This window comes from Adiantum capillus-veneris, chromosome 11 (assembly GCF_014529385.1).
Source record: "Adiantum capillus-veneris isolate H3 chromosome 11, ASM1452938v2, whole genome shotgun sequence".
Lineage (NCBI taxonomy): Eukaryota > Viridiplantae > Streptophyta > Polypodiopsida > Polypodiales > Pteridaceae > Adiantum > Adiantum capillus-veneris.
Window position 1 is genome coordinate 34,207,797 of NC_140941.1, and position 72,089 is coordinate 34,279,885.

Below are 72,089 nucleotides of genomic sequence, written 5' to 3' on the forward strand. Positions count from 1 at the left end.
TTCTTCTCTCTCCATCAATAATGGTGTTGAAGGGTTTGTCAAGTAAGATGTGTTCTTCATTGATGTTTTCTTGACTTCTTGTTGTTTTTTTTTTCATCTCTAATCCAACATATATAGATATATCTAATCTCATCTCCTTAACCAAATCTCTCTCTCTCACTCTTAGTAATTCATCCTCTCTACAAATTTTAGGTTCTGCTTGCTACAGGTACATCTCTCTTTGCAGTATCCTTATTGCCTACGGGCAAGAATAGGTCTTGGAAAGGAAACTCTCTTCTCTTCTCTTCTCTTCCCTTCTCTTCTCTCATATCTACATTTTACACATACTAGAGTTATCCTAGATGAATAATCCACATGGTGATAATTTCTATCGCTTTCACTCTGTATGATCTATTAGAATTAACGTATGGATTAGCTGTAAAATACACTTTCAACAATGTATAGTATTTCTCTTTGGCCCAGAAAAGCTCAATGAAATACTTCTATCACCGGATCCCATTATAATATCTCTCATAGACTATAACTTTTCTTTTGATGTAAGCGTAGTTATCTTGCTATGAACCAAGAGGATTTGTATACACCCAATCACTAGACAAATATATATATTATGGTAAGCACAAAACTACAATTCCAAATAACAATTCGTAGCCTATTTGGTCAGCCAAGATTGAATGCCCATGATACGATATGACCATAGCCTTGATGTTTTCATCTTTGTGTTATTTTGACATTCTCTTTTGTGTTCTTTCTTTGTGTGTGTGAGTGCAAGCGAGAAAGAGTGGGTCTTCTTTGATTGCACTTCTTTCCAAACCCTAGTCTTCATGGCATCTATGGTTTAACTCTTTCATATAGTTTTTTTTTTAGTTCTCTCACAAACTCTCACAGCCATAAGCCCGGTGCTTTCCTGGCAAGACCGCAAATTTCTTGACAACGTACTTAGTGTATTCTTTGGCAATTCAAAACCTTAGTTTCCACTCCTCTTAGCCTTTGAGAATTGGCTTTTAAGTATCTACATCCACTGCTTGAGGTGGTTAATTATAGATAGTAGTGAAGTAGGTCCTTGGAGGATTCACTCTATATACAAAATGGGACGCCACCTGCGAGCGAACAAATTTGATAAAACCCCTATATACCACTCATATTAGGGAATATGACCCCCCTTTCTACCCTTATACGACAATCAATGCAAAAAACTATCATACTCCTATCTTACATATAAAATTTATGTCTTACATTATGTGATTGAGTAAAACTAGTTAAACATTGTGTAGCATAGTGACTGGCAATATACTAAGGAACCACTTCTATTCATAACTAGTAGATGTACCCTCAATGTGTCTTAGTTTCACTTTCAAATTATGTGCCCGGTCAACCTGCACTCTAGCTACTTGTGCGGTTTTGATCCATCTAAATTACTGCAAAAACATGGTTATAAAGCTGTTTTAGGTTCTCGATGTAAATTTGCATCTATAAAAACTCTTTATAGCTTTCATCCCTCAATAAATGAACCATAATCACAAAACAAGCAATTGATACAAAATAGTGTTAGTTCTTGCATGTATCTTTGTAGCTATTGACTCACAAGTTCGAGGGCAAACTCTTTTGGGAAGCCATAATTTTGAAACAAAAAAACTTCCTCTCATTTTTTTCTTTTCTCACTTCTCCCCCCCCCACCCCCCCCCAATAAGTATGATACCCCCTCCCTTATTTTTAAGCTTGGGAGATAAATTATTTGGGGCCTGTCCCTAGCTTATACGCTTATGTAACTTGTAAAAAAAAACCCTCCCCTGCACTTACGTGGTGTGGTAAATTTTCCATGTTGAACCCCCCAGAGTAGGTCTAGCATAGTAGAGTTGCCAAGAGCTATCTCCTTTCGGACTTCTTATGGCTCAATAATGGTAAAGCCCTAGGCAAGTCTAAAAAGACTCCATTATTAAGTCCAAAGCTTCCGAGGTGTGCACCATATCCCACATAGTGGGCTCAACAAAACCGATAATAGATCCCAGTTGCACTTACCCTATTATAACTAACAACATCAACCATTTATAGGCTACTTAAGGGACTCTCTTCTTAAGCAAGAATAGAGAAACCAAATGCTTTGATACCAATGTAATGAAATTGGCCTATTAACTTGAGAGTAGAAAAAATTATTGAGAGTACTTTCAGAAATTACTTTGTGAGCATAGTGGGTGAACATAATTGAAGATAACAACATATACATAGCAATTAGTTAACTTGGCATGAATAGTAATTTTGCAAGAGAGAGAATTTAGAGAAAATGACAATAGTTGAGGACCAGATTTATGTGGAGCCGGTCCCCCCTCCAATAGGCATTTGAATTATGATTTCTCCCATTAGGAGAGACTTGTTACAATACATTATTTGTGTTCTTTGTGACCTAATTGATGAAATGAAGATGGAAAGCTTCATGCATCACAAGCATAACATAAACTTTGTGGAAAGATTTAACTATCCCAAGCCTCAGCCCAAAGACCTCAAACACCTTCAAAGGTGGACAGAGCTAGCAGGGAATGAGGGTAGGTAAGAGAAAGAAGAAAAATTTCATAGGGGAAAGAATTAGTTCCTCACTTATCATCACTCTTCTTGCTAGCATACATAATAGCATAGTAATGAAGATGGAGAATATGGAAAGTTTAATCATTGAAGCATGGCTCTTGGTTGGATTTGCACTCCATAGAAAAGAGTATTGGTGTTGGCTCTCAACCTCTACTTGCTTGGAGAAGGAGAGGGAGCTCTTGCACTTTGCACAATCCACAATGAGAGTGTGTGTGAGTGTGTGTGGAAGAGTTTACCTCCTAATAAATCCATTAGATTTCTTTGGTCAACCCCCCTTCTAGCTCATGCTTGAAGCTCATTGGACCCCTCCACGCCTAGCCAATCACAAAGCATAAGGCATTACAAGAAACAAGGGTAGCCTTGAGACAAGTGTCCCCCTTTCCCCTTATAGAGAGAGGAGGTGATAAATGCAAGGAAACATAATTAAATCTCCTAAATTGTCATTGGACCCCTTGGGTGACCAACCAATAGGCTCTAGGCACACCATCACGGCAACATGAGGAGGAGCTTGAGAAGTGTCTCCTTTGATTTCTTTGTACTACGCATGCCTTGTGTGAGTGTGTGTGTGTGTGTGTTCTCTCTCATCCCCCTCATGTAGGGCTCAACCCCTTCTTTTAGGTATTGGATTTTGACTTTTTGACACCTCAGGCCCCTCAATATTAAGCCCAGTTCCCACTACAAGCTTGGTCTAAGCACTTCAATCTTGGGCTGGGTTCTCACCTCAAGTACAACCCTAGCATCTCAATCATGACAAGCACCTCAAGCACCTCTAGCATCTCAAGCATCTCAATCATCACATACCTCAAGCACCTTTAGCTTAGGCCAGGTTCCCACCTCAAGCATCTCAAGCTTGGGCCAGGTTCCCACCTCAAGCTTAGCCGTAGCTTACCTAAGGTCAAAGGACTTTTACATTAACTATTGGAGGTCTTCAATGAAGCTAACCCTAAGGTCTTATGCTCCATTGGTTAGCCTTGCTCTTTGATAGACCATCTCTCATTTGGGCCCCTTTACCATTGGCCCCATGTGGAGAAAGATCTATAAGCACATGTCTATATCTTAACCCTTGTTCCTGTTTATTCTCCCACATTAAATGATCAATGTATTATGAGAAAATCATTTGGGTTGGCTAGATATTAGATTTTATGACATAAAGCTCTGCATTGTTAATTTTTTAAATGTTGAAAGAACACATGAATGAGATTGCTACGTAACGTTTTCTTATGTGATAACACCTCTCTTTTCTTTCCTATGGGCAATTCCAAATCCTTGAACACATTCACTACGATCTTCTCTGAATCAAAATCAACATTAATAGAACAAGAAACCAATGTAACCGGTCCACACTTTTCACATTTTCTACTAATGGAAATTAGCTTGTCGAAATTGGAATTACCCTCTTTGGGATGCAATATTGCATATAGCAGTGCATTCACACTCTTGATAGGGTTTTCAGATGCCTTGCAAGCAATATTATCTTTAAAAGTTTTGCACGGACACTGATAAGAAATCTCATGCAAAACAAACTCTAAAATTCTCACGTGATTCATGCAATCTTTGAGGAAGGACCTTTGCACATGTGAAACCCAACAACATCTATATCAATATTTTGATTTTCACACACAATAAGGCTTCAAGTACTCAAAGGCACGTTGTCGATAGTGACATTGGGAGGTTCTTTTTTAACAATAGAAAGAGTTCCACCTATAAAAAATGAGACCTTTATTTAAAAGTGTATAACAGTATAGTAAAGATATCACACTAGTAGGGTTTGGTGGATGCATGAATAGGTGGACCTTGGATAGGGGTTATCAAGCAAGTATGAAGATCGGTTCTTGGAATAGAAGAAAACAATATCTAAAGGGATATTATTTCAAGTTTTTATTCATGGAATATTATGCTAGTACTAAAGGGGGCTAATACAGGGGGTGGGTCGCTACTCACTAGACTCAATAGTATAAAATTGTGTCCATTGCAAACTTTTATAATTTGAATCCTTTTGGTAATGCACCTCTGTGTGTGTGTGTGTGTGTGTGTGTGCTCCCAAAATGGAGAGCATCATCCGCCTTCTCTCTCTCTCTCTCTCTCTCTCTCTCTCTCTCTCTCTCTCTCTCTCTCTCTCTCTCTCTCTCTCTCTCTCTCTCTCTGTGTGTGTGTGTGCACGCGCGCGCGCTCCCAAAATGGAGAGCACCATCCACTTTCAGAATGAAGTCAAAAGACGCTCCAAGGAGAATGAAGACCAAAAACAAAGGCTCCTCACCATTGAGGCCCGGCTTATCGTAGTGGAGATTAACAAGAAGGACGGAATGGAAGAGATACAAACCAAGTTGAACAAAACAAAAGAAGGAGAGACCTCACTCACAAAGGTGGTTTAAAAAACGTGCAAGAGGCCATCCTTCACAAGGTCCACATGGCATCCATGCTACACAAACATCAATGACAAGAGGAGATCGTCGTTAATTTTTTCATTGGCGTGACTAGAAAAGGGAGGGATATCTCAAGTCCAACAAGTCCTTTTCCCACATCCAAACAATAACGGACATGATACAATGGGATCAAACAACAATCACCTACCTCACACACGAACATCGCACCAACCATGCGATCCTCACTTTTAAGACCAAGGAGGACCAAATTCAACTCTTTGAGCAATCAAGACTTCTCAAGGAGACTAAAATTTGGTTTTCAGAAGACCTCATACCTGCCCAACTCAAGCAGAAGAAGGTGTGAAGCGCACACGACACAAAAATGGGTAGTTTATGGATGAGGTAAAGCGATTATCCAATAGTTATGAGGTCATAATAACTAATATCTAATTATCCTAAATGATTTTCTCATGTTAAACTATTCAATTAATACTGGGAAGTGGCAGGGGAAAAAAGCTAGAATATTGGTTAAGCTAGCAGACCGGCCACAGTAGGGATCCAAAGGAGGGAAAATAGAAATCCAAAGGGGGGGGCATCTTCAAAAGAGCAATGTGCAACAATGGGCTTAAAAGACCCTAAGGTTCATCCCATTAAGACTTCCAAAATGTTAAGGTTCCAAAATTCAAAGATTGTGTCCAATGGTCAAAGCTTATAAAAATTGGATGCTTTGTGTGTGTAAAAAAGTCTTCACAAGTCCCTACATAGGAGTGGGCGAGCCCAAGAAGTAGGGGATGAGAGAGAAACACACACACACACACACACATAAGCTTCCTTTGTACACAAGGGGAAAGAGGGAAACATGTTAGCTCCCTACGCCAGAAGCCCACAAGGTGTACTCAAATCCTATTGAATGGCCTTGGAGGTGGAACCAATGAGAATTGGGCTGTAGTAAATTTAGTTTAGTTAATTTAAAAACACTTAATAAAAGAACCAATAAGAATTAAGCTCTCTAGAAGACTATTGGAGAGTCTCCCAAGGGGTCGAATGAACATTCAGCAGCCCAATGGCTTGCCTGATTCCTATTGACCAGGAGACAAAGGGGTCCAATGAGAGTTAAATTGCATTTATTAATTACCTAAAGCTGTCACAAAAGGGGAAAGGGGGGCACATGTCAAAAGGCTATCACTTATTCTCCTGAAATCCTATTGGCTAAGCCTGGGGAGGTCCAATGAGGTGCTGGGAAGAGAAAATAGCAAGAGGGGTCGACCAAGAGAGAGAGGGGGCTGATTTTTCAAAGGCAGTTATCCACACACACTCACACAATGTCATGTGTAGAGTAAGAATACTCTCTCTCTTCTCAAGCTTCAATGGAAAGCTTATCACCTACTCCAAGCTTGTGAGAAGGGAGGCCTACACCAACAACTCTTGGCTTTGTGATGCAAATCCAACCAAGAGCCAAGATTCAATGCATGCTCATCTCCTCTACCATGCTAATTACTAAGCTAATCTATGCTAATATGAGTGATTATGTGAGGAGATGTACATCTTTCTCGTAATATTATTCCTTCTTCCTCTCAATCTACTCTCATACCCCGCTAGCTCTGACCATCTTCAAAGGTGTGCGACATCTTGGGTCTGAGACCATGAGGGAATTGATGTTGCGTTTGATAAGTGTTTTTCTTAGTGCTTGAAGTTTCCATCTTCATTGCACTAGCATGTATTGAAGGAACACAAAGAATTGTATTGTAAAATGTCTCTCTGGATGGGAGAACCCATAATACAAAGCCTTTTGGAGGGGGGGCCGGCTCCATGCAAATCCATTCCTGAACTATTGTCAATTGCTCAATTTCTCTCTCTTTTGAAGTATTGTCCATGCTATCTAACTAGGTGTTATACTTTTTGTTGCTCTCTACACCCAAGCACTCTTCTTATTCTCATTAGGAATCTACTCTAATGAAATGCTCACTATGTTCATGCTATTTTCCACTACACACAAATTACTAGACCATTAAATGTTACATTCGAACTCCCAAAATGGCTCCAAGCCCTTGGCTTAGAAGGAACCTTTTGTAATGCATTGTTTTCCGATCCCAAAGGTGATATCTGGTCTTTATGGACAATAACTCAATCTCTCTCTCTCTCTCTCTCTCTCTCTCTCTCTCTCTCTCTCTCTCTCTCTCTCTCTCTCTCTCTCTCAGCTTAGACTCTATCCCCTCTCTCTCCCTCTCCCCCAACTCACATTAACTTCCTTTAGTCAATGTACTAGAAAGGATAAGTTATTGTAATCAACCTAGATGTGATAAGTGTGCCAAAATTTTGTTCATCCATTAAGGAATAACACAATTTACATGTTGTGTTGCCTTGAGCTGGGTCCGGGCTGCCAATAAGTTCTACTTGTGAATGGAAGTGATTCTGAAATTGCAAAAACATTGTCTTTATAGGTTAAAAGGTGGACTCGATATTCATGAGCATTGTCTTGAAGAAACATTCTTAAAAAAACTCTTGTCCACTCTTTGGCATTTTGATTGATGAACCTATGCAAAATGTTTGAGCGTGTTGCCTCATCAAGAGACTTTGTATGCTGATGGAAAAATTCACAAGGAAAACTCTTTGCCACTTTGCATCATCAACAATATTTTGGTTATTGTTTTCCATCAATGACGTTTGCTCACACTTCTTCCTTGCACACAATTATCTCTTTCGTGGTGTTTGACACAACCAATTGACCATGGGTTCATGTCAAGTGAGGTAAGGGACTTCATCTCCTCTCTTTGGGTGTCAAACACTCAGGTTTGACACCCAATAAAAAGGATGTTTTTGGAAAGTAGTATGTGAAGCATCTAGTGCACTTTCTAGAACAGTCTTAGGTAATATCTGTTACTCACTTTCATTGCTCATTTGTTTGCTTCATGTTCCACCAACTCCTTCATGCTCTATGAAAATTTATATCGTTGTTATGTAACCAGATGACACACCATTAATATTGGTATAATAGTCAAGAATCATGGCATGATACTCATTAGACATTCATATGACACCAATTTCATACCACAATGGAAAAGAAAGTTAATATCAGCATGATAATGATATCATACGAATGCTAAAATATTATCATTCTGGATATATCAATATGAAACCTCTATGATATCGATGTTACACCATCTTCATATGTATTTGATATCTTTACCATATCCGTATGATAAATTATTGAAAAACATTACATTTTAATGTGCGAACCTTTTGTGGAAGTGGGGGGGGGGGGGGGGGGGGGGGGGGGGGGGGGGGGGAGGGGTTCAAGATTGGAAAAAAGAGACTAAGATTGTATTGTGTTTACAAGGGCTTAGTTGCCAAGGCGTTTCGACCTCAATGAGTCTCTTCAGGGAAAAATACAATCTAGCCAGAAGTGGCTTTTATATGAAAAGGAGATTGGCTTTGGTGTCATACCAAACTGGGGTTGAGTTAGGTTTTTCATTCCAAGATGCTCAATTAAGAGGGTAAGAGGTATAAGGGTGACTTCTTGGAGAGGAGTGGTTGGAATCAAAGGTACTCTAGGAATTAAAAAACCATGTGAAACTATGACAAGCTATATTTTTCAAAATGAAAGTCCCAAGGACTCCTTGAAATGTTCATGTATCTTCATATTTTCCAAATTGAAAAGTATTAATAATTTTAAAAAAGCTAGGTTTATGAGAGGGTTAGAATATGGTACATTGTTTAAAATTTATGTTGAGGTGACACGGAAAGGATTGAATTTATAAAGGGTTTATTAGTTTTAATCTCAATGAACTAAGGGCATTGGCAACGATAGCAATGGAGTAGGAGGATCATCTGTGATACCAAAAAAAATGAGAGTTTAAAATTAATCTAAAATATTGAAGGGGTGAGGTTTGCCTTTATGTTTGGGATAAGATTGTTTGAATGAATCAAGAATATAAGGATTGATTTTGATGAGGGAAATAAGGTATCATTAGAAAATTTCGGAGGTCATTTGGAGGGCCTTGTAAGAAATTGTATTTCTCTCTCTAGAAACTTTTTTTAAAATGCACTTGCACCTTGTGAGTACGTCCAAAAGGACAACCAGACACTTTAAAAAGTAGATTTATATTCCCAATCGTCCTTGAAAACGGTCACTTTTTTATTTAATGTGAGCATCTTTTTCAGGAGGCACGTGCGGCGCATTCAAGGCAGCTTACGTCATCACTGAAAGTTGAAAAGTCACAAACTGTCAAATAGTGATAGATTTTGAGGCTTTTGACACCACCAATGCATCCGGAACGCCAAAATACCCTAAAAACGAATGTCTACTTGTCTCATTCCGACATCCGGAGAGGCAAAAAAAGTCAAAAAACCCCAAAAAATGGGCTTTTTACTTAAGGCGCGCGAGGAGGCATTCTAAAATGCTAGAATGCCCCTCTGCGCGCTGTTAGTACAAAGCTCCTTTTAGTGATTTTTGGACAATTATCTTTCAAAAAAGCCTACCCATGTTTCTCTATTGCACTTTTGCACCATGCTCTCTCTCTCTCTCTCTCTCTCTCTCTCTCTCTCTCTCTCTCTCTCTCCTTTCTATAGCTTAGCATATTTAAAGAGAGAGAGAGTGAGAGACTCCCATTACTAACGGTGCACGTGGAGCATGTTTTGAACTCAAAAAACACCTCCTCGCGCCGTTAGTATAAGGTAACAGAAAGACTCTCTCTCTCTCTCTTTCCCCGCCTTACTTCCTCTCTCTATAACACTCACACATACACACATAAACACATACACTGGTGGATGCAGAGTACTAAAGGCGCGCATAGAGACATGCACACCGGTTGTGCCTCTCTACGCGTGCCTATAGTATAGAGAGAGAGAGAGAGAGAGAGAGAGAGAGAGAGAGAAGGGAGAGAGAGAGAGAGAGAGAGAGAGAGAGAGGGGCTCTTTGTGTTTGTGTGTGTGTGTGTATGTTATATTTGTGTGTCTGTGTGTTTGTAAGTGTGTGTGTCTCTGTGTGTGTGTGTCTGTGTGTGTGGATGTTATATTTGTGTCTCTGTGTGTTTGTGTGTATGTTATATTTGTATGTCTGTGTGTGTGTGTGTGTGTGTGTGTGATCAAATGCACTTTGTAGAATTGTAACAATGGGTGTGTGTGCTCACTCTTATAGACCCAAAATTATGATCTCTAAGGCTAAGATGATGAGGAAAAAACCTATGTGATAGATGGAGGCCTTTTTAGAGATTTTTTGACATTTTCCTCTCAAAAAGCTCTCTAAAAGAGGAAAAAAGGGGCTTTTTACTAACGGTGCGCGATGAGGCATTCCAAAATTTTGGAATGCCCCCTCGCGCGCTGTTAGTAAAATGTTCTTTTAGGGGTTTTTGACATTCTTTGCCTCTTTGGATGTCGGAGCTAGGCAATTGGACATTCATTTCTAGGATATTTGGGCGTTCCGGACGCATTGACAGTATCAAAAGTTTCAAAATCTTCCACCACTTGATAGTTTTGTAACTTTTTGAATTCTAGTGATGACGTAAGCCGTATCAAATGCACCGCACCTACCTTCTGAAAAAGGTGCTCGCATTAAATGAAAGAGAGTGATCGTCTTCAAGGACCACTAGATTATTAAATGAGGAGAGGGACACCTTTTATATTTTTGTTAATATCAATCTATTTTTCTACGTAACGTAGGCTCTTCTCTCATTGGAGGAGCTTATTTTCCTCTCTCTTCCAAAAGGCCCTCCAAAACACCTCCGAAATCTCCTAATGAGGGGGATCGTACATTATGTCAAAAAATGTCAAGGGCTAGATTAAATCTATATTGGTTGGGTGGTGAGGTTTGCGTCTAGGTTTGGGCTACAATTGGTGAAGTAAAAATTATTATAAAGGAAAACTCAAAATATGGGGCAATCATTGGGCATGACAGGAGTGTTATGAGCATGAATAGAGCTAGAAGAGAGCAAGTGGAGGCTCTCACAATGTACAAGAACTTGGGACTTGATGATAAGCTTAATCTTGATTACAAGACTTAATACTTTATTAAGAGAGCTAGATACAAGACTTTGATTACACGACTTCAGTACAAGGAAAGGCTTGATTGCAAGGACAAGACTTGAACATAATAACTAGAAGAGGGATTTCCTCATAAGAGACTCACAACTGGTGTTGGCAAGACTGAGGGGCTTGTGGCCCAAGACCCTATTTATACTAGTGCTTGAGGAGGTTAGGACTTTCTAGGTTCTTCTTGAGGAGGTTAGAATCTTCTAGAACCTTCTTGATCCTTCTAGTTCTTCAAGAACCTTCTTGATCCTTCTAGTTCTTCAAGAACCTTTTGGATCCTTCTTCAACTTTCTAGAGCTTTCCAGAAACTTCTAGATTCTTTCGAAATCTTCTTCTAGAACCTTCTAGATCCTTCTTCAACTTTCTAGAGGTTTCCAAAAGCTTCTAGATTCTTCTGGAATCTTCTCCATGTTTCTAGAAACTTCTAGAATCTTATAGATCCTTCTATATTCTTCTAGAGCCTTATAGCAATGATGTTGGCAATGACATAGGTGATGATGCAGGCAGTAATTGACTCTCAAGCATCCATGACATGGTCTTCGGCAATTTGCGTCTTCACCTTAGAAAGAAAAGTAGAATCTTCAGGAGCTTGGTTCATGGTGGCATTTAGCTTAAGCTGCTCAGGTTTCAAAATCACTGACTCTTGTTGATCAAATGCTACGTCGCTTTCTCTAGGTGCAAGGTAGGATCTTCTTGATAAGGCATCTGGCTTAGCTTGTTGAAGGGCAGGTCTATAAGACATAAGAAAATCAAACCTTGATAGGATACCACTCCAATTGGCTTGGAGACGATTCAAGACACGGGATGTCATGAAGTATTCCAAATTCTTGTGATCTATGTAAAAAATGATCTTATGAGGAGCTCCTTCAAGTAGGTGACGCCAAGTGTTGAAGGAGTTGATGATTGCTAAGAGCTCTTTGTCATGGATTTCATAATTGATTTCTGCAGCTGAGAACTTGCGGGAATGAAAATCTACTGGATGTACTCGTCCATCCTCTCCTACTTGGGATAGAATACCGCCAAGAGAAAAATATGAAGCGTCTGTTTCTAGGATGAAAGGCTTTGTAGGATCTGCGTGAATTAGAATGGGTGAGGTCATGAAAGCTTGCTTGAGAGTCTGAAATGCTTTCGCGGCCTCTGAGGCCTGTCAACCTTGTGAGTGTTGTAACCACCTTGGAGTATCCCTGTATAAAGATACGATAAAAATTTGCAAATCCGAGGAAACATTGAACATCTCTTACCGAGGTGTGTGTCTCCCAATCAAGGATGGTTTAAACCTTCTTTGGATCCATGGCGATTCCCTTTTCAAAAATTACATAACCAAGAAATTCCACCTTAGATTGATGAAAAGAGCACTTCTCCAACTTTGCATATAACCCTGATGCACGAAGCTTTTCAAGCACTAATCGTACATGGTTATCATGCTCTTCTTGATCCTTGGAAATTATCAAGATATCATCAAAATATATTACCACAAAATAATCCAAATACTCCCAAAAGATATCGTTCATTAAATGTTGAAAAATAGTTGGGGCATTTGTGAGACCAAATGGCATGACAGTACCTTGTCCGAAAGGCTGTCTTCCATTCATCACCTTATTTCATTCTGACTAGGTTGTAAGCACCACGAACATCTATTTTTGTAAATATTCTTTTGTTTCCAAGGCGCTCAAGAAGCTCTGGGATCAAGGAAAGGGGATAGAGATTCTTGACTGTGATCTTGTTTAGACCCCTATAATCCACGCACATCCGGAGAGCTCCATCCTTCTTTTTCAAAGAGTATTGGAGCTCTTGGTGGGTACTTTGAATGCCGTATGAATCCCTTAGAAAGATTATCATCAATATTTTTCCATACTTCTACCAATTGATCTTTAGATAGCTTGTATATTGGGCCAAAAGGGGGTTGGGTTTGCTCATGAAGCTCTATAGCACAATCATAGGGTCGATACTCCGGTAAGAGGTCTGCATTCTTCTTCTCAAAAACATCATTGTAATCTTGATATTGATGTGGCAATGCCTCCATGATTTTTGTTGTCGACATGTCGGTTGGTGTTACAAATATCAAGAAAGTTGGATACTTTTTGGTTGCATGCATGAAGACCTTGGCTCCAAGATACATCGGCCTATTATGCCTTCCCTTCTTCTTTTGGACTTTTCGTGGTTCAATTCTCCGAGCCCTCCAATCGATGTCAGGATTATGTAATTCAAGCCACAATAGCCCAATAACAATTGGACTGCTTGGGCTTTGTATAATATTGAATGCTATTCTTGAAACATACTCCTGTAATGTTACTTCTATGGGGCGAGTTTCATACCTGACATCCCCTGAAGTGAGGGGACGACCATCAATGACTTCTATAGTTACTGGATTAGACTTCTCCACAAGTGGTATCGCTTGTTCTTTTGCAAATTCTTTGTCCATGAAGCATGCCGTTGCACCTGAATCTAGTAATGATTCACAATCCGTGTGCCTACCCGGCATATGGATCTTGACTGGTAGCCTAAAACTTGAAGTGGAATCAACGGGAAGAAAGAGACTTTTTTTTGCTTCTCGTTTGTCCAACCGGTCGGGCTCTATTGGGGTTGGACGTCCATGTTTTCAGAACACGTTAAGGCCATTGCACCATGAACCTTCATCCTTCTCTTCCTTGGACACTGTTGAACTATGTGCCCCTCCTCTCCACAATACATACATAAGCCATTAATGCGTCGCCTTTGCTTCTCCTGGGCTGAGAGAGGTTGAAATCAATTTGCATGGGCTCAATGCTTGATTCGTGGCCCTATTGAGGTGTGTAGCCATTATGTGTCACTTCTGTTTGGGGTCGCAATGGTGCCCCAAGATGCCTCTCTTGTCTCCTCTCAAATAGTTGATTATCACATTCTATTGCTTGAGAGATGAACTCTCTTAGTGTGTGAACCTTTGGCATAGTCAGTAAAAGATCGTTTACGTCATCCTTTAATCCCCACTGAGATTGGCTAATGAAGTATTCCTCATGCCAAGTCAGATCACAAGTGAGCTATTGAAATTTGGATGCATAGACAGATGCAGGTCTTGATCCTTGGCGGAGATTTCTAAGTTTTGTTTCAGCAACCCTTGCTCTATCAGTATCCCCAAAGGTTGCAGAGAAATCCTGAACAAAAGCTTCAAAGTCATGAAGAAGAGGAGATTATTTTTCAAGTAAGGGAGTAAACCAGGAGAGAGACGTACTCCAGAGGAGGGTCCCAATAAGGCCTACCTGAGAGGCATCATCTGGATAACACTCTTGTTGCATTCGAATGAAGAGACGCACTTGTTGAAGAAAACCTCTAAACTTTGATCTAGTCCCATCAAATTTTTCAGGCATGCTGACCTTCGGCTCCTTCTTATGTTGTTGAGAATAGCTAGATCTTGCAGCTTGTGCTTGATGTGTGCTTGTCTCGTGAAGCTCTTGAATTTGACGTTGAAGATTTTTGCAACGCCGGTCCCAAGATTAGGGGTTGTCGTGCTTGAAGTTGAGCGTTGCTCTCGCGAAGTTCTTGTAACTGAGCTTGGAGGCTTTGCAATGTGTTGATGACACCTTCCATCGTCGGCTCCATGATGGCTTGAGAAGATTAAGAGATGCCAGTCTTGCCAAATTGTAATGAGTGTGAATAGAGCTAGAAGAGAGCAAGTGGAGGTGCTCACAATGGACAAGAACTTGGGACTTGATGATAAGCTTAATCTTGATTACAAGACTTAATACTTTATTAAGAGAGATAGATACAAGAATGTATTAAGAGAGCTAGATACAAGACTTTGATTACATGACTTGAGTACAAGGCAAGGCTTGATTTCAAGGACAAGACTTGAACATAAGAACTAGAAGAGGTATTTCCTCATAAGATCCTCACAACTGGTGTTGGCAAGACTGAGGGGCTTGTGACCCAAGACCCCTATTTATACTAGTGCTTGAGGAGGTTAGGACTTTCTAGGTTATTCTTGAGGAGGTTAGAATCTTCTAGAACCTTGTTGATCCTTCTAGCTCTTCTAGAACCTTCTGGATCCTTCTTCAACTTTATAGAGCTTTCCAAAAACTTATAGATTCTTCCGGAATCTTCTTCAAGAACCTTCTAGATCCTTCTTCAACTTTCTAGAGGTTTCCAAAAACTTCTAGATTCTTTCGAAATCTTCTCCATGTTTCTAGAAACTTCTAGAATCTTCTAGAGCCTTCTAGCGATGATGTAGGTGATGACATAAGCGATGATGCAGGCAGCGAGACTGACTCTCAAGCATCCATGACAAGGAGGACGAGAGAGAGAGAGAGAGAGAGAGAGAGAGAGAGAAGGGGGGGGGGGGGGGGGGACTCAAAGTAGATTCTTTAAGAGAGCGGGAACCTTGAGAGAGAGTAGAATGAGAGGATTCATACAAGGGTTGTATGTCTCCAATTGGCTTGGTGGGAAACATGGGGGTTGAACGAGTTAAGGGTGTCACAAAATTTTGGTGGAATATTATCCAATGTCTTAAGTATCTTTGGTGGCTTATAAATATGAAAAAGTCTTACAAGTGGATGTCAAGGTAAGAGTTGGGGTTGGAGGGAAAGAAGAAGGGGGGGAGGGGGGGGGGGGGGGGGGGGGGGGTTACACAATATGAGAGCTCCGTAAGGGAGGCACCTTTAAACGTGAAGATTGGGTAGGGTAGACAAAAGAGGAATAGAGGTGCTACACATAGTTTTGGGGGAATTGGCTTCATACAACCGAGATACAACCATTAAGCTGAAGACGAGAGATGGCACATGGAAAGGATACAAGAGGATAGTGGGATGAAAGAAGGTTTGAAGTTGGCTACTAATTGGTAGTATGAAGTAGTGACGAGGCTTACTAGTTGGTCGTAAAGACACTGATCAGGGTTATAGAGTAGGCAAAAGTCAACACAACCCAAACTCATCAAAATATCTAGGTCAGTGGAAACAGGGTGTAGTAATAAAATAGGGATTTCACGTTAGAAACAGGGAGGATTTCTCAAGCTACAAAATCAGCCAACATGCACCTCAACGGAAAAATTATTTAGCTTGGTTGGAAAGTCAAAGTACTTGCCTATTGATGGGCATCACTACCTCAAATCAAGTAGTCTTGCAGGATGATAACTTGGAAGTATCCTTTACTAAAAGACAAAAAGAAATTCATGTGCATCCAAATAAGTAATCATGTTTAATGCCTAGCTATGGGATCCATGTTGAAAGGTGATGGTAGCCAACAAAGGCATTCTAGTGCCATAAATGACTCAATATTAGAGGGGCAATGGACTATATGTTTCTATATAAACAATAACATCATTACTTGGTAGCTTTAAAGGACTTAGGCTTAAATTTGGCTAAGGATCCTTTGAGCATAGCAAATCTAGGGGCCATGTAAGAGGGTAGAGTGACCGCTAGGAAAGTAGAGGATATCGAGATGTAGCAAAGTAGAAAAATCTTGCCGTTGTAATCCATCTCCACCATGCGGTCTTGGTAAGCTTGGAAGTTTGTAGTTGGTGTACAAGGTCATAAAGTATGTACATAGCAGAGGGGCAGGCAAAGTGGTTAATAAATGTCAAGATCTTTGATATAAGTGTGGGGAGGCTTGAAATTTGTTTCCATTCCTCTACTATGGGTTTGATGTTAAAGGTGGAAGGGAGGAGGGAAAAATGAGATCCTCTGCTTTGACCGTTTTCATGCAAGGGGCATGGCAAGCTAGATGTAAAAGGTGAGTAAGATTTTCTTTTTAGCTTGTTTGCTGAAGGTGAAAGGGAGGAGAGCATGCATAGTTCCTCTATTTCAACCTTGGGCAACCAAGAAGTATGGCATCATGGATTAAAGAATCAGAAGCATCCAAGAAGCAAAGGTGAAAAATAAGCCACTTAAGGCAAGGTTGTTGGCACTGTTAAAATCCTCTAGTAGTAGCACCAAAAGGGAGTGGGAGAGAGGGACAAAACGGGTGCCCAATATTGTATCCTCACTTAAAGGTAGGTTACCGAGTCATTGTGTTGATCAATATCTGTTGTTTTCACTACTAACCAAATTGGGTAATTTTCATCACCCAAGGTTGCACAAGTACAAAGTCTCCCTTTGCCACATCAAGCGTTGGGTTGAACTCCTCAGCAGGTTTGTTGTGCATTGGACCACAATAGTGGCCCTTGATTGCGTCAAGTACTTCATCTAGACCATGTTCCAATGGAACTTCAAGAGGATGATCTTGTTCACATATACTCCTTGGCCAAAATTCATCAAAGAAAGTGTTTTCACTTTCTCCAAGGTTTTGCATAGCTTGCATGAGATTCTCCGAGTACTGTGTTGATCCACCTAGCATACTCACTTTCGTCTCCTTTCTCTTGCAAGTTCTCTTTCCACGAACTAACATACTTCTTTAATCCTTTCATGAATTTCTCACTATCTTAACATACTCAAAAAATACTTTTGGAACACCTTCAAGAAGCTTGGCTCCTCCTTGGTCATTTCTCTTCCATAACTCTATACCATTTTTCGTTAACTAATCCACACTCTTAGAGTTTACTTTGTACTGTATCAAAGGTATTCCATCAATCATATACAAACTAAATTGCAATGTCTTTGAATGACCCACTAAGCTATCTGCTCCATCATGTAAGAACCCCTTTACAAATCCTTTAAAGTCTGCCACCTTTTGTAGGAGAAAAGGTGGTGGATGCATGCTAACACACTCATTGAAGATCTTCATCAAATGTGGAAATGTAAACATGGCTTGTTTTCTAAGATTCTCAGAAAAGCGACTAAACAATGCATCAATGTCTTCATGAGTGTGACCAACCATAAGAAAGCCAAGTTGCATTCTGTCAAATACTCCTCGTGCAGCCAACAGTGAGATAGGTATGCAAACACATATCGATTATTATTTTCTAAACCACAATTGTCAAGTTGCAACAACAATGTTCTTGGCAACCTCTTGAACCCAAATACATTTCCATCCTCCTATACATGTGCATTAGAAAATATTGATTGCATCCTTGGACAATCATTTCCCTATCTAGAAGCAAAATTCTCAGTGTCCACATTCACATTTTTTATTAGATCAGTCTCTGCCTCTTCATTCTGAGCACTTTGTTCCTTATAGTTCTTGTTTTTCTCCTTAAGCACTTTCATATGTGATACAGAGAAGTGGTAGACAAAAAACAATCAAAAAGATTTGTTTGTGGTTCTTCACTTGATCTTTCTAAGCTCAAGTCACCAAACATGTGTTTATCTTTTCTTTCTAAGTTTCTTAGACATTTTGAGAGAGATGCAATTGTGAAGTTGGGATCACTCATCCATAATCCCAATGCAAAGTGATCATAAGTTGTTGGTCCATGTCCATGAGTGAGAATTCCTATCAAGGATACTAGAAGCCTCTCAACTCCATTGAGAGACTGTTGAGTATTGAGTGTGACATTGCCACTTGACGTAGATTCTTTGATTTTGATATTTAGCTCGTTTTTGGTGCCCTTGTTGAGAAACTAGGACAATGAACTGATGTAGCTTAAACTTGACCTTGTAATGCTATCAAACCATTAACATATTCCACTCTAGTGTGGCCTCATGAGCTTATTGTGGATATTTTAGCATGACAGTGCTGCCTCATGCAAGGGCTTGAGACTTTACCAGGGCTAGAAAATAATAGCTCTACAATCGAACTTAAGTTGGAGCCTCATCTACATGTGCCACTGTAGCACGAGGTTTCAAAGGTAGCCTCATCAGATCCTTGGCTACCAATGGCAAGAGGCTCAAACTTAAGTTTGAGTTGTTCTTAAGTTTGAGATAGCGCTATTGTGCAATGCTACCCACATGACATTGTTGAGGCTACTACTAAGGGCATGGAATAACACATTTAGGCTTGAACTTAAGTTTGAGCCTTAATTTTCTATGCTAGTATAGCAAAGCACGACTATACAAGCCTATCCTCCCGACATCCTTGTAGATACCAATGGCAAGAGCCTTTCTTGTAGTGTAGCCCTACTATGCAAGGGCGCAGCCTCATGACATCCTTGTGGCTATTAAGGACATGGAGAAATATCTTTAGGCTCAAACTAAAGTTTGAGTATTAAATACTATAGCACTAGGGTGAAAGGTTAGCCTTGTGAAATCCTTGTAGCTACCAAGGGCATAGAATAACATCCTTGTGGAAAAAAATGGGAAGAGGATTGCACTTAAGTATAGACCTTGCCTACATAGGTCAATATTGCACTACGATGCAAGTCTAGCTTCATGAAATCCTTGTGGAAACCAAAGGAAAATAAAAACACGTTGAGTCTCGGACTTAAGTTCGAGCCTCAACTGTATAAGCTATTGTAGCACTAGGGAGTAAGTCTAGCCTCATCCTTTAGAGATACTAATTCCAAGAGGCTAAAACTTAAGTCTAATCCTCACTTGCATAGGCTAGTGTAGCATTGGAATTAAAGGCTAGCATGATGACATCCTTGTGGCTACCATGGGTATAGAATAGCACCTTAGGCTTGAGCCTAAGTTCAACCTTCATTTTCATATGCTAGTGTAGCAGTAGGATGCAAGGCTTTCCTCATGACATCCTTGTGTCTACTAAGGGCAAGAGGCTCAAACTTAAGTTTGAGCCTTGCCTACATATGCTAGTATAGCACTAGCTTGAAATTCCCACTTCATGACATCCTTGTGGATACCAACTCAAGGGAATAGAAAAACACCTATAGGTTCAAACTTAAGTTTGAGCAATCAATTGCATATGATATTGTAGCACTAGTGTGTAAGGCTATCCAAGGGACATCCTTGTGGCTACTTAGGGAAATAGGCTCGAACTTAAGTTTGAACCTCGTCTACATATGCTAGTATAGCAAGTATAGCTTAATGACATCCGTGTGGCTACTTGGGGAAATAATCTCAAATGCAAGTTCAAACCTCGCCTAGATATGCTATAGTAGAAAGTCTAGCTTAATGACATCCTTGTGGCTACTTAGGGAAAGAGGCTCGAGCTTATGTTCGAACCTCGCCTACATATATGCTAATATAGAAAGTCTTGCTTGAACTTAAGTTTGAGCCTCAACTGTATATGTTATTTTAGCACTAGGGTGTAAGGCTAGCCTCATGACATCTATGTGGCTACCAATGCCAAGAGGCTCAAACTTAAGTTCGATCCTCACTTGCATATACTAGAGTAGCACCTGCATGCAAGGCTTGTTACTACCAACGGCATAGAAGAACACCTTTAGGCTCGATCTTAAGTTCAAGCCATAACTGCATATTCTTTAGCACTAGGATGCAAGGCTTGCCTCATGACATCCTTGTGGCATGGCTAGCCTGATTTGCATATGCTATTATAGAACTAGGGTGTAAGGCTAGACTCATGACATCCTTGTGGCTACTATAGGCAAGAGGCTCGAGCTTAAGTTCAAGCCTCACCTAGATATGTTAGTATAGCATTATCATGCAAATATAGATTCATGATGTCCTTTTAGGATTCATGCAAGAATAGAAAAACACTTAGGATTGAACTTAAGCCTAGCCTCATGACATCCTTATCAATGAGAAGAGGCTCACTTAAGCTCGATCCCCACTTGTATATTCGAGTGTAGCACTAGCATGCAAGGCTAGCTTCATGACATATTTGTGGCTACCAAGGGCATAGAATATCACCTTTATGCTCAAGCTTAAGTTCGAGCCTCAAGTGCATAAGGCAATAAGAAATCACTTTTAGGCTCAAACTTAAGTTTGAGCTTCCTCTCCATATGCTAATGTAGCACTAGGTTGCATGCCTAGCTTCATGATATCCTTCTGGCCAGAAAAATCATAGAGCTTCACTTTTAGGTTCAAATTTAATGTAGCACTAACTTGAAAGACTACTCTCATGAAATCCTTCTTGTTAGCAAGGGCACAAAACAACATCTTTTGGCTCAAACTTAAGTTCAGCCTCGCCTACACATGCTAGTGAATTTTTTTAAATGTAATATTTAACTTAATTATGTGCTCCTTATTTAGGTTCTAAAATTGTTTCTTTTTTGTTGTTTCATGAATGTAGGCTTCCAATGTACCAAGTATACTAGAGCAGGGTGCACAAGTCTTCACACTCAATGCTCTTGGAATGTCCACTCACGCAAGAACTACTGCTCCAAGAATAAAGGTTGACAAGACCTCTGAACTAACAAAAGAAGGAGTGAAGTGGTTTGTGGATACCTACGATACAGATGCAAACTACAAAGATGACATCCATCTATATTTGTCACAAGGTGATATGAAATATGGAGATATGGGGATTGTTATGGGTGTGAAAGATGATGTGGATGCAATAGCAATGCCATGATTTGCATGTAATGTGATACCTATTGGAGAGACCACAAAGGCACTTTTCATGTAGCAGACATGAATGGTAGCAAACTAGGAAAATATAATTCTATTGTGAAATTAGCATTGAAGATCTCTAGCTTCACTAATCAAGAAGACTCAGGTGTGGATTGTGTGGAAGACCTAGTGAAGGCAGTGAAAGATGCAAAGCGAGTCTTGAGCTTACCAAAGAGGATTGTACCTACAAAGAAACCAATAGGGGTACTCTCTAAGAAAGTTGTGGAGACGACAGGGAAAGCCATAGTTAGGAGTGCACTTGTAGCATCAAGAGGTTCCCGTGCAAGCGCTTCAACACATGTAGATAAGATCACTGCCACCATTAATTTAGAGGAGCAAGAAGGTTCACAAGAGCAAGATGCACAAGGACTCAAAAGAAAAAGAAAGGCAAAGGATGATTCTAATCTTGAGGAAGATCGACAAAAACTAGCAAAGAGGAAGATGAAAAAGAGTGCAGAAGAAAAAGAGGTTTTTGAAGAGGAGTTGTTGGAAATGGAAACTCCATTCGAAGATAACAAGGCACTGACCTCCTTAGAAATCAAGAAGGGATTCTATCCTTTTGGGATTAATGAAGTCTTTAGCATTGATGTGACAAGGTATTTTCCTACTCCATCAAACTATGTGTATAGAAGATTGAATCTAGATTGGGCCAGGATTTTGACTTTAGAATTCATTCAAAAACCAAAGCAAGAGGAGATATTGGCAATTTTGATGCCTTGTGATCCTTCCAAGAAACATCCTCTTAACAAACTTGCCAAAGAGGATGTTCACAATGTTGATTATTGGATCAGCTCTGGACAACACTCCATTAGAGCTACAAAACGTTTGTACGGTGAAAAAGTTGCAAAGGTTACCCCTCAATTGTGTCAACAATTCAAATATAGACGATCAAAGATTATTCTCAATTGCCCACCGAAGATCTCTCGCAAAATCTCCAAAGATGTGAATCTATCTATTGCAATGTCAATGCAAAAGGATCCATTTCTTGACCAACTTATGCAAGCACGAGCACAATGGCATGCAAAAGGATAGAAAGTGCGATGCTAGTCATCTATATATAAACTTATTGAAAAAAATTAAATTTCAATGTGCAAAACTTTCGTGGGGGCGGGGGGTCATGATTGTAAAAAACAGACTAAGATTGTATTGTGTTTACAAGGGCTTAGTTGCCAATGCGTTTCGACCTCAATGGGTCTCTTCAGGGAAAAACACAACCTAGCCAAGAAGTGGCTTTTATAGGAAAAGGAGATTGGTTTTGGTGTCATACCAAACTGGGGTTGAGTTAGGTCTTTGATACCAAGACGCTCAATTAAGAGGGTGAGAGGTACAGGGGTAACTACTTGGAGAGGGATGGTTGGAGGCAAAGCCGGTACTACAGGAATTAAGAACCATGTGACAATAGGAAAAGCTATATTTTTCAAAATGAAAGTCCGAAGGACTCCTTGAAATGTTCATGTATCTTCATATTTTCCAAATTGAAAAGTATCAGTAATTTAGAAAAATTATAGGTTTATGAGAGGGTGGAATATGGTACATCTTGTAAGGTCTAAGTTGAGGTGCTAGGGAAAGGCTTTAATGTATAAAGGGTTTATAAGTTTTAATCTCAATGAACTAAGGGCATTGGCAAGGATAGCAATGGAGTAGGACCATCATCTGTAGTACTAGAAAAATTTGAGAGTTTAAAATTAAGCTAAAATATTGAAGGGGTGAGGGTTGCCTTTATGTTTGGATAAGATTATAGTTTAAATGAACCAAGAATACAAGGATTGATTTTGACGAGGGAAATAAGGTATGGGGGGATCGTTCGTTATGTCAAAAAATGATAAGGGTTAGATTAAAGCTAGATTGGTTGGGTGGTGAGGTTTGCCTCTAGGTTTGGGCTACAATTGGTGAAATAAAAATTATTACGAAGGCAAAATCAAAATATAGGGCAAGCATTGGGCATGAGAGAGAGAGAGAGAGAGAGAGAGAGACCTTTTGTCACGTCCATGTAAAAAATGCATTATGTTGGTATGATACATGCGTTGCACTACTGTTATACGCTTATTATAAATGTGTCATACCGATATTTGACACAATCCATACCATTGTCCATTTGTCACGTAGTTGTCATATTGTTGTCAAACTATTATCATACTTGTATGATAGAAGTGTAATATCGATGTCTAGCAAGTATCACATCAATGTCCAGCAGGTGTCATTCATAATGATATTGGAATGATACAAGTGTCATTTTTTCATCATACCAGTGTCAAGCAAGTATTATAATTTTACAACATGGGTGTGATATTGGTGTCCAACATTTCATAGAGCTGTCATATCATTGCTAGGCTTCTATCATACTTGTATGATATACGTGTCATACCAATGTCCAACAACTATCATATTGGTATCAAACCAGTACTTACCATACTTGGATCATATAGGTGCCATACCAGTTTCCAAGAAGTGATTTACTGGTGATATACATGTGTCATATATGTATTATACAAGTTGCATATGGGTGCCCAACCCTTGTGATACATGTATCATCTTGTTGTCCAATCGGTACCATATTGGTGTCTCACATGTGTCATTCATTATGATACTAGTATGATAAAGGTGTCATGTTGGTATAGTTTTGCTATAACATGGCTATATTACTTTCACCATACCAATGTCTTGTTGGGATAGTTTTACTATAACATCGCTATATTACTTTTATCATACTGATGTGTCACTGAGATAATTTTGATATCATGCTATGATCATACCATTGACTGGGCGGTTTCACATCGATATGCTATTGGTATTTCTAAGGTGCCATACCATTGAAATATCGATAAGACACTATTACAACACTTTGGGCTAGTTTAACAATGTATTTGTTGTCTATGCACTCTTAGGGCAGTATCTCAAGTAGGACCGACGAGCCAAACAAGAGGTGTGATGTCTATTAGTTTCCTAACTTATTGTGGGAGGAAGAGATTGTATCTAATCAAAACTACCTTTGGGGTAGGACGCACCAGATAGTGAATCAAACTTTCCAAATAGTGTCTATCTACTCTACACACCCCATATGTGAGTAGGACACACCAAAATCATGTCAAACACGCATACAAGTACAAAAAAACTTGAAAAATACTTAAAATTTGTAGTTTTTTGAGTCTAGAATATGGCCAATCCCCAGAGTGTAGCTAGAGAGAGTGTGTGTGTCCCTAGCTAGAGAGAGAGTCTCTCCACAAGCTAGAGAGAGTGTGTAGAGGTAGAGAGAGGGTGTGTACGTAGATAGAAAGAGGGTGTGTATGTAGGTAGCTAGCAAGAGAGCGATGAAAGAGAGAGAAAGTGAATTATCAATCAAAAAGCCTGTTGAACACAATTTTACATGTTTATACACCCCTTGCGAGGTGCACTATTGAGAACCCCTCATATAACATGTGTTCAGGGGTATATTTGAAGAATGTAACCTAACTAAAATACCCCTCAAATTTGTGGGAATTTCCAAAATATCCACACATTATGAAAATTTCCCAGAATATCCCTTGAGTTTGGATAAAAAATCCCAATATTCCCTTCAAGTTATCAAAAAATCCCAATCTACCCCTTTGTGATAATAGAAATGATTACATATATTGCACCCCCCAAGATATACCGTGAGGTATTGATTGATATAAATATTAATTAATCGTTTATTCCAATATTACATGATTATTTTTTATATAAATAATTTCTAACTATCTGCTCAAATAAATGCAACCTAGCATGATAGAGAGAATGAATATAGAATGGATCATTGCCACAAGATGCAAAGATTGAAGAACTCGGTATGTCCTTATTGATGAACAAATGGAGAATCAAATGGAGCTTGGGCATGAGGCTAACAAAGAAGTGGTAGTGATGGTAGACATGATAGAAAAAGTTGTGGAAGCGATGATGATGGAGATCAAGATCACAGTAAACATGATCGGCATGATTGAAGCTACGAAAGAAGAAGTGACCATGAGAGAGAGGATGAATATATAAAAGATCGTAGCCGCAGGGGTGCTATCAAAGGAATTACGAAAGAGCTTGATGATCGCAAATATAGATACAGGATTAGCTGGTAGTGATGAGGATGATGGATGCATAGATTGAATCAAGGGATCAACATGTTAGAAACCTTGGCTCTTTAGAAGGGTATCGACCACAGGAACATGAGCTATTTAATGTTTATCAAGGTAGGGTTTCATGTGACATGGATCATTGCTAATTTGTGTAGCTTATGGGCCGTCGTGATTGAAAGGAAAGGATTTTTCATGTGTCACAAATTACCATGTGTATGATTGCTAACACACGACATGATCGATGTATGAAATCCAAAGAGACCATGACAGAAAGGATGAACAGAAAGAGGATTGTAGCAGTAGAGAAGGTGATTGAAGGACTCACAAAGCATGATGATTGAGGCATGGATACAATGGACTGGAGGGTCACTTAATAATTATGTGACTATCACGTGAGTGCAGTAAAGAAGTTAATGAATATGCTGGCAGTGATGATGATGATGAACTCATAGATGAGAGGACATCAACCACAAGAACTTGAGCTGCTCAACATTTACGGAGGTAGGGTTTCATGTGTCATGGATACTTTGGGTAGCTTGTAGGCTTTCATGATAAAAAAGGAGGGATTGTGATGATGTGTCCCAACTTGCCGTGCGTATGATTGCCAACGCAAAAGATTTTGTGAGGAGAGATAAAGAGGTATGGGTTAACGTTTCCTCCATGACTGGACTACAACTTGCCTTTCCATGGAAGATGTTGACTAAAAGACATGGCGGGGGGGGGGGGGGGGGGGTGTCACTTAATAATTATGTGACTATCATGTGAGTGCAATAGAAGGAATTATCAAATTTTATTTTTTTCTCACATTTTCACATACAAAAGGGTATCGTAAAATGGGATTGGAAAAAAAAATTACACATTGAATAGAAAAAGGTGTATTTTATGTGTCAATAGTTCATATATAAGGTTTTTATAAATAGTCCTTGAACGCATGCAATCTACATAATTTATACATAGTGACCCCCCCAAGAGACATGGCAAGATCTTCTACCGTTGAAAATAATATCTTCACATGAGGAATCTAATCTCTCCAGTATAAATCATCTTTCAATACATTGCAAAGGGATTTCTAGGATTATCATCATAGAGGAGGATGAAAATGGATGTTCTTGGCAATCGCTAAAGAGAATGAATTTACCTGAGAGATCGGAAGATAAGCAGCTAATAGTGTCAAGGGTCTTGGATGTGAGGGGTTATCCTACAATAAAGACGAAGGCGCCAAAGAGGAGCTTGAAATTGAGTTTCATGAGGACAAATCAACCTTCTTGAGAGGGCAAACAAGGTTCTCCATTGATGTGTCACCCGTAAAAATCATAAGTTAATTACATGGGTCACTTTAGTAGAGATCTACAATCTACTTTAGCTAAAGCGAGGACGAAGTTATTAGAGCACCAACAATGGACCATCCTTGATTCCATCCCAGAGGATCTTAAATGTCCTTGGGAAGATCCCATGCCACAAACATGCATCTCGCTCAAGAACTTTGTGATGTGGGACTCTCTAAGTATCAATACAAGAGTGAAGACAAAAACTTTCCATTTACAATCCAAAAATTGAGCTCGTTAGAGCAAACAATAAGAGCGGGAGCAAATCCATGATGGAAGCAAGTCGTAAAGCTTTGTCATCAGTAACCAAATCTCCATGTCTATGTGTTTGCTTGGAGCAAACAGCTAAAGTACAGGCAAGGGACAACTTCCATTCCTTATAATTTCTGAGGATACACAGTGTAGACTCTTCACCATGGAACTCTCGACCACACTTTCGTATGGCACTTTTGTAGGACGTTCACTATATATAGCCTGCAGTTTGTTTCATTTCCTCATAACATGACAAAATTTTTAATTATTCACATGGTTTTCTTGCAGCTTGACAAAAAAAATGTTCTCCACCTTTCACACTAGAGCAAGATGCCTCCTCAATGACTAGGTCGCTAGTCCAAGTTAATACTCTATACTTCACTCTACTGCATATAAACAAAGTATTTCTTATCCGCAACGACACATCTACTAACATAATATGGCGGACGGGGGAGCCCTTTACACATGTCGCAATCTGCGACTTGAAGGCTAAAGTCCAAAACTAAAAGAAGCCCCTTTGCACGCGATAAAGAGGGAGAGGCCGGAGAGGGGGAGAGAGAGAGGCCGTCGAGGGCTCCGGCCGTACTAGTCAAAACTAAACCTCATGAAGAAATTTCTATGACATGGCCAACCAAGCGCCAAGTCTAGCTCAACTTAGTGGAGCTTATAACTCATAAAGAATGGTAAAATACAAAAATGTAGCCTCAGCCTCTAGAGTACAAAGTCACAGTAGGCGGTAGAAGAAATATGTGGGCTTCATAAAAAGCAGCCCAAGCATTAATCTTCCTTGACACCAATAGGTCCTGCATGGTTGCAAGATCAAACGAGTAGATAAATCACAAAGGTATGTATGAGAGACAGAGAGAGAGAGAGAGGAGGGGTCCTGAAGGCTAATTAAGGAGAGTAACAGTTCTCATCTTTTGGTAGAGGGGCCTGCTAATCAAGGTGAGTATTGCATCAAAAGCCAGAGCAATGGTGAGCACTACTGCCAAAATTTGGAATGTAGTCCCATAACAGGCAGCACCGTAGCATGTCAAATTGCCCTGCGCCAACGCTTCCCAATCGTATAGGTAGCCAGCCATGCTAGAGAACACATATGAGCTTGTGACAAGGTATGTCACTGTCAGCACAAAGTTGGTGCTGAAGTGCTTTAGCCCATAGAACTCAGAGACAATGGGGATGACTAGAGTGACAAAGCAGCCATGCGAAAAGCCGAGTACTAGTGATCCCACATGTAATGACGCCACTGACCCTGTTGATAGCCAAACAAACAACACTATCATAGGCACCTTTGCCAAGCCCATCCATGCTGGCCTGGGAATACCTACCAGTCTGCAACCAACTCAAGTATAAGTTCTCTTGAATGATGGTGTGTATGCTACACATTGGTCAAGATAAAGTACACACATACAAACACACAAAAATCATAATGGAATCTCTTAACAATTGTCTTATACAATCACCCACAAAAGCTCACAAACTGACCTTTTGATGGAGGGCTAGGGAAGATTATATAACAAAATCCTATTTAACATGTTTTATATTTTAAGAAGCATAAATATGAACACACCTAATGTAATATTCGGAGACATTGCCTGATACTATCCTGCCAAAAAAGTTTCCCAAGCTGAATAGCGAAACGAAGAGGTTGACGGTGCTGTATCCTAGTGACTCTCCCACTTGGCCCAAATTGTTGTTGAATGTGACACCAGCTCCACACCCACAGAAGAGGGAGAAGTAGAGCACATAGTAGTGCCATGTCTTCAAGAGAGAAAGGGTTGGTGTTTCATTGCCAAGGCCTTCAACAACCCAAGCGGGCATCCGAGGGCGGCTAAAGCACATCCATGCACATGCGAACCTTCTACGTATTCGCTTCTCCAACAATATTCTGTTGGCATCTAGGGCTCCAGTTGTGTCAAGCAAAGGTTTTTTCAATGTGTTGTACTGGTTTATGTTGTCTGACATTGCCTTGGCGATGAGGCTAGCGTTATCTTGAGCTTGCGACTTTGCATCACCTGTTGCTTCTGTGTCCTTACCTTTAAAATGAACTCCTAATTTGGGCAAGGTATCAGACCTCTTCATCTTCACAAAGAGTACTACAGGGATAAAGGCTGGAGTTAAAATTATGGCCAAGAGAACCGACACCGATAGAGATTGGTATGTCAAGGTATTGTCCAAGTCGACAAGAAGAATGTCAAGGCAGGCAATGTAGACTGCTAGAACGGATGCAATGACATTGAAGATGAAAATGCTCTTCCTCTCCAACTGTTCCTCCTCTTTTGTAGTTGCAGTCGGCAAGGGCTTGAAGAAAATGGCTGAGACCAGGCAAAACATGTTGGGGATAGTGACTAGCATCAGTAAGTATGCGGAGGCCAAATTTGAGAAGAGGGTACTACAGAGAATGGAGAAAACTGCACCAGACAATCCCATGCATGCCTTGAGCAACCCTGCAACTGGCCCTCGGTTTCGACTGAAATTCCGGACAGATGCATTGAATACTATTGTGTTCATCCATGCTATGCAAATTCCTGCTGCCATTAAGGACATTGCCATCTGCCAAGCATCCAAATAAAGTAGTAAGCTCCATGGAAGGTTCACTGACAGTTTTAAATATTCATACATATCTGGGTATTCGTGAGGACTACAGAGAGTGCATTTAAGGCATCTCTGTGGCTAAAATTTATATGCAAGATTGACCAACATTTGAAATATGCTGTGTGAAGGAATATTTCTTGAAGAAACAATCTTAGCCAAACACATGTGCTATATTGATCCTTCCATCCAGTTTAATTGAACCGTTATGACGACACCCAATCTTCACATTAGCAATCAACGGTTGTGATCTTCGTCGACATGTACGCCAATTGCGAACATATACCCCCCCTGAAACTGCGGTATCAGTGGGGTTTTACCTTTCGGACAAGAGACTAATATTATCCTTGCCCAAACAAATGCAAGTATACAATATTATAGGCTTAAATTATAGTTAGGAGCAGAGCAACCATCCCTTCCTTCTCCCTCTGTTGCATAATTGTTTTGGTGCTTAATAGAGTTTTCAAAATGCTCGACTGGCCCTAATTAGGAGCGCAAAGCCCCGTCTTCTAACGGCATCATGCTGATCAATGATAATAAATTACACTTGGTTTTTGATCATTAGTAAATCAACAATGAGAGATGGTCACATAAACATACATACAATCCAGTAAGGCAGGGGATCGATGACTCGAGCGACGACGAGCCATTGGATTCCATAACCAAGAAATCCAAAAGTAGCGGCAATGCAGAGGAGAACCCAAGGGGGCAGGTAGTTGCTGAGGATACCGCCAATAATGCCGCCACATGAGTCTCCGATGTCCCTTGAAACACTGAGGCCATTTAGGTGGCTCTGATTGATGCCCAACACCTCCTTCAATGCCTCTGAGTAGTTTGCATATGCATAGTTTCCCGAAAAGACCATCAACCACATGGCGGATACAAACCCGGCCCATTTGCGCACGAATACCCGTCGCTCTTCCCGTTCAAAATCTACCATTCTTGCTACTTTGTATGCACAAATGTACAGAAAACTAGATATTATTGTGTGTTGTGCTGCGAGAAGCATACACCAGGTACGCACAGACGCAAAAATTGGTGAGCCAAGCTTCTTGATATTGTGCTGCTTGGGAGCGCACACACACACACGCACGCACGCACGCACGCACGTACACACACACACACACGGAGCTCTCACACTGCATGTGAGATGTGAGGCTTGTGTACGTGTGTGAGTCCGGTGAGAGAGAGAGGACCTAGGATGAGAGAGGAGGCAGAAGATAAAGAGTCCAAGCTGGCGGAGTGACACTAGTGGGATGCTGCCACGCTGGCCTGCACGCAATGTGGGCGGTTAATAAATATTCTCATTCTCATGAACGTTTGCTCACGTCTTCTGAAGTTTGAAAGGTGTAGCTGTGCTGTGTGTGCGTGTGTAGTCGAGAGGTGCAGCTGGCGTCAATGTCGTCTTGTGTGCATGGGAAGGAACTTTACTAGGGGAATCAGGCATCAGGATCTCTGTGTGTTTGTGTGTGTGTGTGTGTTGGGGTGGGGGCCCGAGAGGGATTGGGATTGGGATTGGAAAGCCTGACGTGTGTGTGTCTTGAGAGAGAGAGAGCAAGAGACGCAAGGCTAAAGGACCCGCCCCCCCCTCCCCCGCCCCCAAGCAAGACAAAACCAGAGAATGTTTCGGCCCTGTTTACAATTTTAACCAGAAAAAAAAAATGGACCACGTTTCTTTTTTTATTTTGAAGAAAGTAGAATTTGATTAAGAAATGCCAGAAAAGGATACAATGAAACCCACAGGAAAGGGGTGGGTTAGCCCCTTTACAAAAACTAGCATAGCCGGCGGCCTCTCTCTCTCTCTCTCTCTCTCTCTCTCTCTCTCTCTCTGTGCATCACTCTACTCCCTCTGTGCATCACTCTGCTCCCAGACTGCAGGCCACACCCACCGGTTGAAGCAGGTTCTGACGCGTGGCAAGGAGCGGGGAGCCGGAATTCCCTCCCCCTTTATCCTTAGTATAGATCAAAGAGGCAGCAGCTCTTTCATTCTAAATCTATTGCCTTAATTGATAAAAGACTCGCACAACCTTATTCCATTGTCGCCACTCGGTACATTTTTTGATAGAAGACAAAGATTCACATTTATAGGGGGCATCCACAGTTCTGTTACATATTTGAGTTGTTGAGTGTAGCAAATCCTTTTTAAGGAGGGACATAGGAAAGGAGGAATTGTACTAAAAGACTGAGGCATTTCTCTGGAGCCATATGAACCACAAGATGAAACCTCTCCATATATTCAATAGGGTAATATCCAACCCCTTCTAGTTTCCGAGCAAAAGATCCTTGGAATCCAGAGACTTGAGATTTATCTGAGAAACGACAGACTGAAGAAATTGAACGATTACCTTGTTACCTTGCAGTTGAGCCAGATGTGAGCACAATCTTCAGTAAATATTTTGCATCTACTACATACACCATTATTGACTCCTTGCTCTGAGGGCTCTCTCTCTCTCTAGTCCATAAACATTTGAACTTGTAGGACCATTGTGTAGATGGAAATGGTGCACAATGCTCTCTCTAGTGGTGGGGTGCTTTGGATGTTGTATGCATGAGGGCTTAGAAGCTAGCTCAAAACCGACAAGCAATGTAGAAACATGAAAATATAAACAATAAACTGAACAAGAACTGAAACAATGGATTAGACAACCACAAGCCCTCCAAGGCAACACTCTGTACATAACCAAATGACCATACAAAGACTAGTTTGGTTGTGGCCAACTCTGCCCAGTCCATGAGTGGGTGCAAAGATACACGACAGAATTGTAAACCACAATATGACTACATAAGAGGACTATAAGGCTCACAAGCCCAACTGCAGACAACCAAGGTGATGTGCTTCGTAACTAACGCTTGGAGTGTAAGGCAAGTGCTCGAGAGTGTGACACATAGTGGGCTCTCACACAAGGAAAGATTCTCAAAGACTCTATGACTCTCAATCTCTCGCTAGACTCTCAATCTCTCGCTAGACTCTCAAGGCTATCCACATGATGCTATATGTGGACGGGAGCAAAGAGGGACCCGAACCCCGACGACCTCTAAAACACCGGGGGTCGATGACACGCCTCGAACCGATCACGGTAAAGCGAGCAGGAGGCACCACCTAGCTTTGAGCGGCTAGGACGCAGACGACGGTGATGTGAACACCGCACATACACACACAAATGATGAAAACCCTCTGGGATGTGAGGGAGAATTATTTCTTGCAGTATTTACAATGACCTTCCTTTCGGCGAGGTGGCACACCGTGGTGATAGAGAGGTAGGGAGAAGAGATGGTGAATCTATTTGGTGCGTTCTCTAAAGATGACTTGTTGATATGAAACTTCCTACCAAGAATGTGTATGTGTGTGTGCATCGACCATTGGAGTTGAGAGGTGGACGTATCTCCCTTCACATGGTGCAATTCCCAAAACAAACCATCACACAAGTCCCCTCCCCGTGATGCCAATAGTATCAATTCCTCCCACTAAAACTCTACCAAACCTCACCACATATCGCTTGCCATCATTATCATCTTGCCCAATCGCCCATCCAATTCCTGTGGGGCTAGTATCCACTGTCACAATTACATATCTTCCACATTCATAGTTTTCTTTTCTCAAAGTTGGAGACATAAGCAACAACTTCTTTAATTTCCTCATGGCATGGGTATGCATTTCTTCCCATTGAAACTTTTTGTTCTTTCTCAAAAGATGATACAAAGGCTCTACTACATGTGCATAATGCGGAATCCAGATAACATAAAACACGCATGCACCCAAGAACCTTCGAACCTCAGTGACATTTATACATTTCTCTTTCATTCTCTGGATTACATCAACCTTTGCAGGACAAGTCCTTCTACCATATGGCCCGCACATATGTCCCACAATAAGAACTTCATTCACACCAAACATTGACTTTTGTCCAGACAAGGTAAGGTTTACCTCTTCCAACCTTGACACGATATTATCACAATCGTTGATATGGTTTGCCACATACTTTCGGCACCCCCTCGAGTCTAGAGCCACATCTTTATCACTTACATCACATCCTTTGATTGGCACATCATCAAGGAAAGGCATTGTAGTTTGTGGTATGAAGTCACGTAGGACTTTGTTCATACCATTTATCATGTGTGCAACTGAATTCGTTGCCCCCTGAGGTAAGGTGCACATCCTTACTAAACCCAAGGGTGTCCTCATGGTAGTCAAGTCCCTACTTTCCATTGCTAGTTGGAACTGATCATACCCTGAGTACAAATCTCCCATAGAATATATTGCCCTTCCTGCAAATGCCTCTGCAAACTCATCGACAATTGGCCCTATACCCACATTTCTGATTTTCACCTTGTTTACAGGTTTCATATCTTGAATAAAGCGTAAAGAACCATTTTTCTTTGGAACAATGAACCACCTATTTCAATATGGAGCACAATAAGGCTCCAAGATACCCATCTTGATCTTTTCATTAAGCAACTCAATGAGTTTTGGCAAATGAGCCTTTGGAACAGGAATAGGTCTCAAGTTCCAAGGTACATGAGGGATAGTGAAGATCACCATAAGAGCAACAATGGATGGATCAACACACCCTATCTCATAAGGCTCAAATGCAAAAGTTTTTCCATGTTTGGCAAGCATGTCTTCAAAGCATATCTTTTCAGCTTTTGTCAAACTATTCTCGCAACCAACCTTTAACTCTTTCAAAGAATCCTTTGTGAACTTGTGTCCAATCTTGCTTGGGTCACGAAGGCTAGGTTGCAAAGCAGCTTGTTCCATCTTATTTGTGCAGTCTTTTGGTAGAGGTAATGCCACTGGTTTCACTTTCTTTGCCATGGACTTATACTTGGTCTCCACTCGTGCATCAACACTTTGAGAGTTTTTGAAATCCTCAATGACTTTGTACATTTCTATTGAGCATACTTTCACGACCTCACTTCCCATATGCAAATTGCATTCCACTAAAGACTCCAAATCTTGCATAGTATCCACAAAAGAACACTCATCAAACACACCTGCAATGCATTCATTATCTTCTAGCAAACCATTCATCTTCAAACTTCTTTGTACACTATTTACATGTTGTCGTTCACCCCGCTTTAAGTCCTCACACTCTGTAAAAGCAATAGATCCATAGTCTGATAATCCTACAAAACCTGTAGAAATTGTATCCTTTGCATATACATGATGCGAGAACCTTTCTCTTCTTGTACCACTGCAATCCCGCTCTACAATGGTACATGGCCGAAACCCCTCATATCCTTGTAGTCCTGGAATTCTTTGTTTGTCTTTGGCAAGGGTTTCTCTCTAAGACTTTCACGGTTCCTTTCATGGTCCACACAAACAGTAAGGAACTGTACTGCACGCTTCCCATCCCTGCTACTTATTCTTGCATAAGTTAACTCATCATCCATCACCTTGGTTTCCATGCGAGTAGCAATGATGTATGGCTGCCTAAGGATAAGAGGGTATGTAGACATCTCTTGCACAAAGAAATTCTGGTCATCTTTCACATCCCCTATAGTCACCTTAACATTTGGACAAGCTCCGTACAGCTCCCTTGATGAGTTGTTTGCTGCACGAATCATCCATCCATGATTATCAATTGGCCATTTTCCTTTTGATAAAGACTCTTTGACATGAGGTTAATTTATGACCCATGATCTATCAACACAATGTATGGCTCTTCCAAGTCTCCTACTTTTACCAGCATCTCAGTAGTTGCTCTTGCCCAGTGCCTATTCAAGTAGTATCTCTCGTGAGTGGTCTCCACTTCATCTTCATCATCCAAGAAGTGAACGTGTTTTACTCCTCCCCTAGACTTGTAGCATCCAACAATAGTTTCATCACCTTGTTTGCCATAGACATGTACACCCTGTGCATTTAAAGTTTCTTCTTCACCCTGTACATGGATAGATTCAGTAAGAGACTTCCGCTTCCTCTTTATGATATCAATTATTTCTTCGTGGAATTCCCACTTTGCTATACCAAGGACCTCACCCAAGGTAAATTCCACCTTACTGTTTAGAATCCTCTCTTCCAAAACCTTTTTGAGATCCATTGCTGCCTCTGTATCAGATTGGAGTTTGTAGGCCGGACCGTTTGCTTTGGAATTTGTTGCATCCTTCTTCTTGTCTTTAGAGGCTTCTTGCATAGGCACTTTGGGGATAGGCATTTGTTGCGGGGAAGGTGATCTAGGAGGCACTGTGTCATTTCTACCTCCACTCCTCGTTGCCCGCTTTGAAGGCCCTTCATCCCATTCTCGCGCCTACGTTTCTCTTCAACAATGGCCTCATTTGCTTGTCATTTGGCAATATATGCATGCACTGACAAAGAGTCCACAGGGTCATTCCAACCTGTTTCAAGCCGAATGCAATCTCCAGCTTCATGTAAAACCTCTGTAGTCATTTTACCCTTCATAGCAGACTCTATAGCACATGGCCATAGCTCTACAATATCATTAGACTCATCTTCTCCAACCTTGAATGATCCTTTTTTCTTAATAGGATCCACCTTCAACCCATAGGCGGCTGCCTCAACCATTGAGATGGCATGGCTAGTAGCCATGTCCTCAACTAGCTTCTTTATCCCGCCTTTGCCAAAGTTTGTTCCCAAGAGCTTACCCGTTTCACTTAAGTGAATTTTTTCATCTTTAAAGAAAACGAGCTCCTTTGTCAAACCGTCTTTAAAACTTTCACAATCCCTCCTTCCATGGTCAATACTATCACACCATATGCATCTATTGACAAAGCCTTCTCTGGTTTGCGGTCGTTGCCCTGTAGATTGACCTGATGGTTTCCCCTTTTCTTCTAGCCTTGTAAGCTTTAAATTGAGCTCTTGCATTCCTTTGACAATATCATCTAGGATGGATTTGTCACTCTTTGGAACCACAATCACAGGCTTTATAGGACTCTCGGAAACACTTGGGGATTGAGTAGGATTGACTATCATCTTGTCTCTTCGTCGTTGTTGCTTAGCTAGCAGTGAAATGGCGTCGTCAACCTCATTCCAATCAGTCTTCAAACCCTGTTCTGCATCCTTATCCTCAAGTAGTAGCTCTAACTTCTCTTGAATCTCTTTACCTGCGGCTTGCAAAAAGAGCTCTGTCTTCTCCGAGTTTAGAGTAGCCTTTTTAGTTCTTGAAAGTTGATAATAAAGGCATTCGAATTCCCTTAGCAGTTCGGTAGGCGAGAGCCACTCTTTTGACCGAACTACCCACTCTAAGAAAGTCCTCTTTGTTACCCTTTCGGAGTCCTCCATGAACTACTCTTCCTTCAAGGCTAATTTGAATGCTTCCCAAGTTGCCCCATGCTCATTTCTAATTCCCCTTACATGCTCTCTGATCTCGGGAACCACAGCAAGTTCAAAACTTTGCACCATCTCTACTTCGGGCACTCGATGAAGCTCCATCTCCTTTACATACCCACAAAGATACTTTGTTACATATTTAACTTTAAATTGGTCCAATTTCTTCACCACAGATTGAAGCGCTTTGGTTGAGGAAAGCTCCCTCCTTTCTGCATCTTGCTCCTGCTGCATAAACACTGCAAAAGCTTGAAACATTTGCATTGTGACTGGATCAAACCGAACCCCCTGTTTCTCTTGTTGCTCCATAGCTTTAAAACTTTATTTTGAGACCTTCAATGAAGATTTTGAACCCTCACCCTAGCCTAATTCGCGTCGGATTCACCAAAAACGTGTCAAGAAGTGCGCAGTGCGACTAGGAAAGCGTCGGGCCTCTGACTGTGAGGATTCGTAGCAAACTCAAGCAAGGCGTAGATGATTTGAAGCCAAAACCACACTAAAAAAGAACAAAACTCCAGCCATGAAAGCTCCACTTTGAAAAAGAACCAATACTAACTCAAAACTCTTATATGTGTGAAAATTAGGTGTAGCCTCGCTCCCAATTGCACAGATGCAGTGCTCATTCGACATATTAAAAACCCTAAATTTACGCTTCGATTATTCGTCGTGAACATTTCATGGAAGCTTAAGTACTTCATTGGAGAAGCCCAAGTAGTTATTTGAGGAGGGGAAACCCTAATTGGAGGCCTCACAGCCTCAACCATGTAGTGGAAGCAGCACGGGACTGCACTAGCACCCTGTAGAGGAATGGTTGAATCTCCTTGCTCATGTGCCCAAATGAGCTCATTCTTGGCTCTAAAAATTCCCACACAACTCGAGCAACAATTCCAACATCATTGATGTGGCATGTTGAGCTATTTTGAGCATTTTTAAGGCTATTTTTGACCATTTTTAGCCCAAAAATGTTACTTTTTGTTCGTAAAAAGCCCAAACGAGCTAGAAAAAATCCCTAAAATTGTGGAAAAATCCCATTGGGCTCAAATTTCATGTTGAACCTCATTTTCCCACTTGGTAATCACTTTGCATACGTCTTTCATGCCAGCGCACGAAACCTGCTATTTTTGGCCGAGATTGCCCGGAATTGAACTTTCTAGGCAAAACGAGCGTGCCACTTCGAAACACTTGACATTTGTACATTACCAAAGCAAATTAGGCATATATTTATGTGAAAAATAATTCCATGGTGCCAGGTGCAGGGCCTAGTTCGCCCGGCAAGGTATGTACACGATTGCAACCGTGACATTCATTTTCACATATATCACACTATGTACATTGTAGCATTTGGTCCCACACATCATAAACATTAAGAGTGAGGTAGATACTTTAATTTCACATTATGAATGTGCGATGGCATGATAGCGTACGTCTCTTTGGGGTCGGCCGGGATATGCCTTCAGCGCCTTTGTTCTTTTTGTTGTCGGTGTCACGTGATTCGGGTTGTCCTTCTTTGTTGATGTCGCCGTAGTCGTAGAATTCTTCGTTTTTTTGTATTTTTTTTGTGTGTACGTTTTGCGTGTGTGGGCATGTATAGGTGTGCGAGTATATGTGTGTACATATGTGTAATTATATATATGTGTGTGTGTGTGTGTGTCTGTGTGTGTGTGTGTGTGTGTATGCGTGCGTGGGAACGCGGGCGGTGTGTGTGTATATAATGTATATATATATATATATATTTATTTATTTATTTATTTTTTCGACGATGCTGTGGGCGATGCAGAGGCGGAGGGGGGGGGGGGGGGGGGGTGAATGGGGTGAGAGAGGGGGTTGTGTGCGCTCGGGTGTGTGTGTGTATGAGTGTTGCTATGTGTGCGCGTTATGGACTGCGGAGGGGAGAGCATGATAGAGACCGTGGGGGGGCCTACCTGCGACATGCGCGCATAGAGCGCGAGGGAGAGAGGGGGTGTGTGTTGGAGAGGGGAGAGAGGGTATGAGTGGATGGGGGGGGGGGGGGGGGTGTGTTGGATGGTGTTCACAGCGCCCGCGAGGGCCGGGGATAGAGAGCGTGCGACAGAGAGCGGAGCCGCTGGGAACGGGGGGGAATAGTCAATGAGAGAGAGAGAGAGAGAGAGAGAGAGAGAGAGAGAGAGAGAGAGAGAGAGAGAGAGAGAGAGAGAGAGAGAGAGAGAGAGAGAGAGAGAGAGAGAGAGAGAGGTCCCTCCTGAGGCGTGTTCCCACCATGGGAGTAAGAGAGAGGGAGAGCAAGTGGTGAGGTGGTGAGGGGATAAGGGAGGGAGGGTAGAGAATAGAGAGACAGAGAGTGAGAGAGAGTGTGGCTTCCCCTAAGGCCCGCGGGGCCGCTCCTAAGGGGCAGAGAGAGAGAGAGAGAGAGAGAGAGAGAGAGAGAGAGAGAGAGAGAGAGAGAGAGAGAGAGAGAGAGAGAGAGAGAGAGAGAGAGAGAGAGAGAGAGAGAGAGAGAGAGAGAGAGAACTTAGAGCTAGGTGAAGGTAGGGGAGGGGTGGAATATGAGGTGGTCCGCCATGGTTATGAAGAAACAAGGGGGGGGGATATAAGGCTAGTGGAATGTGGACCGCAGGGGGGGGGGGGGGGGGGGAATTGGGGATAGGAGGCCTGCCCGGGGGCTGAGGTGTGGAGGAGCAGAGAGAGAGGGAGAATATACAATATCTGTGGCGGCCCGCCGGAGGGTGTGATAGAGGCACCAATGTGTTATGTGCCTACCGGGCCAGGTGATGCAGCGGCAGAGTAGGAGAGAGAGAGAATATCGGCGGAGCCGAGCGGTAGGATGGAGAGTGATTCGTCTTCTGGCGATAATGGAGGGTGTGTGGCCAAACTGGCGGCACCCCACTAGTGGTTAACGTTGGGGGGGGGAATGGTAAAGATCTTTTTTTTGTTTTTTTTTTCTCTTTTGGTAATAAGCCTTCCCTTCCTTAGGGTGTGTTTCTCATGGTCACGGTTTCGAAAACTGACCATCATAACCCCTCCCATCTGGCTAGAGGCATTCATGCTTCTAGCCCTTCCTCTGCATCTTTAGTTGTGGAGTTAGAGGGTTCTCCCTCTTCTGGAATGTCTAGCATGAACTCTCGATCAAACCCAAATTCATTGTTTTTTGACAATGAATGGTCCTTCCCATCTGGGTTGAAATTTGTTGTCCTTCCTGGTGTCAAATCTGTCGTTGTATCTCAGCACTAACATACCCTTTCCCAGGCCCTTTTCTTTAAGCCCTTGATTGAAGGTGAGCCGGCGTCGTTCTGCATGCACTGCATATTGATTGATTTCTTCTTCCCTATCTAGTTGGAGCCTCTTAGATCCAGGATGTGGTTTCGGAGATTTACAATTACGTGTTGTATCTGGCTAGCCAAGACTCGTAAGCTGGCTATCTGTACCTCAATGGGTAGAATTGCCTCCTTCCCATAAACTAGAAGGAAAGGGGTGAAACCTAGTGATGTTCATAACGTCGTTCGGTAGGCCCATAGAGCTGCCAAGAGATGTTTATCCCAGTCTTCTGTGTGATTGTTCACCTATTTTGTGATGATTTTGCAAATCATTCCGTTTACTTTTTCTACTAGGCCATTACACTGTGGATAGTATGGTGTGGAATGTCGGTGTGTGATGCCTAACTTTTTCATCAGTTCTCCCACTAGATCACCTCTGAAACGTGGTCCCCTATCTGATATTATCTCTAGAGGAGTGCCAAAACCGCAACAGATGTGCTCAAAAATGATCTTTGCTACCTCTTGGGCTGTAATATGGGTGGTGGCTGTTGCTTCTGCTCATCGAGTCATGTAGTCTACACCCACTATAATGTATAGTTTACTTGATTGGGCCCTTGGTAAAGGACCGATTGCATCTATTCCCCATTTCTCAAATGGACCACATGAGATGATAGGATTTTGTGGCTCATAGGTTAATGTCCGATCACTAGCCACTTGACAAGCCTTGCATGTTTTACACCAATGGTGTACATCCCTGTTCAATCTAGGCCAAGAGTATCCTGCTTCTAGAATCTTCCTACTGGTGAATCTAGAGCAAAATGACCACCGCAGACGCCATCATGGCAACTTGAAATTACCTATGTGATCTCACTAGAGGTTGGCACTCGCCTAAGAATATGATCCTTGCCCTTACAATACAAGTGGTCGTTTACAAGGCGGTATCTGGTAGCCTTCCTTACCAGCCACTGTTTCTGGCCTTTGGTGTGCCCTTCCGGACATTCTCCTGTATCTAGAAAGTTAATGATATCAGGCATAGCATCACTACCTTGAAAGAGGGGTAGTTTCATTTTGATTGCTCCTACGGGAATGTCCTGTATTCTTTCTTTGGCTAGAGCATTTCAACCTCTTGACTTTCTGCTCTGGGGACATGAAATAGTTTCACTGCTTCAAACTTCCTTAGAAGATCCTTAACTTGGCATAGTTGACCAAGTAAAACTTGATTTTTACAAACCCAAGTGCCGTTTATCTGCCTTATCAAAAGCAAAGCATCACCAAACACATTTAGGCGATGAATTCCTTGTGAAATACATTGTTCCAACCCAAGAATTAGAGCTGCATATTCTGCTTCGTTGTTGGAGTGGGAGTGTAATAACTGCCCAATGGAGAATACTCTTTCTTGTTGCTCATTGAAAATGACTATGCCAGCTGCAGACTGGTCCACTATTCTTTTGTATGCTCCGTCAAAGAAAAGAGAGTGAGCTCTTTCTAGCTTAGGACTTTCTATCATTGGTGTTTCTTCTTTTGCTTCCGTGTTGACCTTCAGCTTCTTCTCATAATAGAGATGAGTAAGAATTCCCGCTAAACTAGCCCTGGTGGAGTTTTCCACTTGCATGGTGTAGTCAAACTCTTGTAATCTAACCAGCCATATAGAGATCCTAGATGAGACATCCATGTGTCGCATTATATATGGGAAAACCTCCTCCATTTTCAGGATTACAAAGGGTATAGACAGAAGATAGGAGCGGAACTTTGTGGTAGAAAACATTAGTGCAAGAACCATGTGTTCTACTTCGGTAAATCCCTTTTCTGACGGGGTCATGACACGACTATAGAAGTAAATAGGACACATGAAAGAATTTTGGGGGTTCTTTTGCATTAGCACGGCTCCGAGTGTATCACTTACTACACTAGGGTTCATGTAAAATGGCTCGTCCCACTTCGGGGGTGAAATGGTGGAAAGCTTAGCTAGGATTTGCTTCACCTCGGTAAATTGCTTCTCGTTTTCTTCACTCCATGAGAAGACATCCCTTTGGGTGATTTGTTGTAGAGGGAGGACCACTTGAGATAGCAAGTGAATGAACCTGCTTAAGTATCTTACCTTCTGAAGGAAAGAAACCAACTACTTAGCGGTGGTGGGTGACGACAAAGATACCAGAGCTTGAATCTTGCTAGGGTCACCCTCAATCCCTTTTGCTCAAATTACATGGCCAAGGAGAGTGACTTTGCTTTCACTAATGTGACACTTATCCATGTTGAGCTGGCTAGCCAATGTTTGTAGCCTGGTTAAGCCATCGTAGACTTTGCTTAAATGGAGGGCTCGTGAACTATAGATGCAAAAATCATCTATGAAAACCCGTATTGACGTTCCAAAGTAGGGTTGGAAAACAAAGGTCACATAGCGTTGAAATGTGGCCGGAGCGTCGGTGAGGCCAAAAGGCATCACTCTGTGAGGAAAGCATCCCCAAGGTGTGATGAAGGTTGTCTTCTTCTAGTCTTCTTTTGCAATGCTAATCTGGAAGTATCCTGAGTAGCCATCGCACACTATGTATTGCTCGTGACCCGCCACTTCATTGAGAATTTCATCCTGGAATGGGAGGGGAAAGTGATCCCTCTTCGTGGTTGCATTGAAAGGGTTTATAGTCCACACAAACTCTCCACTTGCCATTCTTCTTTGGTGTGACTACTACTGGGGAGACCCATTCTGAGTCTTCGACAGGGTAGATGAAACCTGCTTGTAGCAAACTCCTCACTTCTTTAAGTAGTGCCTCTTGTTGGATTACTCCAAGTCTTCTGAGCCTTTGCACCATGGGTTTACTACCTTCCTTGAGTTTTATGTGGTGCTGTACTACTGTGATTCCTATGATCTTGTCATAGCCATCAATGAATAGTGTAGTGAAATTACCCAGCGTGGAGACATATTCCTTCTTTTCTTCATCGGTTAGCTCATTTGAGAGCATCCTTTGTAATTTACCTGCATCCTCTAAGGATTGCGTACCTGATGGTTCCTCTTGGTTTGTCGGGGGTGTTTCAGATTGTGTCAATCTTTTTGGGTCTTTAAGAATGACCCCCATAACTTCAATGCTACTGTCACTCCCGTCAGTGGTGGTTGTCTCTTCTCTTGAGGTAGACAAATAGTTGTTGGTGGAATCATCTTCTGAAGCCTCCAAGATCATGTTGCATTGCTTCCTAGTCCTCATATAGTAGAATATGGACTTCCCTTTAGCGTCCTTCATCTGAATCATCCCGGTGCTCCATTCTTGCTTAGCTTCCATATCCATGAGCTAGGGTCTCCCAAGAATGATAGGGTAGCCCTCTCCTTTGTGTGGCATGACAAAGATGTCTACCTCCACTTCTATATTGAATGCTTTTACTTTGACCGCATTCACAATGCCCACACATTTCACTCTTACATTGTTTGCCATTTTGGCTTGGCAGGGTGCCGGCCTACTCACCTCTAGACCTAGATGGTTCATCATTTTTTCACTCATGACGCATATTTGCACGCCACCATCTATGTAGACATTTGAGATTCGTTGCCCCTTGATGGGAGCATCCATAGTTGGTAGGATGTCATCGAGATCCCTTCCAGAGATAGCCCCAGCTATCCTTGGTCTTGATTTCTTGGTACTCACCATTTTTGTCCATTTCCTCCTCATTCTTGGTGCAAGGTGGAGTAATTTGGGCCAAGTTATCTTCGGGCCCTGCATCAACACATCCTGAAATAAGTCATAGGGTTGAGCATACTCACCTAGTGAGAAATCCACTATGTCTATCTTCCGTCGCAGTTCAGCTGCTTGCTTGCTAGACTCGGCCTTCCCTTTAGCTTCCAAGCTAATAACACTCACCGCTTGGTTTACAGCAGGTGGTGGGGGTAGTGGTGGAATAAGAGGTTGTGGTGGTGGTTGTTGTTGTACAGGTGGTCGAAGGATCTGGACCGGTGGGATTGGCCCTAGTTGCCTGGGGGGTGGTGGTCTTGCCCTTGGCGGAGAGATTTGATTATGTCTCCCCCCTCTATTGAAATTATGCCTCCTTCGATGTGGGCAGTAGTACATACCATGGCCGTCTTCCCTGCAATTATAGTAGTGGTACTCTTAGTAATGCCTTCGTTGTCCTCTTCCTTGTTCTGGATTTCTGACAGGTGCATGCCCTTGCTGCACCAGATGCACGGATAAACTCTCTAGTTGGGTAGTGATGCGACTTAGTAGATCTTGCTGCTCCTTTGATGCCTCTTGTGGTTGGGCTCTATGACTGGCTGTTGCAGTCACTGGAGTTGGTTGGACCGAGCTTGTTTCCTCTGACTCATTTACTCTTGCTTGCATGCGCAACTTCTTGTCTTTAAGGTGGTCTACTTCTACTGCCAACTCATATGTTGCAGGAAACCTTCCCTTCACCTTCTCTCTAAGCGGTGACCACATGCCAACAATGAAACGGTCCTTCTTCAGGAAATTTGGCGCTCCTTCGCCTTACTCTAGTGAGGCAACCCATCTCTCCCATAAGTCCACAAACGTGGACTCGTAGGTGGCATACTCTAGCAGACCTCCCTGCTTCAATTCCATCAGTAGCTGCCATAGATTCTTCGAGGTTGTGCCTCCACCAAACCTCTTTACAAAGGAAGTCCGTAGCACATCCCATGGATTCTTGGTATCCTAGGGCAATGCATTGTACCAGGACTTGGACTCTACCTTCATTAGTAGAGGAAAAATTCGAAGTCGTGAAGCGTCGTCATCTTTGTTGGAAACCACACAAGCAATGTCGAAATCATCCAAAAAGTCGGTGTGGTGAGATCTTCTCCCTTATTTCCACTGAACGTGGGGAAAGAAACACTTGCCATGGTAGTGACTTAGGAAATTACAAACTTTTTCCTTTTTTTTAATAAATATTATACTAACAACAATAGCGGCTCATAGAGGCTTTTTATAGAGTTGGGTGGATAGATTAAAACAAGATAAAGATAGAAATATTAAAGGAATGGTGATAATCCAATATGGGGAGAATGATAGGGTTTGGGGAATTAAGGATTTCTCCTAGCACCGCCGCACCGAATAGCTACACGATCTTCTGTTGGTAGAAGATTTTTCTATCTACATAGATATTCACATGCATATGCTGCAGGTATCTGAACGGGAATGTTGTCGGCCCGTTTTCCATCATGCACAGAGGGTGGAGTACTTACTTACACTCTTACCGTGCCAGTGTTGATGAGTCGGCACATCCACTGGAGGTCGTCACCTTTCATGGGCTCTACCTTTTCTTCGTCGCCCAGCACGTACGGGGTGATGGCAACCCATCTGACCACTCCCAGCCTTTTGGCTAGCAACAACTGTAGATAATTACCGTAGTCGACGTGTTGCATGAATTCCACTCCATTCAGCTGCAACTCGTCTCCAGCCCACTGGGTTTCACCCGTGGTGGAGAGCTTCTTCAGGATAAGTTGTACAAGGAGAGGAGGAAGACCCTCTACCCGTCTTCCAAAACAGCGAGAGCAGTAGTAGCCGAACCACTTTTCCTTGGGACATGGGAACCTTCTTACCACTTCTTCCTCAAGATTGTCGAAGTGGACTGGTAGTACTCGCATGCATCGTGCAAATTGGTAGGCAACCTTCCGCCGCTTAGCTTCGGATGATTTCCTCTTTGGCAAGCTGGGTACGACCCGGCTCTCTGAGCTTGAAGCACTTGCTTGGCAAGATTCTTCTCCCTTTGAGGTCATGTGTTTCCAGACTGGATTAACCTTTCCTTACCTTTGGCTCGAGCAGCCCCTTTAGGCCATTTTGGAGTAGAGGTTATAACTTTGATTGCAGTCCTTAGGGAAGAGAGGCCTCACCGTTTTCTTTCCTCCTTTGATGTGGATGACTTCTTCGTGGGGAATGTCGATGTAGACGATTTCATCCCCTTCGCTGCCTTCCTTTGCTGGCACTCATTGACAGTGTGTTTTGGTTGACAACAGTGATATCACTTCATAGACCTCCCACCTGATGCTCTCAATTTGTGGTTAGAACGAGCAATACGAGATGGGGAGCTTACCTCTTGAATACTGACGACACTATAGCCTGGTAGTAGTACTTCAATGAAGGTGGCTAGTGCCTCCTTAGTCTCCTCTTCTTCCGTCCTCTAGTTAGAAAATTCCTTCAGCCATTCGTCCATGATTGATGGCGTGCGTTACCTTGAGCATTGTAAACTGAAGGTTTTTTAGAAGCGGGACATGAACCCCGACGGCCTCTAAAACAACGGGGGCCGATGGCACGCCTCGAATCAATCACCGTAAAGCGAAAAGGGGGCAGCACCTAGCTTTGAGCGGCTAGGACGCAGACCACGGTGATGTGAACACCGCACACACACACACACACACACACACACACACACACACAGAAATGATGAAAACCCTGGGGGGTGTGAGGGAGAACTATTTCTTGCAGTATTTACAGTGACCTTCCTTTCGGCGAGGTGGCACACCGTGGTGATAGAGAGGTAGGGAGAAAAGATGGCTAATCTATTTGGTGCATTCTCTAAAGACTACTTGTTGATATGAAACTTCCTACCAAGAATGTGTATTTGTGTGTGCATCGACCATTGGAGTCGAGAGGTGAATGTAGCTCCCTTCACATGGTGCAATTCCAAAAACAACCTATCACACAAGTCCCCTCCCCGTGATGCCAATAGTGTCGATTCCTCCCACTAAAACTCTACCAAGTGCTGACCTCTCATGAACTGCCCCCCCCCGATAGTGACCTCTCAGTGCTCTTTTATAGGTGTTGGCTGCTTGGATTAAGGTAATCCCGGTTTGATTAGGAAAAGCTAATAGGGGAGACAAAGCAAGGTGGTGGGCCCGGTGTGGTTGACCCTTGCTTTGTCTTGGGAGTTATGAAAAATGAAAACCTCTAGGTGGGCCTTTGTGACCATCACCTAGAGAGAGGGAAATTACAAATTGGGAATTTACAAGGCTTGGGTGAAACTGAAAAATGATGATGATAATCTACGGTTTACTAAAAATGGTGTCGTGGTTGCGTGATGCCGGTGAATGGCAGCTTGTTGGTGTGTCGGTGTAGCGTGTACGTCTCTGGGGTCGGTCGGGGCATGCCTTCGGTGCATGCAAAGGTGGGGGGGGGGGGGGGGGGGTGAATGGGGTGAGAGAGAGGGTGTGTGTGTGTGTGTGTGTGTGTGTGTGTGTGTGTGTGTGTGTGTGTGTGTGTGTGTGTGTGTGTGTGTGAATGAGTGTGTTGTATGTGCGCATTATGGGCTGCGGAGGGAAGAGCCGACAGAGAGCGGGGGGGGGGCCTGCCTGCGCCATGCGCACACAGAGCACGAGGGAGAGAGGGGGTGTGTGTTGGAGAGGGGGGAGAGGTTATGAGAGGATGGGGGGGGGGGGGGGGGAGTGGTTGGTGTTCACAGCACCTGCGAGGGCCGAGGCTAGAGAGCGCGCGACATAGAGCGGAGCCGCTGGGAATGGGGGGGCGAATAGTCAACGAGAGAGAGAGAGAGAGAGAGAGAGAGAGAGAGAGAGAGAGAGAGAGAGAGAGAGAGAGAGAGAGAGAGAGAGAGAGAGAGAGAGAGAGAGAGAGAGAGAGAGAGAGAGAGGGGGTGGAGAAGGAGTTAAGAGAGAGAGATACAGGTCCCCCTAAGGTGGGTTCCCACCATGGGAGTAAGAGAGAGGGAGAGCAAGTGGTGAGGTGGTGAGGGGATAAGGGAGGGAGGGTAGAGAATAGAGAGAGAGAGTGAGTGGATAGAGGGAGAGAGAGTTTGGCTTCCCCTAAGGCCCGCGGGGCCACTCCTAAAGGGGAGAGAGAGAGAGAGAGAGAGAGAGAGAGAGAGAGAGGAACTTAGAGCTAGGTGAAGGTAGGGGAGGGGTGGAATATGAGGTGGTCCACCATGGTTAGGAAGAAACAAGGGGGGGGATATAAGGCCAGTGGAATATGGACGAGGGGGGGGGGGGTAATTGGAGATAGGCGGCCCACCGGGGCCGAGGTGTGGACGAGAAGAGAGAGAGAGAGGGAGAATATTTGAGAGAGAGAGAGGGAGAATATACAATATCTTTGGCGGCCCGTTGGAGGGTGTGACAAAGGCACCAATGTCTTATGCTCCTAGTGGGCCGGGTGATGCAGCGGCAGAGTAGGAGAGAGAGAGAATATTGGTGGAGCTGAGCAGTAGGAGAGAGAGAGATTCATCTTCTGTCGATAATGGAGGGTGTGTGGCCAAACTGGCAGCGCCCCGCTAGTGGTTAACCTTAGGGGGGGGGGTGTGAATGGTAAAGAGATTTTTTTGTTTTTTTTTTCTCTTTTGGTAATAATCCTCTCCTTCCTTAGGGTGTGGTTCTCACGGTCACGGTTTCGAAAACCGACTGTCAATGTAATGGAAATGCCCTATGAACTTTGAGAATAGCGAAATTCGGAGAATTAAAGAGAGAACTTTTGTGAGACTACTTTGAGAACACAGAGGGTGAACTTATTTTCTGTATCAACATAACCATAATAGCTAATTAACTTGGCATGAACAATACTTTTGCAAGAGAGAGAGAGTTTAGAGAACATGACAATAGTTGAGGACTGGATTTATCTGGAGCCGGTCCCCCCTCCAATAGGATTTTCTATTATAGATTCTCCCATCAAGAGAGACTTGATACAATACAATTTTTGTGTTCCTTGTGACCTAGGTGATGCAATGAAGATGGAAAGCTTCATGCATCACGAGCATAACATAGACTTTGTGAAAAGCATTAACCATCCCCAGCCTCAGTCACAAGGCCTCAAACACCTTGAAAGGTGGAGAGAGCTAGCGGGGAATGAGGGTAGGGAAGAGGAAGGAGAAACATTCATAGGAGAAAGAAATATTTCCTCACTTATCATCACTCTTCTTGCTAGATTACATAATAGCATAGTAATGAAGATGGAGAACATGGAAAACTTAAGCATTGAAGCATGGCTCTTAGTTGGATCTGCATTCCATAGCTAAGAGTGTTGGTGTAGGATCTCAACTTCTGTAACAGCGTGGAGAAGGAGATGGAGCTCTTGCACTTTGCACTTCACACAATGAGAGTGTATGTGTGTATGTGTGGGAGAGTATACCTCCAACCCCCTCCTTGCTTTGGTCGACTCCCTCTTCTAGCACTCTGTTTCACATGATTGGATCTCCTCAAGCTTGGCCAATCACATGCTTAGTGAATATCAAGCAACAAGGGTAGCCTTGGGACAAGTGTCCCCTTCCCCCTTTGAGAGACAGGACTTGATAAATGCAAAGACAATTAATGAAATTAACTAAATCATCATTGGAGCCTTGGGAGGCCAACAAATAGGGTTTAGGCAAACTATGAGGGAAACATGAAGAGGAGGTTGACAAGTGTCCCTACTAGATTTCTTGTACCAAGGATGCCTTGTGTGAAGGTGTATGTGTTCTCTATCTAGCCCCTACAATGAGGACTCGCCCCCCTTGTGTAGGGATATGTATTGACTTTTGAGAACCTTACCCCCTCAAGAACCTTAGTCATGGAGCACCTTAGCACCTTAGTCATTAAGCACCTCAAGCACCTTAGTAAACAAACATGACAAGAACCTCAATTTTGGGCCGCATTCCCAGCTCAAGCACAACCCTAGATTACCTAAGTTCCAAGGCTTTTTAGACTACCTATTGGAGGTCTTTAATGAATCTAACCGTAAGGTCTTTAAGCTCCATTAGGTAGCCTTGCTCTTTGACATACCATCTCTCATTTCAAACCCTTAACCTTTGGCCCCGTGTTGAGATAGAGCTATAAGCAGATGTCTATATTCTAAAACTTGTTCTCATTTATTATCCCACATTAAATGATCAGTTGAGAAAATCATTTGGGTTGGTTAGATATTAGATTTTATGACATTACCTTTCTCTTGAAATCATAGTTATCCTCGACTATGAGGTAGAAGAGATAAAGCCTTAGTCATTAGTCAATGTTTCTTAGCCAATAGAGGATCTATATTTACCCTATGACATCATCCCAAATGGATAACCAATCCATTTGGTGCTTGGGAGACATAGTTGTCGCAAGCATGTCTACTCTTTAGTCCATTTCATTCTCCACAACCCAAGACCAACAAAATTTTTAGTCCTTGGATCAGCAACCCAGTTAGAGCTTGGAGGCATGAGCATCATTGGATGTATTGAATGAGAGGATGCAAGAGAATTCTCTTCAAATGCAATAGAGATTAGCCATAAATCACTAACTCTAATCACACCATAATCATCAATCAAGAATCACCTACACACATTAAACCCACCAAAGTCCAACTTGCCATATATTTGAACCTCAAAGAACTCTCTTGACAAGCACACACTACTTGCATTGGTGTTGGCCTCTCCAATCACCACATGCCAATCAAGTTACTCGATCAAAAGCTACACACACAAGGGTGAATGGTGCTTGAGTCTCTCATTAAACCCATCCACACATGAGCAAACAATATGGCACATACTCTAATCACAAGATTAAGAACCCACTTAATCAACCTAATTAGAGATGTTAAATATCACAAACTGAGTACTCATAGAATGATAGGAGTAGTCAATAAGCAAGAAGTCATCACCACACACTCAAATCTAGAATAATGAGGAGATGAAGCTACTTCATGTTATAATGGAATATAGAAGAATTAAGACAAATGAAGAAAGTAGAGATTAGATTAATCAAGAAGTGCTTCTCTAATTACAAAGGATTAGGTGACTAGTCTTCTAAGCATGGCCATTAAGATCAAGGCTAGGTCATCCATAGAGTGAATACTCAAGAGTGATCTCTCAAGAATGGATACTCAAGAATGAAGCCTCTTTACATAAAAGGATTTCTTATAAAGGCCTCCACCACAAGCTTTTCTACTATGGGGTGAAGTTGAGCCCTCTAGCATATACGATTTGGAACTCCCAATGAGGCCAAGACCTTATACAATGTGAATAGGATATATTGTACACATCCATAGCACATCCCTCGATTGGTTCATAATCAGTGTACCATGTGTTAGTCATTGCTAACATTTCCCCCCTCGTAATTTGGCGCACGTCCTCGTGTGCCGCTGAAGCAAAGCACGGAGACATGGGTGAAAGCACGTCCATGGAGGAATGTTGAGCTGCAAAATATAAAACAAGTAACGAGTATCAAAGGCCAACAAGGATAATAAAACATGAAGTACAGTAAACAATCATGAAAATTGACTTTTTGCTTCTATAAGATGGGTCAATCCGAGGAGTCAAAAACTAAACAACATAAAGAAACAAACACCTAAACTATCATGAGGATTAAACCACTTGAAATTTTATTTGTATGTATGAAACACAAGCAATCACTTATGACCTTAGGCTAATGCAAGTTTATAAACCTACTAGCCTAAAAACTATGCGACTAATCGCAATAAAGCATCCAAGTCTATCATTTCTACCTACTATTAAAAAGGTCCATAGTCTATTAGTACATTGTCACAACTTTTTGAAGCTCATGGAATATTGCTTTTTAACATTTCATAGAAATGAGTAAAGCACAATATAAGGCTAGCACCCTAAGGCAAGTCTACCTACAACTTTCAGCTCCTTGAATCCTAAAGGAGGTATTCCAAGAATCCACTAGCCTACCAAGGCGATCGCTAACCCCTATAAGCCCAGGGCATCAGTTTAGGGCCTTGACCAAGCGAGCCAAGGTGGTTCCCCTCACCTACCAAGTGCCAATAAGGTGCTAGACTACTCATGGATAGAACATAACATAAAAAAATTATTTTCATGTGTCTAGTAACATTTTTGCTACTTTTACTTAACACTTTTTTACTTCATTATTTCAAATTTTAGCACTTTTATTGCTTCCATCATGATGTTTATAGAAAATGGACTAAGGGACTAAAGCCTAATCATAGCCCTAGGTCCTGTAAAAAAATGAATGGAGTATTAAGACAATCACTAAAAGAAATGATCCTACATTAACCTAAGGTCAAGGCCAGTTACCTATGATTAGCACACATAAAACCAAATTTCTAATGAGTTTAATATTCACAAATCAAAGTGTTGAAACTTTAGTATGCCTAGCTTTTGAATATGAAAGGACCATAGCTTAGAAGCAAAATCACTTAATCCAAGCATAGACAATTGAGAGATAAACAAAAAAGCAATAACATGGAAGGATTGCACCTATTCATGCTCTTTTGAGCATCCTTGAGAAAATCATCCACTCTTTTGTAGAGAAGTCTCTTGATTCCTTTTATTTACAACTTCTTGAAGCTAAGTGTAAACACAAGCTCCAAAAGCCAATTATTGAAAACCAAGAAAAACACACAAAAAAATTTATTGAAATGCTAATGCTAGGGTCTCAAATACCCAAATGTGCCAAAGGGAAAAAACCTAGGGGGAAAACTGCCTTTTGTTAATTATGCATGCCTTTGGTTAATTATGCACGTGATGCTCTTTAGTAGCAAGTGTATATATACATATCAAATAATGAGAGAGATTAAAATGCTTCTAAATAAGCACATTTTCAAATTTTTACAACCTCTCATGCATAATCAAAAGTTGATGACTTACTAGACCAAGTGAATTGTGCAATTTAAAACAAGCCATGAGCTAGAGATAATGCAACTTTAAATGAAAAGGAAGTGAATTGGCTCTTGATAGCCAAATTGTATAATTGAAAAGCTCTCAAAAATTGGCTAGCAACTAGCTGACATGAAATTTTACAATTTTAGAGTAGACTTTAAGCTAGAAATGACTGCAACTTTTGATGGATTGAAAGCAAATAACTCTAAATAGCCAAATTTTGCAATAAATTGCAACATCAACACCCACATTTTCAATGGAAACCCACCTTGCCATTAATCAACCCTTCAAAAAGGACCAACCATTAGTGTTGTTAAGCATTTATCATTCAAAGTAAGCACTAAAACAATTTACAAACCCAAAATTTTACTGCTCTCCCATGGTCATTCAAAGAAGCTCAAATTTAGTGCTACGTAGGTTTTTTTGTATTCAAATCAAACACTGAAAATGTACAATCAATTCCAAGAACAATCACAAAGCCACAATCATTCATTAACTCTTCATCAATGTAATTCTCATGCACTGAAATTGGGTGCAATGAAGTTGCTTTATGCATTGAAATACTCACATTATCATAGCACACACTCAATGCTCACATCCTAGCTCTCACATGGCATACATAGCAAAGAGACGAGAGGGTGCTAATCAAAAGAAAATTTTGATGACACATAACACTCTCTTTTGATTTATTATGAGTTGGTTAGCTCTAACCCATAAGATCGATGTTATCCAGAATTTGATCGTCCAAATTCTGTCGAGCTACTGATATAGAGGGGACCAGGGTGCTATATATAGAGAAGCCATATATTGAGTAGCTTCACATTTAAGCTCAATAGAAGCAGATTGTGGGGTTTGAGAATGTGGCGGCCATTGGTTAGCACCAACATAGGAGTGCATTCTTTGAAAATGGGTGGCCGATTAAAAAATGGGATGACTGCGCAAGCAAGGAAGTGGGCAAGCGGGGCCAACATGGATTTGGGATCACATAGATAAATAGTGTGTGTGTGTGTGTGTGTGTGTGAGAGAGAGAGAGAGAGAGAGAGAGAGAGAGGGAGAGAGGGAGAGAGAGACATTCAAGCCACGAGATATGAGGATTGGAGCCCGTCCAAGGCGGGCCTCATTTTGTGCCATCAATATGTCCAAGTAAAAGTGGGTGGATTGAGAAAAAAAGTCAGGAGTGGGGTGGAACGACAAGCTGTTTGCAGGTTGTGTGTGTGCGTGAGTTGTCTTGGCTTGAAAGCATTTGATCAAGGTGGGTGGGCGTTCGTCGGACAACATCGAGTGCTCTGAATATTTAGTTGGCAGAGAGAGAGAGTGGTGCAAAAGACTCCCATAAAAAGTGTGTGTGCGTGTGGGGAAGGATGCGCCAAAATCGAGATCCACCAGCTTCCAAAAGCCATAGTGTGTGTGGGTAAGGCCGATATCTGAAGCTTGCATTTTTGTGTTGTTGTTGTGTTTTTTTTTTTGTGGAAAATCACTCAAGGGTTCAATCCCATGGGAAAGTTAGATGTGAGGTCCAGAAATCCAAGGCTCATCTTGTGGCCTGCCCATGAATTGGCACAATGGTGAGCAAGGTAACTGGGGTATAATGAGTTTCCATCAACATTTTCACAAAACTATTTCGCACTTATTCATAAAAAGCGCCTACACTATGTAGTTCTTGGTGCTTGATTCTTAATTTATGCAAGATTTGAATTAAAACCCAGATGCATAAAAAAGCATCAAAACGGATGCCATCTCATAGGAAAACATCACACATTTGGAACTCAATCATGCAATTTGACGAGGTGATATCTCACACTTGACACTCCGTTGTCGGGGGTATGTGTTCGAAACATGATCCGGGTAGGTATCGGGCCTTTGGCTGTGAGAGGTGTGAAGAAAAAGAATAGCGAACACTGAAATGTTGTGCAATCACCGTGATCTTCAACTATTTGAACAATGCTTTGAGTACAACTTAATCCTTAGCCAAGGCGGGCTGTTAACAACACCATCACTTGGATCATCTACTATCTAGGAGTTTAAGCTCCTTTTTTACAGGATTAACCGGGCCATTAACGACATCAAGCTTACCGTGATGATTAATCAATCTCTAACTGATGACGGTAATGGAAATTTTCTTCTACCACTTTAATAGTTTCAAGTGCCCCTTGGATTTTCTCTTTCTATGTCGATCTTTCCGTGCTTCAATAGAACTCAAGAGATTTCTCTGTCCCACTGCCTCAATTACAAACAATAACCTACAAATTTTCTTTAATTATCTTCAGGCTTTGTGTGCCCTTGATGAATTCTCTTACCGAGCTTGATAGAGTCGGCTTACTTGCTCCTTATAAGCTAAGAGGGAGTTGGATTCCTTTTCCTTAAGATTTCAAAAAGAGAGAGACTGACTCTTAGATTCCTCTCTCAGCTTCCTCTCTGACTCCTTTCTTCCTTCTTTCGATCCTGCTACTTGCCTTCCGCTTCCTCACTTTTCTTCTTCTCCGCCTTCCTCCCTTCACCAAGGTTGAAAGCTAGAGAGAAAGACCTTTGTCTTTGAGTACCTTCTTCTTACCCTTTGTTGCATCAAGTTTAAGAGGGAGAGATAAGCTTTCTCCCCCCCCTATCACCACTTCATGATTTCCTCCTTTGCCTTGCTTGCTTCCTAACTCTACGGAGAGGGATATCCGAGAGAGAGAGAGAGAGAGAGAGAGAGAGAGAGAGAGAGAGAGAGAGAGAGAGAGAGAGAGAGAGAGAGAGAGAGAGAGAGAGAGAGAGAGAGAGAGAGAGAGAGAGAGAGAGAGAGAGAGAGAGAGAGAGAGAGAGAGAGAGAGAGACTTAACCCTCCTGGCTCCCCTATGTCGCCATGGCCGAGAGGGAGAGCGACTTTGGCCTTGTGTCAAAGGATGAGAAAGAGACAAGGAGAGAGCCCTCCCTTTGAGTCCTCTTCTTCGCTTTTTGCCCTTGTTCTCCTCTATTTCTCTATATCCTCCAAAATTAGGCCCCACCACGCAGTCACGGTACCGTGACTGATGTGGCACAGGAAAACTTTCTTGCTGACATGGCAAGCGGGCTCCAAAGCTAGACAAAATCTGTCGGAAGTGATGCTGAACGGGGTCGCCTTGCCATGCTGGACAATGTTCCTTTCTTGCACGATATCTATCGACACCTCCTACGGCCTGTGCGAGCTACTCTTCCCCTTCCTGTGCCTTTGATGCCCTGTCTGCCCTCCATCTCCTTGTTTTTCCTTTTTGTTTACACACTAAAGCCCTTTTAATATTTTCAAAGTGGACGGCCCTTCTTCCCTTTACATGTGGGCGGCCATTGCTTCCGGGTGGCCATTGAGCCCTTTGTCTTGAGTGGCCATAGCCCTTGTGAGGGCAACACATTTGATACACATTTTGAGCAATCAATACACTTGATGAGACGTCATTTTGGACAATGATCTCATCAAGAGCTTTTTGTGCTTTCCTAACGGCACCACATTTGGGTTTTGGGTGACCTTTTGGGCCCTTGGGCACCACATTGAACATGCATAATGGTCAAGGCATTGCTAAGCCCGACATATCACAAATCAATGTTCTTCAAGAATTTTAATGCCTCCTGAGCTTAAAACACTCGGTCATAAAAAATTACAATAGGGCATGAGGTGTAGTTTTGATTGCCACAAAAAAACCCAAAAATAACTCAAAAAATGAGCATTTAAGCTCGCAATTTTTTCTTTAAAAAATTTATGGCTAAAAAATCTTAAAATTTCTACGTCATGCTTCATTTAACAATGAATGATCTTGAAAATAATGGAGAATTGACGAATTTACAATCACATGTGTAATCAAAAAAATTACATTCCCATAATCACATCAATTTTTGACCAATTAATAAAACATAAAGTTTGTGATTTCACTATTGCGATTAAAAATGAAAATAAAGCACATGCTTATAGTTTATAAACCCCAAATTTTGCATCTAATTTTTCAAAAAGTTAAGTAACAAGATTATCTCTACTTTTGCAACAAAGCTTCATAAACAAAACTAAAAACTAAAATTATGAAGCAAGTTTGAAAGAATATTTCTTCTCTTTGTCATTCACAATTTTGTTTTTCTTTCGCTTCTAAAAGACAATATAAGATATTGTGCGAGGTATTTTCTCTGACATCAACAAGATAACCTACCACTTTGAAAACGCTTTCCTCATTGTTGAGACCTTTATCATCAACAACATAAAGAAATAATAGGTTCAATAATTGTTTGATTGTGCCCAAAAACACCTACTTGAATTGACCAAGTATGACCTTCAGGATTCTTGTATCATGCATCCTCCCAAAGGATTTGAACATCATGAGTTGATGCTTTTTTTGGTTTGTGAGAGGTAGCAAGCATACCTCTAGGGGGAACAATGACTCTCTGTAAAGGCACCATCGATAAAGTCTCGTCAATACCTTAAGCTTGTTCTAGAAATTGTTGAGCAGCTAACAAATGTTGTCAAGGAGCACCACTTTCAAAATCGAAAGGAGGTGGAAGCAGTTGTCTTCTAGAATCTTCTCCAACGATTGATACACGCATCCTAAGTGCTTGAAAGTGAGGACTGATGGGAGCAAGTTTACTACGTGAGGGAGTGAGTAAACTTGTACGACATAAACCAATTAGAGAAGATGAAGATTAATTAGCAAGATTATATTGTTGACCTCTTCTTTGCTTCTTAAAAACATAAGCATCACTAGAAGGAGAAGGCTTTACAAAGAAGAAGCTGCAAGCCTACAAACATCGACAAAAGAACCATAAGTTCTTGCTATCAAGCATGCCAAATCCAAAATATATACTTAACACTAGGTTGGTAACCTAACAGGACATAAAAGTGTCCTTTCAGGGTTTTGAAAAAAACCTCCAAAACCATAGCAGATCCACTCATTTTGTAAAATCCTTTCATGAGGTTATAGATCAAGGCCTACTACACCTGGAGAAAATAAGAAACTTGTAAAATTTCTCATCTTTTGGTCACACCAAGCCTCCAAAGTTGATGGACCAGTACATTTTCATCAAAACAGTCATTTCTTACGTTTTGTTGTATAAAAATAAGATTATGGATTTTTGTAGGACTTGAGATAAATTCCCTAGTTAACTTCAATGGGTTGGTGATCAGAAAATATGATTGCTTCTCACTCACTATTTTTTGTTCCGCCAAAAGAAATAGGTACAAAAAAGTTGAATTTTTACCATTCTGCAAACCTATCATCAAAGTTTCTATAGCCACGCTCAATACAAATAATATATGTATGTTTTCTTAGTTCCCTATTGTCCTTTAGATTCATAAGGAGCCATGGAGCATGTCAAAAGAATAATACATCTCTTACCAAGGGGAATCTTGGGGACAAAGATGAAGTGTTAAATACAGCAAACATGAAAAAACTGGGTTCAACATTATGAGTTATAGAATCCCATAGAAACTATTCAATATATAGCCAAATTTGATCCTTATGACTAGATATGGTTACTACCTACAAAATGCATGTAGTTGTCACAAGAAACTAACAATATTGAAAAAGCTATACTTGATATACTAGAATGTTTCGCTTTCTTCTATAATTGAAAAAATCAACCATCGTTGTCTACTATGCAAAATAGGGTATTAGGTGCCCCAAAACTCAAGGAATATTAGCTTTATGTTACAATATGCGATATAGAAAATCAAAACTGCATTTGGATATCATGAAAGCCACCAAAAAAATCATAGAAGAGCTAAAATTGGCTAAAAAATAGGATTTGATAATTTTTGTAATTTGGTCATAACTTACAACTTTAACATTTATTTCTCCCTAGAAGCATCATGACATGTTGAGGACTACTAAAGATAGTTCTCTAGCATTATAGACCTCACAAACATGAATTCTAGAGTGATATAGTCGCAAAAAGTTGAAAAAAGCCAAAAACAGGACCCATTTTTTCACACAGTTTAGGTTGTGAAATGTTGTGCAAGGACAAGGTTAAAGATGGAATTGATATTGCAAAAAAATGTCGAGTTTTTTTCAGCTCATGAGAGAACTTTCTAGACAGATAGCACCTCAAAATCCATTTTGAAACTCTTGACATAATTCAAGGAAAATGGTCACTTAACAGGACATAAAAGTGTCCCATTACCAACCTAGTGTTAAAAACAACAAGAAGGATATAAAATTTGCAAAAAAATCAAACAAAGAAGATTAAAAAACCCATCATATTTCAAGGCTTTCTTAAGTAGAAAATTAAGAATTTATGTGTATTTAAATCAAAAAAATCAAATTATGTCTTTAGTTATGGCACAATAGATCTTTATATGTTAACAAAATGATACCAAAAGTAAGTGTATTTTGCTAGTTACATCTCCCTTGCTCTAGTGTCTCAGGTTAAAGCAACACTGAATGGTTCAATCTCCAAGCCAACCACATAATCTTACAAATTCTTTACAACAAGTACTTGTGAGAGGCGGAAGTGAAAAAATAGACCCGGTGGCCTCTACACCAAGACTATGCACAATGGCCTCATCATGGGGAATATGCAATAGGGGCACCACCTAGCAAGATATGCGGCTAGGACGCATACATATACACAATGAAACATGCCATGGAAAACAATTTCAGGATCCACACCCAAATGTGGAATGGGGTGGTCAGAGAATAAGGTAAGAGGAGTGGTGAGTGAGTGAGAATGGGCTCGCTACTCGTGCATGTAGTAAGGAAGATAACGAGGTCACGGATACATGCAAGTATGCTCACTTCTCATACAAAAGGTGGCGAATCCGCACAGCTCAAGATGGAAGTAGCAAGATGATAGGAATATGAGAGGGAGAGAGAGTGTGTGTATGGTGGTGAATCCGCACACCTTAACATAAGCAAAAAAAAAAAATGGCAAGGAACAAGCATATACCATACTCACGATGAGATGTATCCAAAGCGACACAAAGTATGGCACCAAGATGGAGTGTGTTGATTGCTTCCAAAAGATGAATACAATAGGTAGTGTATGGCAGGAAAATGAGAAGGGAACAAGATCGTAGGAGGCATAATGGAGAGATGGGAGTTGATGGCGAGGAATATCATGAGTGTGTCCACCCTTCTTCTTCTTGAAATTGTGCCTTCAACCCTTAATTACGAGTGGTGTGGAGGTGTGGTGCTCATCTTTTGTGCATGGTGATGGTGATGATGATGGTGTTATGATTATGTGATTAGGGTTCATGCTACAAGCATGTAACACAAGAGTGTGTATGGATAGGTGTGTGTGTGTGTGTGTTTTTTTTTTTTAAGTGAGCTCTCATGGCCTCCTTATATAGGGAAGGAGGGGAGGATTTAGAAATATTTCTATTTGAGGTGAGTGTCCCACTTTGGTGACTAGGAAAATGGGGTGCATGTGACTGTGGCTCCCATCTTGTCTCCTCATTATTTAAAATACCAGAGTCAATAGAGAGAGAAGATGAGAGAATGTGGGTAGGATGTAGAGGATATGAGATATTTACAATAGTCTAGCTTTGGCTAGACATAAGCTTATTAGGGAGAGAAGAGAGAGGTAAGAAATTTACAAGAGAGATTGTCAAAGGTGGATAGTTGTTGATGAGGATGGATCCTCCAAAAATGGTGATAGAATCACTCTAGAATTGCCAAGACCTCATTAAAAGAGCCTTGTCTCTTGTAATCATGTTTGAAGACTTGTAGAACCATAGTCATTCTAGAGGGAAGAAAATTGGGGATGGCCTGTGTCACCATTACACGAGAAAAATGGGGTCCACTACAAAAATCATATCTCCGTGTTCATAACTCCAAAAATTCTGAAAAAAATTGAGCTTAGATTTGAGATCACGAGCTACATCTTTCATGTTGAACGCTCCTTCAAATTCGGGGTTCTTCTTTACTTAAAAAATTCAGCCAAATAATGTATTATTTGTGGCTGCAAAAGTCTTTTGGTGGTCCCCTTTGAGTGGACTTCTCTCTTGCCTTCAAGTGTAAGCTCCTTCATGTGTATGAAAACATGACCTAGAGTTTTGAAAAGATTGGCAATCATCTAGATGGAGGTATTATTGAAATTTGAAAGTGGGGTTGAGGTTTGAAAATAAAAACTATTGAACAAAATATTTGGTAGGGTGGAATAATATATATACATGAAAAATATATTAGAAAATACTAAACTATATAATGTAATTTAGAATATATATATTTAATATTTAAGGTCAAAAGAGATATCAACAAAGAAAGCTTACTTATTTATGCTACATCGTGATTGATTAGCATAAGTCTTATTTATTTAATAAAGGCTAAAACTTTTGTGAAAAAGGGAAGAAAAATCAAAAGTAACTTATATAATAGGAAATATTTTGGTAAAAGGGTAAAGATATTGATAGCGGGAAAAAGAGCAGTGCAATCGGGTGGCCTCTGTACTCGTGCACACTCCACAAACCACGCCTCATGCAAACAAGCAAAGAACAAAACAAAGGGGGCACCACCCTAAATTAAGAGGTTTAGGGACCTCACACATAGTGCACATAGGCAAGTGAGACTTCTGGAATTATGATGGCATCAAAACATATGGCAAAACACATAGAAACGAAGCTTAGGGACCTTATGTAGCATATATATACACAAGACATCAGCTTAACAATACAACGGCATTTGATCATACATAACAAGGATATAGAGAAGCAAGCCAAGGATGGCATAATCCCTTGTCAAAAACAATCAACCCAGCAAGTAGGTATGATCCTACTAGCAACACATCAATACCTTAGAGAATGATGGCGAGGATGGTGGCCATGGAGCATGAGAGAAGACTCCTTATTTACATTTTAGGGCTAGTAATGTAGCATACTAGAGGGAGAGAGAGAGAGGGAGAGAGAGTAGAGCTCCATCCATAGCTCCTCGTTGTGAGCAATGTCGTCATAGCTTCGTTGCTTGATGAAGTGGGTGAAGTGTTGGTTTTGAGTGAGAGAAGGCCTCCTTATATAGGTTTCTGAGAGGGTTTAGGATTAGGAATAAACATGCTTAAATCCGCTGATTGGGGTTACTTTTTGCTTAGGGTGGTCAACAGATTGAGGTCACCTGATATGTCACCATCAAGATATTCTCTAGAGCGATGTGAGAGGGGAGGGTAAATGCTGATTTTTCTGATTGTGACACATGGGGATAAGGCCTTGACCAGCATTTAAGAGCAGGTAAGGTGGCTGTTGAAACTGGAGGTTCTGCACATGTCGAGGGGGGGACCTGCGGGGGGGAGGTGGCAGCTGGGTCCTCCTGAATATCAAATTCTCAAAAAATCCTCAAACATGGCTTCTTTTGACATGTGTTCTTTGAAAAAATCAGCATGTCTCTTTTCAACTCAAAAGTCTTTATCCCTGTTGACTCACCTTTACCATAAGATTTTCCCCTTTTCTCCTCCTGTAACTGCATTGTTGATGTCCAATCACTGCTTCTAGTAACAGTGAACTGTTACCTACCAAATACTTATGGTGCAGTGAAAAATATTTACCATGGGTAAAAAAGGTTACTGTAGGTAAAAAGTGATTTATATTTACCATGTAGGTGAAAAGTATTTACTGTAGGTAAAAAATATTTACTGTGGTAAAAAATATTTACTGTCGGTAAAAAAGTGAAAACGGAGTATGCTGTGCTGTGAGTCCACACGAACATCCTCGTGTAAATTTCACTAGAAATTAACACCTAGAATGGGCTATTCTGTAAGATATAGGTTGTAGGCATGCATAAGAGCTCGTTCCCACGTATCTTCTGTCCATGGCACTTTTTACTCTTTGGTGCTTGTGAAGTAGATTTTTCTTCTCTTTCGAGATCCCTTGGGCTAGAGTATCCTCATCTCCCCAACAACTGACTGTGCCTTTATTGCATCTTCAGAAGGGGTCCTAAAAACCATGCATCATATAGCCCTCCCCCTTAAGCTAGAGGTATTTGATGCCTCTAGCTGTAGGTTGTGCTACAATAGGGTCCTCTTGAATACTTACCCACCTGGTACCAATTGAATTCGCCATGTTACTGCTTTCTTGGCTGATGCACCCTGTTTAGTCCTTTCTGATGAATAATTGTATCCATCCATGATTAACAACTGGTCTCCTAGACCCTTGAAAGCCATACCCCATCCATTGTCAATATCCGCTTTCACTGGTAGCATTCTCTTTTTTTCTTTTTTTCTTCTCTTTTTTCCTTTTTTTTTTTTTTGAAACGACTATGTATATGATTGTTACCTTAGTTGGAGCTCGAATATTATGAGCTCTCCTCTAAACCATCCTTAGCATTGATTTCACCAGCATATGGCTGTGAAAGACGACATTGGTAGGCCTTCAATCGCCAACCATTTATCGGGGTCTGATGTACCTTACCATCTAGGTCACCTAGTTGGTAACTACCATTTGAGAACCTCTGTATCACTACAAAAGGGCCTTCCCACTTAAGCAAGAACTTACCATCCTTCCTGCGATCAAAGCGATTGTCGTATCTGATCACTAAAGAACCTTCTTTGATACCTTTCTTGACAAGGTTGCGATTGAACTTCTTTCGTTTCTTCTCTGCCTGGGCTGCATAGTACTTCACTGCTGACTCTCGATCTAGCCCTAACCTCTCCAAATCGATGATTCTTCCTTCCACCTGCTTCTCTTGACTATCCTCTTGATGTGCTTTTAGAACTCGGAGGCTCGCTAGCTCCACTTCTATAGGCAATAGTGCCTCTTGCCCATAAACCAAGTGAAAAGGTGTATACCCCAAGGATCTTTTAAAGGATGTTCTGTAGGCCCAAAGTGCTGCATCTAGGTGTTTGTCCCATGCCTTAGGATGTAAATGCACTTGCTTAGTGATGATTTTACATATAAGACCATTTACCTTTTCCACAAGACCATTGCACTGAGGGTAGTATGGTGTAGAGTGCCTGCGCTTGATTTTTAACTTGCTCATCAATTGCCCGACTAAATCAGCTCGAAATCCCGGTCCCCTATCCGAGAGAATCTCCAAAGGTGTGCCAAAACGGCAAAAAAGGCATTCAAAAATGAAATCACTCACGTCCTTGGCTGTGATGCGCTTTGTGGGACGAGCTTCTGCCCATCTGGTCATGTACTCCACCCCCATAATGATGTATTCCTTCCCTGATTGAGTGCAAGGTAGTGGCCCTATTGCATCTATCCCCCATTTTTCAAATGGCCCATAGGTTTTGATTGGATGCTGATTTTCATGGGTAAGACGCCTTGGTCCAGCTTTTTGGCAAACCTCACATGTGCGGCACCAATGTTGTACATCTCGATGGAGGCTTGGCCACGTGAACCCTGCTTGTAAAATCTTTCTGCTAGTAATCTCTTGTGCAAAGTGGCCACCACACACACCTTCATGACAACTAAACAAAATATCCTTTATCTCTTGGGATGCAGGAACTCTCCTTAAGACAGCATCTTTCCCTCTACAATACAAGTCCTCATTCACTAATCTATAGCTAGTAGCCTTTTTTGCCAACCACCTACGTTCACTTTTACTCATACCAGAGGGTGCTTCACAATGCTCAAGAAAGTAAAGTAAATCATGCAGCTCCTCCTTTCCCTGGTATAAAGGACTTTTCACAAGGATAGCACCTACTATGAGAGTTTGTAGTTCTTCACCTGCTAAGGCATCTGCTTCTCGATTTTGATCTCTAGGTACAAAGTGCACTCGAACTTCTTTAAAACCCTTCAACAAGGCCTTTGCTTCCCTCATCTTAACAGACAATTTGTCATTTTTACAGGCCCATACACCAACCATTTGCTTAACAATCAACATGGAGTCACCAAAAACATTTAGCTTTGTGATGCCCTGAGAAAGACAACATTGCAACCCTAAAACAAGGGCATGGTACTCTGCTTCATTGTTAGAATGAACCTCTTTTAGATGAAACCCTTTTGCAAAGATCTTCTCCTTCTCTAGACCTAATATTACTATGCCTACTGATGCCTTGTCTTTGGTCCTCTTGTAAGCCCCATCAAAATACAGACTGTGTGCTCCCAGTAGAACTTCAAGATCCGGGATAGGCAGTACCTTACTAGGTGCCTCTTTCTTGGCCTTCTCATAACACCTTTGTGTGAGGACATCTGCCAAACAAGCACGGGTGGAATCCTCTACTTGTAGTGTGTAGTCAAACTCTTGAAGCTGCACCACCCACTTTGCTATTCTTTGAGACAATTCCATGTGTTGTAGGGCATATGGAAAAACCTCCTCAGTTGTGATCACCACAAATTGTCTCGAAAGTAAGTAAGCCCGAAACTTCTCCACTGCAAACTTAAGAGCTAGCACCAATTGCTTAGTTGCGCTGAAACCCTTTTCAGCAGCTGTCATCACTCTACTAGAGAAGTAGACTGGTCTCATGAGAGATGTCTTTGGGTCTTTTTGCATCAAGACAGCTCCTAGAGCTTCTGGACCTACACTAGGATTTACATAGAATAATTCACCCCATGTGGGTTGTAGGACGACACGCAATGAGCTCAAAATGGTTTTAACTTCTTGAAAGCACCTTTCACCCTCCTCACTCCATGTCAATGTAGTGTGTTTAGTGAGCTGCTGCAAAGGATAGATTGCCTGAGAAAGGAGATGTATGATCGTCCCATGTAGCGAAACTTTTGAATGAAGGAGACTAGTTGCTTCACGTTTGAAGGAGTAGGTAAAGCTAACAATGTCTTTACCTTTTCAGGGTCAGCCTCAATACCATCTTGAGACACAACATGGCCTAGTAGAGTGACCTTGCTCTCACCTATGTGGCACTTGTCTTTATTCAATTGCCCACCCAATTGGGCCAGACGGGTGAAACCTTCATCAACCTTGGACAGATGTACTTCCCTAGAGCTGTAAATGCAAAAATCATCAATGAAGACTCGTATGGACTTACCAAAGTAAGGTTGAAACACCAAGTTCATAAACCTCTGGAAAGTAGCTGGGGCATTAGTTAAACCAAAAGGCATAACTCTATAAGCAAAACACCCCCAAGGTGTTATGAAGGTAGTCTTTCTTTGGTCTTCATCTACAATTCTGATTTGGAAGTAGCCTGAGTACCCATCACACACTGTGTACCTTTCATGACCAGCCACTTCATTTAGTATTTCATCTTGAAAAAGCAAAGGAAAATGGTCCCTTTTTGTGGCTGCGTTTAGAGGCTTGTAATCCACACATACCCTCCACTTCCCATTTTTCTTTGGTGCTACCACAACTGGAGACACCCACTCATAATCTTCCACTAGGTAGATAAATCCTGCCTTGAGTAATCTTTTTACTTCTTTTAAGAGTGCATCTTGTTGCACTAGCCCTAATCTCCTTAGCCTTTGCACCACTGGTTTGGCACCTTCCTTTAATTGGATATGGTGTTGGGTTACCGTCACTCCTTTAATGTGCTCGTAATCAGTGATAAAGAGGCCAGCATGCTTCTTTAGTACCTGCAAATAGGGTTCTCTCTCTTCTTCTAGTAGGTCCTTAGCTAGCATCTCCTCTAAGCCTGTGGCTTCTTCCTTATTTAGAGAGTCTTGACCACCTTCTCCTTCTGGGTTTCGCAGTATTATACCCATGAATTCCAAAGAGCTAGCATCCTCCTCAGATGACTCATCCTCAGATGAAGAGCAGCTGCTTGTGCTCCATTCATCCATAGAAGTCTCCATCCCTAGGTCTTGTTGTCTACCCTGCTTCATGTCATACACAATTTTTTGTTGCTTGCCACCTACCTTATGATTTGGTCGCAACTCAAGGGAACCTGTCTCCCAATCTTGCCTAGCTTTCATAGCCATAAGCCAAGGTCTTCCAAGGATTAGCGGATAGCCCTCCCCCTTAGTTGGGATCACATAAGCATCAATTGAGATTGCCACACCAAAAGCTGAAACCTTCACTCCATTAACCTTTCCCACACAAGCGACCCTTACATTATTTGCCATCTTAGCTTGTAAGGAAGTTTGCTCGTTTACTTCCAAACCCAACCTGTGCATTAATTTCTCTGTCATAACACAAATCTCGGCTCCACCATCTACGTACACATTGGAGACTCGCTGACTCTTAATCTCTGCATCAATGACTGGCACGATATCCTTCATGCCTCTTGCACTAATAGACCCAACTGACTTTGCCTTAGCCCTCCTGGTGCTGACCATCTTAGACCAGGTTCTACGCATCTTTGGGGAAAGGTGGAGGAGTTGCTGCCATGAAATCTTTGGTCCTTGCTTACTCACATCTGCTACCAGGTCGTAAGGTATGGATCCTACCCCAAGTGGAAAGTCTTCTACTCCTATGTGCCTCCTTGGCCTACTCTTCCTTTTCTTGTCTCCTATCACTTGGGAGGAACCCTCATTCCCTTTATCCGGCTCTGAAGCTTCCATTTCATCAGTTCTTTGTCTCCTAACTCTCTTTATTGGCATGGCAACAGCTTCCTCCATTTTTTCTTTCCATTTATCCTTACCATTTTCAAGACTTATGACAGAGACAGCCCTGTCCTCCCCTCCCGATGGTAGTGGAGGGATCTCTGTTAGTGCTTGTGGTGGTGGAGGAGGGGGTCTCAATATTTGGATTGGTGGAGCCACGTGTGCATTTTGTCCATTTAGTGGCCTAGCTCGAGGAGGAGTGACTTGCTGGCGAGGAGGCCATCTTTGATTACCATTTCCTTGATAGCGTCGTGGATGGGGGCAATAATACATGCCGTGACCTACCTCTCCACAGTTGTAGCAAATGTACTCACGTGCTTGCCTTTGTCCTTCTTGTCTATTTCGTTCATTTCCTGGCTGGGGAGCCCTTACACCTTGAACCAGATTGATGGACAGGCTCTCTAGTTGATTGGTGATTTGTTGAAGTAATTCTTGTTGAGAGGACTCTTGGTCTGCTGCTCCTGTCCCTGCTACTACCCTTGCCGTAGGTTGAGCTAGCGGTGGAGGCTCCATTCCCCCTTGTAGTTGAGCTTGGAATTTTAACTTCCTATCCTTCTCCCTTGCATAAGTCATAGCTTTATCAAAGGTATCTGGGAATTTATCTTTTACCTTTTCTCGAAGGATGGGGTAAAGCCCTGCCAGGAAACAGTCCTTCTTTAGGCATTCTGGCGTCCTTTCTCCTTCACCTAGTGATGCACACCATTTCTCCCACAGGTTGGAAAACTTTCCTTCATAGCTTCTATAGTCATTGGGTGATGTTTGGCGTAGCTCTAAGAGCTGTCTCCATATCTCCTCTGGAGGCTCATGGCGGCGAAATTCTTCGATGAAGGCCATCTTTAAGGACTCCCAGTCTCTTCTTTCTTCAGGTGCCAAAGTTTGATACCATAATTTTGCACCTTCCCTCAAGAACAAAGGAAAGGCCCTTAACTCAGTAGCTTCGTCATCCCTTCCCGATACCAGAAAGGCCATTTCCAAATTATCCAAAAAGTCTGGAGCAACCTCCCCAGGCTTACCATAAAAATTAGGGAAGGCCATAAGTGAGAGATTAAACAATTACACAAACAGCTCCAATTTATTTTAAAATAGAGTATGGTAATTACAATTTGGAGCTTTAGCACAACTTAGCTCAAAATAGGATGAAGATCGACACATCAAAGGAATGGTAATAGTCTAGTAAGGGTAGAATGACAGGATGAGGAGAGCGCAAGATTTCCCCAAGTCTCTCGGCTCCAAACAACAGGGCTATTCTTTGCTGATAAAAGATTTTTCTATCAATACAAATATTCATACGGATATGACGCACAAAATGGAAAGGAAACATGCGGGGATCATCATTCTCATTATTGGCATCCATACTTACACACAAGAGCCTAGCTTAGTTGCACCACCTTGGGACAAATGAGCCTGATCAGCCACAGAAGGTCAACACCTCGGATCACTTCGACTCTTCCTGATGCATTTGTGAAGACGTAAGGTGTGATGGCAACACTTTGTACAATGCTGAGCCTTTTAGCAAGCAACAATTGGATGCTATTACCATAATCAGCATGACGAAGTAAAGTGACACCATTAATGTGCAGCACATCATCAACTAAGATAGTTTCCTTAGATTGCGATAACTTCTTGAAAATTAGCAGCAAAGGTAGGGTAGGGAGGCTTTTCACCCGGTCTCCAAAGCACTTTGGACAATATCCAAAGTGATCTTCACGCGGACAGGAGGTTGGCTTGGGATTGGTGGTGTCTGGATTCACAAAGTGCACTGGGAGCACTCGCAGACGGGCGGCAATCTTGTAGGCAAGCCTTCGCCTCTTTGCTTCAGGAGGATTTAGGGGTGAGAGTCATGGTTGCAAGTTGGAGGTTGAAGTTGGTTGCTCACTAGCCTTTTTCTTGCCTGTAGTGGTCATGTAATCCCTTATTAATGAGATTAAGCCAAATGTTACCTTACGCTTGAGCACGCGCTGCAGCCTTGGGCCACTTAGGTGTAGAGGTGATCTTCCTCCTCTTAGTCGGATCCTCAGGAAAGAGAGGTCTGGTGATGCTTTCTCTTCCCTTAATGTGTGTCACAGTACCTTCATGTATGTTGATGTAGAATATTTCAAGCTCGTGTGCGTTGGAGGTTTCTGGAGCACTCATAGGTTGAGAGGAGAGGTATATCAAGCTCTTCTTCTTACTCTCCTTCGTTGGCGACGATCACGAACAAGGCATGTAGAAGAACTTACTTCTTGAATTTCAATGACACTGCAACCTGGTAACAAGACCTCGATGAAAGCTTTTAAGGCCTCTAAAGCCTCCTCCTCTTCTGTTCTCCAATTTTCAAACTCCTCACGCCATTCGTCCATGTTGTAGATTGCATATCTTCATTACTTGTGGATTGAAGGTCTGTGTAGCCCTCCTCAGTGAGGGCACCAAAATGATAGCGGAAAAAAGAGCAGTGCAATCGGGTGGCCTCTATACTCGTGCACACTCCACAAACCACGCCTCATGCAAACAAGCAAAGAACAAAACAAAGGGGGCACCACCCTAAATTAAGAGGTTTAGGGACCTCACACATAGTGCACATAGGCAAGTGAGACTTCTGGAATTATGATGGCATCAAAACATATGGCAAAACACATAGAAACGAAGCTTAGGGACCTTATGTAGCATATATATACACAAGACATCAGCTTAACAATACAACGGCATCTGATCATACATAACAAGGATATAGAGAAGCAAGCCAAGGATGGCATAATCCCTTGTCAAAAACAATCAACCCAGCAAGGAAGTATGATCCTACTAGCAACACATCAATACCTTAGAGAATGATGGCGAGGATGGTGGCCATGGAGCATGACAGAAGACTCCTTATTTAGGTTTTAGGGCTAGTAATGTAGCATACTAGAGGGAGAGAGAGAGAGGGAGAGAGAGTAGAGCTCCATCCATAGCTCCTCGTTGTGAGCAATGTCGTCATAGCTTCGTTGCTTGGTGAAGTGGGTGAAGTGTTGGTTTTGAGTGAGAGAAGGCCTCGTTATATAGGTTTCTGAGAGGGTTTAGGATTAGGGATAAACATGCTTAAATCCGCTGATTGGGGTTACTTTTTGCTTAGGGTGGTCAACAGATTGAGGTCACCTGATATGTCACCATCAAGATATTGTCTAGAGTGATGTGAGAGGGGAGGGTAAATGCTAATTTTTCTGATTGTGACACATGGGGATAAGACCTTGACCAGCATTTAAGAGCAGGTAAGGGGGCTGTTGAAACTGGAGGTTCTGCACATGTCAGGGGGGGACCTGCGGGGGGGAGGTGGCAGCTGGGTCCTCCTGAATATCAAATTCTCAAAAAATCCTCAACCATGGCTTCTTTTGACATGTGTTCTTTGAAAAAATCAGCATGTCTCTTTTCAACTCAAAAGTATTTATCCCTGTTGACTCACCTTTACCATAAGATTTTCCCCTTTTCTCCTCCTGTAACTGCATTGTTGATGTCCAATCACTGCTTCTAGTAACAGTGAACTGTTACCTACCAAATACTTATGGTGCAGTAAAAAATATTTACCATGGGTAAAAAAAGTTACTGTAGGTAAAAAGTGATTTGTATTTACCATGTAGGTGAAAAATATTTACTGTAGGTAAAAAATATTTACTGTGGTAAAAAATATTTACTGTCGGTAAAAAAGTGAAAACGGAGTATGCTGTGCTGTGAGTCCACACGAACATCCTCGTGTAAATTTCACTAGAAATTAACACCTAGAATGGGCTATTCTGTAAGATATAGGTTGTAGGCATGCATAAGAGCTCATTCCCACGTATCTTCTGTCCATGGCACTTTTTACTCTTTGGTGCTTGTGAAGTAGATTTTTCTTCTCTTTCGAGATCCCTTGGACTAGAGTATCCTCATCTCCCCAACAACTGACTGTGCCTTTATTGCATCTTCAGAAGGGGTCCTAAAAACCATGCATCAGATATATGGGGGGGTTCCCATGCATAGAAAAGCTTGCCTCACTTGTTTGACCAAGGAAGACCAAAGAGAGTAGTTTATAACATCTAACCTACACTCATTGAAAATTACATCAAGAATAGAAGAATCACACTTGATTTCTTGTTGTGTCCTTATGCATATAACAACAAATCCACACCATGTGTATAAAGATCTACACAACCAATGTATCAAACAACCAATGGAACATTTCTTTGAACAAGATTGACAAAACATAGCTCTCTTTTTGTATCTACAATCCATCATGCATGTGTAATTCTAACCTCCACATCAATACATGTTTTCTGTAAGATACACATAAAGTTTTTTTGCATGGCTGAAAAATATCTTCTGCTGTGATGCTCAAAACAAAATTCTGAGGGCATAAACAGCTCCAAAAGGGGGGTAAAACACCAGGACACCTGATGGATAATTTCTCAAAATGCTGAATATGCTTATCCAAGTTCTCAACCCAAAAATTTCCTTTAAACTTCACGGGCGTGCATGAAAACAGAAAAACAATTTGCACATAACCACGCAAAGTACACACGTGAAGATAAACAAAACTCACACAGAGAAAAAGGATATGGAGAACATGAAGATGGAGATGGAGATGGAAAAGACATACCTAGATACGACCTCTGGAGAGAGAAAAACCTTCTTGTTGTTTTCTGGAATACAAGATTGCAGCAAACTTGTATTCTAGACTTGTATTCCAGAATACACTTGTGCTACAAACTTGTATTCCAGAATACACTTGTACTTCAAACTTGTATTCCAGAATACACTTGTGCTACAAACTTGTATTATAGAATACACATGGGTTACAAACTTGTATTCTAGAATACACCTGTGTTGTAATTTTGTATTCTAAAATATAAAATTGTTACAATCTTGTGTTCTAAAATAGAGAAGTGCTAAAACTTGTATTCGGGAATACAATATTGAAGTATTCTTGTCTTCTAGAATTTAAAAAAACTTCAATTCTAAAATACTTATACACAACAAATGAACAAAAATGTTCATATTCGCGTATTCTACAATACAAGTGTATTGCCAATTTGTATTCAATTGATGTTCATTGATACAAAGCAGTTTGAGAAGATGCAAATACAAGTAAGTACTACTTGAGGTGAGCAAGGTGACTAAGAATAAGGAAACAAAAACTAGCGAACTATGTATAAATTAAAATTGGAGGATATGAAAATTCTTGTTTA

At 41.6% G+C, this 72,089-nt stretch overlaps 1 protein-coding gene across 2 annotated transcripts; it reads right to left on the reverse strand.

The window, feature by feature from the left end:
* Positions 1 to 27,384: 27,384 nt before the first annotated feature.
* On the reverse strand, positions 27,385 to 30,744 carry LOC147447086 (protein NUCLEAR FUSION DEFECTIVE 4-like). Of its 2 annotated transcripts, none has more exons than XM_086522992.1 (3): positions 30,129 to 30,744; positions 28,507 to 29,489; positions 27,385 to 28,268 (listed from the first exon to the last, which is right to left on the reverse strand). In XM_086522992.1, the coding sequence occupies exons 1-3, from the start codon at positions 30,309 to 30,311 to the stop codon at positions 27,827 to 27,829; spliced, it is 1,608 nt and encodes a 535-aa protein (XP_086379118.1). In that variant the 5' UTR covers positions 30,312 to 30,744; the 3' UTR covers positions 27,385 to 27,826. The 2 variants fall into 2 exon arrangements, with proteins under 2 accessions (XP_086379118.1, XP_086379117.1); XM_086522991.1 differs by having other exon boundaries at positions 27,412 to 28,268; positions 30,133 to 30,741.
* Positions 30,745 to 72,089: the final 41,345 nt, after the last annotated feature.

What these genes read in the sequence shown, in the direction of transcription:
- LOC147447086 (XM_086522991.1), bottom strand. Translation starts at nt 30,537, where the DNA reads ATGCTTCTCGCAGCACAACACACAATAATATCTAGTTTTCTGTACATT. An exon ending in ATCCCCTGCCTTACTGGATT is followed by an intron (nt 29,490 to 30,132) that starts GTATGTATGTTT and finishes GATGCTTGGCAG; the next exon opens with ATGGCAATGTCCTTAATGGC. An exon ending in GTCTCCGAATATTACATTAG is followed by an intron (nt 28,269 to 28,506) that starts GTGTGTTCATAT and finishes AGTTGGTTGCAG; the next exon opens with ACTGGTAGGTATTCCCAGGC.